Source organism: Prunus avium, chromosome 1 (assembly GCF_965620075.1).
Source record: "Prunus avium chromosome 1, drPruAviu1.hap1.1, whole genome shotgun sequence".
Classification (NCBI taxonomy): Eukaryota; Viridiplantae; Streptophyta; class Magnoliopsida; order Rosales; family Rosaceae; genus Prunus; species Prunus avium.
The window spans coordinates 6,351,646-6,421,753 of NC_142284.1; the positions used below are offsets into that span (position 1 = coordinate 6,351,646).

The following is a 70,108-nucleotide window of genomic DNA, read 5'->3' on the forward strand; positions in this document are numbered from 1 at the left end:
GATTACAGTGCTTTCTTCCTGCAGTGGGGGAACACAGATTCTCAGGAGTGAAAGGGACAGCATCAGTGCATTTTTAGCTGCTTCTGCTCCCAAGAAGCTTGTTTTCATGATTGGACAGAAACAACAAACAAATTTTCTAGTCTTTTTCCCCTCTTTGGCCTTTTGAGTTGGTTTGAATGTCTAGGCTTGCATTTTTGTTAAGTTAGCTTCTTGGTATTCTTTCTGGTCACAGGTTTGTTGTGAGCTTGCATTTTTGTCTTTCATTTTCAATTTTTTAATTCAAATTTGAATATTTTTTTTTTGGTTGCTTTTTCTGGGATTCAGAAATTGATTTCAGTAGAGCAATTAGGGGGCTTGCATATGCATACTTAGGTTGTGTTGATATCTGAGGGATGACAGTGTGTACAGCAGAGTGTAAAAACCAATCGCTCCTGTTTTGACAATAAAAGTGTGACTTTTTGCCTTTCTTTGTGCCTTCCTACCCCGTATATTCTTAGAAATATATTCATTTTTAACCTTGTCAGTTTAACTGAAAATTAATTACAGGTAAATTCTTTAACATTGTTGTGTGGTTCATTACTAAATGAATGCTTTAGCTTTGAGTTGATAGGTGATAAGGGGTTAATAAGATTTTACCTCCGGGTTAATTTATCCTCCTCCTTTGGGTCTTCTTAGCAAATAGATCGGAAAAATGAATTCAGTTTATTTTTTGAACCAGAAATGTAGCAAATAAATTAAATTCAATGGGCCAATGTTTTCAAATGCATCTCTCCTAATATCTCACAAAGTCTCATTCATTGTTTCAAGTAGACCTGTCTATGGATGAGGTTTTTACACGAATTCAATATAAGTGGATATGAATTTTATGATTTCAATTAGATAATTCATTTATGATCTTAATTCGATAACTTGCTAGCATCACAAGTCAAACTTTCAGAAATCAAAATTTAAGAGTTAATCTGATCCAATAGTAATCCAGTCCAACTTTCTTTTAACAAAATAAAATAAAATATGTCAAAGAACAACTTAATTAGATAATCTTCAACAATACAAAGGTCTTAGGTTTGAGTCTTAGCATCTGTGTAATGTGTGAATTTAGTATATACTATCGCCCCTCTCAATAGGAAATGTCCTTAAAAAAAAAGATAATCTTCGACAACAACAAATTAACACGCTAAAAAGCAAAACTAAAACGGACAAAAAATGCACAAACAACTATTAGCCAACATCATTACAATTAAGCATAATCTCAATTAAAGCCCACAGAACCCAACATATATAACTGAAACTCTAAAGCAACCCAAGAGCCTAAAAGAACACTAACTTTGATGGGATAGACCTATCCCGGCGAATATGTGTGGCGATAGATCTTTTCCGTCGAAATTTTGTTGGGACTATTGAAGTGTAAGGGGATGCACAATATATTATTACTGCTTTTGCGCTTTTGAGAAAGATGGGGAGGATTTGCGTGTGTGGAACTGGCGGACCCAGGAATTTTTTAGAGGAGGTGCAATGTTTTGGCCAGTGTATATAGTCATGTTTTAAAAAGTATAGTTCACTCAAATAAAGCCACACAAGATTTTCCTTCTTCATGAGTCATGACTCATAATGAATATTCTTCTTCATTCAAAATTAATATTCAATTATATATGTACTGGAAAAATTAATATTCAATTTCCTATGTCAATTCTCCATGGGGTCCAAATTCTGCATAATCTTCTTGAGTTCATATGGATGCACTCCACCACTCCAAACATCTCTCTCGGTTAATTCAGATGGGAGCCAATTGAAATTTTAAATTTCAAGTTATTAACAAATATAGATGGATAGAGAGAGGGAACAAATTAATGAATTGTGGTTTGTGGGGACAGCTGATGGCATATGGTGGCAGAGCGACATTGAATTGACCAGGTTGACGAACTACACAGGCCCAGTGGGCCACAGGGAAAACATGCCTACCCACGGCTCCACAGAAAACCACAGCCCTTGTTCTTCTTCTTCATCTTTTTTTCTCCCTATCCCAAAACGACCACGTTTTGGCCAAGATTTTGAAAAAAAATAAAACAGATGCGCGCTGCACTCAGCAGTGCAGCAAAGAACAGAAAAGAACAGGTTGCTCAATCATTTAATCAAACACTTGGTGGGTAACGTCAAGACAGACCAAAGGGGCAACTTCCGGCGACTCCAAAGCTTTTTTAGGCGAGGGGAGGTGCAGCTGCACCTCCTTGCGCCTCTGTAGGTCCGCCACTAAGGTCACCTTTTTGAAGAAGCAAAGTGCCTCACACATTCTTTCGCTCTAGTGAGATGGCGATATAGCCACATAGAATGTAATAAGGTGGCTCACTGCCTTGCTAGGCATGCCTTGTTAGATCAAGAAATCTTTTGGTTAGAGGAAGAGCCTCCATGACTTGCGTCATTGTTATTGGATAATACTCCAACTTTATCAAATTAATGAAATCTTTCATTTTTTTTTTTTTAATAAATAAAATAGCAGGGTGAAGCTAGAAAACAATTTTTAGAGGGACCAAGAGTGTGAATAGCTCTTGGGCTCTGGAGAAATTTAAAAGAGACACCCAAATGAAAATAAGTATTTTATTTTTTTATTTTTGCACAGCAGAATTTAAATTAAAAATGATAAGACATAATTACTAATTAAAGTAATTCAAAAAGGCTAAGATATTACTTAATTACATATATTAAATTAAAGAAGTTGGCCAAAAAACAAACGTAAAGAAACTAATTTTATATTTTTAAAATAAAAACAAAAAACCTCTCCCGACGAAATTTACACAAACTTTCATCGAGAGAGGTCTAATAATCCAAATTTCATCGGGATAGATATGTGCTTACGCCATTTCGTCGGGAGATGTTTTTTTTTTTTCAATTTTGGGGTATAGCCGCACTGCTATACTTTTAAGATATTATATTTTTCGAGTATAGCCGTGGAGTATAGCTGCGTGGCAATACTTTTAAAATATTATTTTTTGGGGTACGGCCGCGCGGCTATACTCTTAAAATATTATATTTATGGAGTGTGGCCGCGCGGCGATGCCTGTAAAATGTTATATTTATGGAGTCTAGCCGGACGGCTATACCTTTAAAATAATATTTAAAGACTATAACCTTGCGGCTATACTCTTTGAATGTATTGTGTTTTAATTACATTTATTTATTTAATGAAGAATTAGTATTTAAATATTTTAATTGATTTAAAAAAATACTTAATAAATACTAATTAATTATATTTAATTATCTTAAATAATTTTGTGGAATTTAAAATTATTTTAAAAATAGTTTCAATTATTTAAAAATTCTAGAAAATTATTTTAGTATTCTAAAAATGGAATTTTAGTCTCCAAACCCTAAATCCAAGTTTCGAACCAAAAATCATAGCTTTCAAACTTATCCGACCTTGTTCCAAAAACATTTGCAAGCCTTGAACCCTAACTATAAACCTATTGTAGGGCACTTGGGGCTTGATTAGGCTTGGATAATCACGTAACTCGACCTAGGGCTTTACGATTTAGGTTTCACTCTCAATCTTGGGTTAGTATGATGTAACCGAACCTAACCTAGACATGACTCCAGAAATTTTGTTGGGATAGACCTAGCCCGGCGAACTACCACCACTTAAGGAATCGTCGTCGCGGTCAAACCACCACCACATATACTCTTTAAGCGAAAACAAACCATGTGATAGATTTGGGGAAAACATGGTTTCCATCCTTCTAATTGTGCATAACAGCGAACAAATATGCCAATCCAGCAGTCATGGCAAAAAATAATTGGGTAGATTGCATCGTATTAGAACTAAATTTAGAGAATAGGAGAAGTGTTAGAGAGCGATTTTTGGGAGAAAGATTTGATTAAGGGCATGACCCAAAAAAGGTGATAAGGAACTTCAATTTGAGCATGGCTCAGAAGAAATCACCACAAAGGGCTTCTTATTCAAAACACCCAAGAATACGATACCAAAGCAATTAACAAATGTGCCCCAACAGTCAGTTATCTGGGTAGGCATTTGAACCGGTGAACTAAGTAAAAAAAAACCGTGTTCACCAAAAAGTCAACGTAGGCTCAAAAATCAAACCAGATCGACCTCTTTAGATCGATTCTTGTCTTGAAAAAACCGGTTTAAACTAGACTGGACCAGTTATGTTAACTTATTCATTTATATCCAAAAATTTTAGTATGCCTAATTAATATTCGAATCACATTAGTAACCCAAAGTAATACTTAAATATTTTAGCCGAATTAATACTCAAATGTCTTAGTTCCAATTTATATACCCAACTAAATAACAACTCTAACCCAACTTCTTTTTCTTTTCGATGAACCATATCCGTTCTTGATGTGCTTCCGTCTTTCTCTCTTTTTTGCCCATTTCTTTTTATTTTTTTATTTTTATAATCTCTTCTACGTCATTTTATCTTTTTATCTTCTTCCTATTTGTTTCTATTTCTCTTCCTCTTTATCTCTTCTACCTCTTTTTCTCTTATTTGATTTCTTCTACCTCTTTTTCTCTTCTTCCTATTTCTCTCTTCTTCAGATTTTCATATTTTTGTCTTTCCAAACTAGAAACTGGTCGAACCGAACCAGAATCGCATAAGCTCGATTTGGTTCGATTCTTCTAGACACTTTCTATGAAAATAAAACCGAATTAAACTGCGTGTAAGTTTCAATTTTGGTTCTAATTTGAGGGGAAAACCGAAACAAACTGGATTGCGCCCACCCATAGTCAATTATGTGTTAGTCAAGTGTAAGAGATATGTCTAGTAAAGAAAAAAAAAATGCAAACACACCATATAGTATTAGCGAACTCGCCGTACTTGGGTTTCACATTTGACATGAACATGAAAACTTTGAAGAAGCCTTGATGCTTATAGCCTCGTTTGAGATTAGTTAATTATTAATCGTGTTTTCATGATGTCAGTTCATGTTATTTTATGTTTGACACTAACCTAGTTTGTTTATCATTCATGTTAGCACGATAAGTAATTTATGAGTTTGCATTAAGTAGACATTTAAACTTTAATGGGTTTGAAGAATGAGTCCTTAGGGAATGCAACTCTTATTTGTATTTCATGCTATAAATTATTACTATTTTAGTATTTGGAAATTTTAAGTTATAATCATACGTGAGTTAGGTCAGTTGGTTAGGGTAGTGAGCCTGTTCTCTTTCATTTTAAAAATTGTATATTTTACCATAATTTACAAAAATGTATAAAAAAAAATAATTAAATTTAAAAGTATGTACATACACAAGGTGAAAAACCAGATGGAAGGATAGATATTTCATAGCCATATGAAACTTTCCAAAAGTGTTTGTGCCATTGCCAACTATGAGAATGAAGTTTTTATCCAAAAAAACAAGAACTGTAATGGAATCACTACCAATTCATAGCCTCCCTCCATCCATGGAGTGCAAACGAGGCAAATTCTAATAACTATTTACGACACCCAAGTCGCACCAAAATTCTTTCTTTAATTCTAAACAAGAGACAAGAAGAAGGAAGTTTCATGAGAGAGAGAAACGGCTTTCCTTATTTTCTTGACACAAACTTGACAGTTGCTGCTACTACAAAATATAACCCCCCCTCTCTCTCTCTCTCTCTCTCTCTCTCTCTCTATAAATAAGCGTCGGGCTTTTCTTTTCATTTCATTTCATTTCAGTTTCTTAAGCAACAACAAGAATCAGAAGAAGAAGCAGAGAGCGATCGATCGATCGTGAGAGAGAGGGAGAGTTTTAGAGTATGAGTAGCGATAAGGCTCCCATTGCTGCTGCTTCTGCTGCTGCAGCTACCAATGCGTTGAGTGGTAGTAGCGGCAGTGGCGGTGTTGCTGCTGCTAATGCCAATGCGAAGCTTCTTCATCCTGGCGCTGAATTCAGCAAGGGCATCAATGGCCTCGACAAGGTCGTCCTCCGTGATCCGCGTGGCAGTGTCGCCGAGGTAACCCCGCTTCTACGACGTCGTACGATCCTTTATACCACAATTTCCGTTCGGTTTATCATTTTATGCGATTGAGATCTGATTCTTGCTTGCTCGATTTCGGTTTTCTTTTGGAGAAATGAAATTCTTTGATTAATTTTCGTCTTCTTGGCTTTTCTTTCCTTTCCGATTGTTAATTTGGATTTCGCTTCCATTTCGTGAATCTAGGGTTTCTTGAATTGCTTTGGTTTGATTTTGTATTTTTTAGTTTCAATTATTCATTTTAGATCTGTTTGGGTGAAGTTCTTGATAAGGAAATGGTGAGGAGTTATGATTAATTGATTGCAGGTTTAATCTGATTTAGAAACTATTCTTTTAGAGGCAAATAATATGCTTTCCATTTATTTCCGTCATGTTGGCGAGAGTTTCTGGCTGAAATCCAGTTTTAATTTTTCTTGTCACTCCCAATTAGTTTCTGTTTGGTCATATTTGAAACTAGTCTTTGAGGTCGATTCATATTATGGAATGACTTTCTTTCCTTTTTGAGTAAAATTTGATATTTGAGGAATAATAGGTCCAACAATAGCATTCAGGGCTGCCAAAGGTTGTTAGATTCATAAGTATTAACTAGATTAGAGAGACAGCGTGCATGTTTTTGTACTTCGAAAAAAGATATTTGTAAGTAGATGCAGATAGTATAATCTGCAGTCTCTGTGTTATATTGTGAGGATATGAAATGAAGAAGTTTGAGAAACTTTGCACTGAAATAGTTCTAATTTACAAATTCTCATTTGATTGCATACTTAGAGTATGCTAATAGCTTATGATAATTGTGATAGTTTATTAATATTTTGGGCATGCAATGTATTGATCTTAGGTGAAGTATCCAATGATGTTTAATTCCTATTTTCATATGAGAAAATTGCCCGTTCTGTTTATGTTCTATGTAGAACCTCCATTTGGTTCACTTATCTCTTGATCACGCTTGAATTTGGATACATTTGCTTAAATTTACTTTTCCTTTTTTATTTGTTCATGCAAACTAGATTATTTTCTTGATGTTAGAATCAAACAGTAATATATGTAGTGGTTTCGCACCCTGATTTAGTTTCATTCTGCTTAGTTTCAGTTTATACGGCTGTTTTGGCTTATCTTAAAAGTTGTTAAAATAATGTATTGTTTTCTACTTTTCCGGTTGATAGTCTTTTTGGATTATGAAATTTCATGCTGCAGAATCATATTCCTTAGTGCTGATTTCAACGGTCTTTCGCTTCTTTTATTGTCATATAATATTTCTGTTTGGGCTTTCCAGGTGTATTTGTATGGGGGTCATGTAACATCATGGAAGAATGATCATGGAGAGGAATTGCTATTTGTTAGCAGTAAGGTACTATGCAGTAATTTGATGTTAATTCTCTCTATTTATCATTTTGTTTTTGTAGAAGTAAATTCTGTGGATTGTAATTACAAACCTTTGAAAGGGATGTCTGTGCATGCATTCATTTTAAGTTTGTGATCTATAGAAGATTGCGAACAATGTTATTTTGGTAGTACATTTTGTGGAGTGAGCAGCCATACGCTGTAATAATGTTTTGTCCTCCATATTTTGTGTATGAACTCAGTTTGCTTCTTATATTTTTATGCTGGCAATAAGATTTTGTCAATTTGCATTACTTAATTTTATGCACTCTTTAGAGGAGATCTTCATGTTTATTATAGTTTCTTCGAAGTCTTTCATAATTGCTTTCTGGGCTTTCCAGTTTTGAATTGTCCCTCATCCATGTTTTATCTTGAAGGCTAAAAAAGAAAGGAAAATTCTTTTAATTCCAAATGATTTCAAAAGAAGCGTTTTTGCTATAACATACTGGGTGAGCTGACTTTTATGGCTTCTGTGAAGGCTTATGACTTTTATTTTCATTTTCATCATTTGTCTAGAAAATTATGCACTTTTATTTATTGTCTAGAAACCCTAGCAGTCATTTACCAATGCGAAGGGGTCTAATAATGCCTTATGGCATCTTTCTTCCTCCCTTTGAATCTTGTCTTTCTTTGTTCAACCCAAAAATCATCTGAAGTGTTTAATTGCTTTTTTTTTCCTCCTGCAGGCTATATTTAAGCCTCCCAAGGCTATTCGTGGGGGAATCCCAATATGCTTTCCTCAGGTATGCAGTTCTTTCTAATTGTCTTTCTTGCTTGATTTGGTTGTTCATCTTGGTGACAGGAACTTGCCCACTATGCAGTTTTCAAATCTTGGTTCTCTTGATGCGCATGGATTTGCTAGAAACAGATTTTGGAGCATTGACCCTGATCCATCTCCTTTTCCAACAAATACCTCCAATAAGGTTGCTGTTGATTTGATCCTTAGGCCTAGTGAAGAAGACATGAAGACCTGGCCTCACAGGTAAATACTGGGAAAAGGTTCTAATTGGAAGCTCCCTAATCGTCCAATTTTTCTTTGTTATTAATACCAAGGTTCTCTTTACTGACTTTGTGTTGAATTGAAGTTATGAGTACCGACTACGGGTAGCTTTGGGACCTGGAGGAGATCTGACGTTGATATCTCGCATCAGGAATACTAACTCTGATGGAAAGCCATTCTCGTTCACATTTGCATATCACACTTATTTCTCTGTTTCAGATATCAGGTAATTTACATACTTTATTTATGTTCGAAATGCTAGTTATTGTTACTCTTCATTCTCATTTAATGTAGCTTGATTTATGTCTGAAAAATCAAAAGCTTTGACCCTTGTTTTCTGTTTTAAATAGTCATGAATCTGTAGGCATAGATTGCATGCAATGTAGAACAAGTAGTTATGAAAGTGCACCCTGTCATATACAGAAGCTTGTGCTTTTCATTGCATATGGATGGATACTTTATAAACCTAACCGAATTTTAAACGACATTTAGGAAGTGCCACTTAATATTAGACAGATCTTATGGTTAACTGCGAATTTCGTGCAATACAACAGTTTAAAAGAAAAATATGTGTCTCTGCCTTTTCTATTAATTGTTAATATTCCAACAGGAACTACAATATTTTTGTGCTTTACCTCAATTCCATAGCCATTTTCATGTACCATACAGTTGGTAATAAACCCGCAGTTCCGGATAGTATTTAAATTTGGTTAGTGCTTGTGTTCAGTGAAGTTCGTGTAGAAGGATTGGAGACCTTGGATTATCTTGACAACTTGCAGAACAGAAAACGTTGCACTGAACAAGGTGATGCTATAACATTTGAATCAGAGGTAAGTTGTAGATGCCACTATTTAGATGCCATTATTTTGTTTCTTTTCTGCATAGGTTAATTTGGTTCTAATTCACTTTTTTTTTTTTTTTTCTGAACGATAATAGGTTGACAAAATATATCTCAGCACTCCTACAAAGATTGCAATTTTGGATCATGAGAAGAAGAGAACATTCGTAATACGCAAAGATGGTCTTCCAGATGCTGGTGAGGATCAATATAGTCATCTCCTTTCATAATGATGTCATTGCTGCGTGAGGTTTTTAATTTTTAATTTTTATGTTATACTGAAAGGTACAAGAAATTGTGTGTGCTTTGAACTTTTTTACATTTTAAAACATTAACTTCCATTAAATGGCTGCTCGTACAAGTGACAATGCTTAACCTTAGCCATGAATAATGGAAGCCCATTGTGGTATTGTCACAACTAACCAGAGAACAGGTTGAATTGCTCTTTGATGACCAGGATTGGTGGAGAGTACTCTACTTCTTTTGTTGTCCATGTGCTCTCAAATATCCTCCTTGGACTTAACTATTTTATGAGTTGATACTGATAGTAAGGATGGTGGACATTTTAAATCAATCAACAATAAGAGACCCTTGCTCCAGCTATTTGGGGTGGGTGATATGTAACCTGGTCCTCCATTTTGTCGTCTTGTCAGCCATATTTTCATTATAACTCCTACAGTCATATCTTTCCTATATCTTCACCCATGTTATTTTTGGCCATTATGTTGATTAAGTCACTCTTTCTAACTGGTGCATCTATTGATCCTCTTTGAATATGTCCGAACCACCATTGCTGGTTCTCTGATTTCATTTCAGTTTAATGACGTAACGTAAGAGGTTTTTGTCTAAGAGTTATGATGTTAAATACCTGCCCTCATAGTAGTGCTTGGAATTTTACTCTGTACTTTATAGTGATTAGTTTGTTTCATCCAGTGGTGTGGAATCCCTGGGATAAGAAGTCGAAGGCTATGGCTGATTTTGGAGATGATGAGTACAAGCATATGCTGTGTGTGGAGGCTGCTGCTATTGAGAAACCTATCACACTGAAACCTGGAGAGGAGTGGAGAGGAAGGCAGGAGCTTTCAGCTGTTCCTTCCAGTTACTGTAGTGGGCAACTTGATCCCCGTAAGGTTCTCCAAGGCAGCTGAAAGTTCCATCATTCTGGCCTATATTTTGTACAGGTACTTCTGCTGACAGTTCAAAAGTACTAAATATCTGATCATACATTCGGTGCTGGCCTTTGACTTTGTTGTTTATGGTCTGATGCATCATGTAGGCCTTCCTTGAAATTTCAATACACAAGCATTAGAATGCATTGGCACTTATTTGTCCTGCGAATATGCTTATATCATTTTTTGCTTGTTTTTTATCTGATTGGATAGTAACTATTTTGTATGATCAGCCCCTGTTATACTATTGGTAATGAACAGTAACCATGTGCTTCTGTTCTTTTCTCTAATGAAGTCTGTTAGTAAGCAAAAAAAAAGAGAAAATTGACTACTAACGATTTGTTTTAAAGGAGGCAGCCAAACCTTTGTTTACTTTTCTATGTAGAATACTCTGTTCAAAGAAACTAAGAACGGGATATTGGTGCATCAATTTTTTATTTTATGTGATTTCGCTTACAGGTTATGGTTACGGAGTGGAGTATATTGGTGGTGGATAGTTTGGAGGAAAATTAGGTATTTTGCCTTATTATGGACTTAGGTTTCAGCTGTTTTTGAGGGAACTTCCCAGAGCTCTCTTTTCAGGCGTTGGAAGAATGTTTTTTAGGACTGGTTGTCTTTACTTGATATGTTGTATTGTTGGCATCAGATGGACTACTAGTCCCTTTAATCATTTTACACTCTACCTCTTTTCGCAAAGTTACTCTTCCTTCTCAAAAAACTGCATCTCATATGAATGTGTACCCTTTTTATGTGAAATTAAAATACATTCCATTTTATTGCAGCATAAAAGTTTGATACTAGTTTCCATACCGTCTCAACTACGTTAGGTCCTATTTTTTCTAGTTCCAATAGTCAATCTTTCTGTGTGGCATGTGCGCTTAGGCATGTTTGCGCATGCACTGCTCTTGCATGATTGTGTATGCAATTGCATTATCTAGAAAGTCTTTCTTTGAATCAGAGTAGATGGATAGTTTCGGAGCTTTGTAAATCACCCACTAGCAGAACAAATTTCATATGTTTTAATTCATATGATCCCAAATATTTTGGTAACATGTGTTTTATTGTGCAGGTATTTTGTTGCAAATGTACATGGGTCGGGACAAGAAATTCTGCCCACTATTTTGGCTCCGAAATTTTTCTTGTGTTGGGTGAAATGATGGATTCATGAGTACATAGGACTTGAGATAATATGTTTTTGTTTAGTGGATGACATTTTCTATTAAGACTGGAACAAACCTGAGTACAACGATCACACTTGCTATGGTGGATGAGAGATTACATGTTTCTATTAAATGAAATCTCTTATATGGGTATGGGTTGATAGTAGATGCTCTCTTTCCGTTTCTGTTGCTCCGTATTTTGAGGTCTAGTTTAGTGTATAGATCCCTCCAGATGGAAGTGATCAAACTTGACAATGCGATGTGAAATTTGGACATGGTTTTCAGAAATTTGGCAATTTCTGACCATATTTCAGCGAAACATAAAATTCGAATGTTACGTTCACCGAAAAAAAAAATCCCAATGTTATTAGTGATTGTACAAATTTCCACTGGATGTGCCACTGAGCCCATGGTCTACAAGACTAGGCATGTGAAATGCATCCACTTTAATGGCGGATGTGTCATCAAATCTGTCTTGCAGGTCTAGAAAGGGTGAAGAATCTGTGTTTTTCTTTTGTATATTTATTGCATTTTTAACTCCACTAGAGGTTTCAAAAATCAAGTTTAATGGTCATGTTTGGCAATGGATTTGGAAGGGTTTACAAGTTTCATGGTCATGACAGCGTGTTTAGAAGGGTATATAAGCACTCTTATGTATCTAAAATCAAGTTAAGTGAAGAGCATTTTGCTCACCACCCCCTGATTGGTGGCGAGCATTAATTGTCGTTAGATAAGTGTGATTTAATATGTCTACCACATGAAGCTGAAAAATTAAACTCATCCAACAACAATTAGGACACGTTTGGAAGTGATTATGATCACTTATGGGGAGAAGCACTTCCCACATGCTTCTCCATAAAATCACTTATATGGAGAAGTGATTATCCATAGAAGTGATCATTGACCTATTCAGAATCACTCCCAAATGAGGCCTTAATGTGTTGGTAATCATTGACCTATTTAAAATAATGATTTTGTTGTTTAAGTTTCAATTTTTAAAACCTGAATAGTAATCTAGCCACTTTCTATTTAAATGTGCGTAAAAAATAAAGTTATTGATCACTTTTTCCAACAAATAATATATCTTTTTAGTATATACATAATTATAAAAAAGATTTAAATGAAGTTGTAAAACAAAAAATTACAAACAAAAATGCAATACATAAGTCAAATTTGGTGTAGGCCCATACCGGCCCATCACAAAACCAACCTGATCCCATATGGGCTAGGACCATGGGCTCAGGCCGAGCTTGATGATTTTCATAGGAAGGGCTCGACATGACCTGTTTATTAAATAGGCAGACTCTAAACGAGCCAAGCTGGGCTGTCATGACCCGTTTGACACCTCTATGTTATATGGTCAGGGGATGGTGGTATTTGTGCTGTGGAGATGATGATGGAGGGATGGGGTAGGCGGGTGAGGGTTGGAGCGGCAGCTAGGGATGGGGGATGGGGGATGGGGGATGGGGGTGGGTGTGAGGATTGGGGCGACTGGGTAGGGTTTTTAATTATTTGAATATATTTTTTCTAATTTATTTTAATTTATAGTTATTTTTAATTATTATAATATTTCATTATATTTTTATCCATGTAGAGGTGGGCTCCACTTGCCACGTCACCCACCCAATTAGTGGACACTGATTCAGGTGTAGTGGACTTTTGAATGGAGTTGACGACAGGACAAAGTGGGTCACCAAATCTCGGTCAAAGGATAAGGATAAAAGTGGGCCATTTTGAGTTTGGAGGGATAAAGTAGGATTTGACGGAAGTTTCAAGAGACATTGGTGTAATTAAGCCTTAAATTTTTATTCTTGATAGGCTGCAGATATCTTCACTTATGCGACAAAAACTCTTGCAAAAAAAAAAAAAAAAAAAAAACAAAGAACTCATTAATAATCAAATGATGACCTGTAGCTGCTAAACGAGCTTGGTTGGCATCTCGAGAACTACAAAATTTTATTATAGCTAAAATGGCTAAAAAACTATTATAGTAAACAACTTAAAAAAATATATCCTCAAACAAAGTTTTCTAATTTGGCTAATCTCAAATATTTTATTAACGACTAGTTTTAGGCTGGTTTTTAATGGGTAGTTTTCTAACAGCTACTTTTTTTTCTTTCTTCAAAATGAATATTGTCTATCTATAAATAAGAACATATATTCACTCCATTTCCCACATCTGAAAAACTGATTTTCTTCATTCCTCATTCTTTTATCTTAACTTCATTTTCTCTTTAGCTTTATTTCTTAATATTATTTATGACAAGTCATTCTTAGCAAATCATTTTCTATGAAGATTCTTTGCTTGCACGTTTAGAAATAGAGAATCTAGCCAATGAAGGACGAACATTAAGACGTTGTGGTTCCATCGTGTTGTGGTTCCACACAACATAGCTCAAGGTGGTCAAAATCTTTATAAAGACTATTTCGCTAATCTATTTGTATTTCCTGGCCATCTATTTCGGAGGAGGTTTCGAACGAGTTGTAGCATTGTTCTTCAACTTAAATATGCAGTGAAAAATTATGATCTATACTTTATTCAACGAAAGAATGCCACTAGACTTCTCAGTTTGTCATCCCTTCAAAAGATCACAACCGTATTAATTTAAATAAATAAAAACTTTGAATGCATCCATTTGAACCTTGCCTAACAAGAATTCATTCTATAGATTCAAATACTTTGTAAATAATATCAATTTCATCCAATTCCAAGACAAAAACCAAAAGCCCATATACAAATTTCATAAATAAAGAGGGATTTTTGAATCTCACAAAGAAACACCAAATTCCAAAGTTCACGGAAAGGGAGAGAAAGGGAGAAAATGGGTGAGAGAGAGAGTTGTGGTAGAGAGAAGAGGAACAAGACTATTGAAGTTTCTAATTTTAGTTTTCTGCATGTTGCAAGTGTTGTGCAAAAACACTCCAAGACGTTATTGTTGATGGACTATGCAACTAGCACACAAACAAACCCCGCAAAGAATAAACACACACACACACACCCAAACAATCAAAGCAAGCACACAGAGAACATAAGAAGTTATAGAGGTTCAGCGTTGTGCCTACGTCCTCTTGGTGACATTCTCCCCTGAAAAATTCACTAGTAATAAGAACAACTTCAATTACAATGAAGGACCCCTTTAGTTGTCACAAACCCTAGCTCTCTTTTCTCTCTCACCCTTTCTTAAACCTAATTTGATGCCTTTGTTTTCTCTCTTATGAAAAACCCTAGCATCCCAAAAGTTCTATTTATACTCATAGGCTTAGAAATAGAAAATCTAAGCCCAAACAAAATAGGCAAAACACGTTAAAAAACCAAAACATGCTATATCTTTTTACACGATTCAACCTCGAACTCCCTAGACAAATTTGACCAGCTGCTTCCTCCTTTTGCGTGACCTTCTCCTCTCTGTAACAATGCGACTGGGTCGCCACTGCTTCTCACTTCAATCCGTATCAAATAGGTTAGCCAAAAACATCAACAACAAGGGGATGAAGAGGCTCCTCCTTGCTAGATGTAACAAGCCCCCAAATACCACATGACAAAGCCTACATGATCACCCACTACCATAACCATATTGGAGTGATTGCAGATCATAAAGAAAAACAAGGAACATAGGACTAGGGGCCCAAGGCTCATGCTAGCATCTATAAAAGGGCAATTACCCATCAAAAAAATGGAGAAAGAGGTACAATATTATTCTAAAACTCTATTGTAATCTTCTTGAATGCCTATTGATTTGAGCATTGTTTTTCTCAGACTTCATTGATATGCCAATGTACAACAATAGGAAGAATATAGGGTAATCTACTGAAATGCCCCCTGAACTTGTACATAACTCTCAATTTACCACCTGACCTTTTTTTTTTAGCGAATTAAGGGTTCAAATTAAAATTTATTATCAATGTTCCCCCCACCGTCAAAATTCGAACATTTCATCCATTATTCCATCCATTTGACTCACTTTGACCCTTTTTTTTAGGGTTATTTTCGTCATCTTCAGCCTATTAAACCCTTACCTAGTCAAACCTTCACACACTTCCCACATACATCATGCTCCACCTCCATTTGTTCATGTTTCTGGCGATTTCCAGCTATCTATCTAGAGAAAGAGAGAGAGAGAGAGAGAGAGAGAGAGAGATGAGGACGAACTTACCCGGCAGCGTTGATGGGTCACACAGAGGGAGTTCGGAGTTCGAAGACGGCAATTCATGGATGTTGCCATCACGGGTCTGCAACTGTGGGAAGGTTGCGAAAATTCAGACTTCTTGGACCTCTTCACATCCAGGACGAAGATTTTATGTTTGTGCGCGGGTAAGTTGAATTTTGAAGTTTGGGTTTCTAATTTGCAGTTTTGAGTTTCCAAGTTTTAAAACTGTCTTTGCAGAATCGTTGTCAAATGTGGGAGTGGGGTGACCCTGTTATGTGCAATAGATCTAAGCAAATAATTCCAGGACTGCTGAGGAGAATTAACAAGTTAGAAGCAGAAAAAAAGAAAGGGAATTCGAAGCTGAAAAACCCATGGTTTTGGGTGTCGTTGTGCATGTTTGGGGTTATTATATGCTTGATTTTGAATGAAGATAAAGGCACTAATGGGCAGCTGTAAAAAGGGATGGGTAGTTGGCATTTTGTAAGGGTTTGAAAGGGATGGGTGGTTGCCATTTTGTAAGGGTTAGAAAGGGATGGGTAATTGGCATTTTGAAATGGTTAGAAAGGGATGGGTAATTGACATTTTGTAATAGTTAGAAAGGGATAGGTGATTGGCTTGTTGTAAAGGTCAGAAAGGGTGTGTAATTGGCTTCATTTCGAGTGTTGTGACCAATGTAATCAATGTATGAGTTGTTTTGTTGAATGAAAATGCAAGCTCTCATTTTGACAATTGAAATAGTAACTGGCACACCAAAGATATGAACTGCACTGCAAATACCAAAATATACAACATTTGAATTCACATGTCATTACATTAATAGCACTTGAAAAAACACAGACACATCCCCTAAACAGTCTTGTCCAAAATCCCTTAAACATACACATACACATCCACAACATATAGCTTTGCCATCAAAGCTTATCCAAATTCAGTTTCAAAAATACATCTTCATCACTAACCATTACAAGTTAGCTTGTACAAAATCAGTTCAAAATATACCAGCAAATAGATTGCAAACCAAAATAAACATCACAATTCTTCAACCATTCACTTCAAATATGTCACTAAACTCTCCATGGCCTTATTCGTTTTGCTGGAGATTTTAACCTAGGCCCTTTTGGAGAAGTTACCATTGGTTGAGGTTGTGAACTTGAAACTTGATGAGCTTGTAAACTTTGGGCAGGTTGTGAAGGAGCTTGTGAACTTTGGGTAGGTTGTGAAGGAGGTTGGGAACTTGAACCTTGGCCAGGTTGCCAACCAGCAAATAGATTGGTCTTCCTTATGACATGGGGGGCATGGGCTCCTCTTTTCACCTATTTCAAGCATACGACCCTTAAGCCTTCAAAACACACCACAATAATGCAATTATTGATTCAAAACATCAAGGTTTAATCCAAGTACTTACATTAAACTTTGGTCTGGCCTGAGTTTGTTGTTGTTCACTCACAACACCTCTGCCTCTCACAACACCTCTTCCCCTGACACCAACTGTTGCGCTTGCAGTTGTTGTTCCACTTGCATTAGCACTAGCAGTATCAATACCTCCAGTTGCAGCTCCTCTTGCCCTTGCACCTCTTCCCCTCCTGTTGACTCTTGCTCTAGCACCTCTAGGTTGCCCCTTCATTGCCAATAACAAAAAATGACATGTGAACATAGCAAAAACACTCCAATTCACATGTTAACATAGCCATTTCCAGCAAATGAAATGTGGAAACAAAAAAATTAAAAACAAATCTAACCTGTCCATTTTGGGAACAAGTTGCAAAATTGTGACCTTCTTGTCCACAGTTGCGGCATGTCATTACAATGCCATACCTCTTAAGTTTTGTTGCCCCTCTTGGTATTTCATCAGGTTCTTTATTTCTCCTAAGTTTGGGCCTTTCTGGTTGGATGTGATAAAGAGGTGGCTTGATAGGTACATGTCCTATTTTTCTCCAATATGATTGACTAGGCATTGGAGATATATAGCCCTCATAAGCCCTATCATATGCCGGCCTTTTGTAAAGTGCATGCACAAAATCCAGAGGTCTGTGCTCACTCTTTGCTACTGCAGCCAAGGCATGTGGACATGGGATTCCACTTAAGTCCCATTTTTTGCAGGTGCATATATGCCTTTCTAAATCCACAACAAACATAGCTCCCAACATACTATTAACTTGATACTTCCCCCCACCAGCATACGAAGCTATGCAGTGGCCACTTTCAATTGAATTCTTTTCCACAATAGCAAATATTCTTGGACCAACCTCATGGGGCCACATTGTCTCTCTAAGTCTAGCCATTCTAAGCATCAAGTAGGTTCTAATTCTCTCCAAAAGAGTAACAATGGGCTTATCCCTTGCTTCTAGGATTGCAGCATTAAAACACTCACACAAGTTGTTTAGAAGTATATCACACTTTGGGACTGTACTAAAGTGTGATCTACTCCAATAAGCAGCTGGTCTTTCCTCAAGCCACTTATAAGATGCCTCAGATTGACCCAACATCTGCTCCATTTCAGCTTCAAATAGAGGTATTGTTGTTGCCCTAGCTGCTGCCCACAACCTCTGCTTCAAAGCATTACCAGTATGGCCTGCAAGCTTGAAATTATTGTGCAAGTGCCTCACACAATGCCTGTGCTCAGCAGTGGGCATCAAAGCATGAAGGGCATTCCTTAAACCGTTTTGCTTATCAATAATGAAAACCCAGCCATGGCCATTTTGAATACCTACATCTTGAAAGAATATGTGAAAAAACCAACTCCAAGTCTCTGTGTTTTCAACTTCAACAACAGCAAAAGCAATTGGATACATCCCATTATTTCCATCAACCCCAACTGCACTTAGAATCTGCCCTGGGTGACAACCCTTAACATGGCACCCATCAAAACCCACCACTGGTCTACATCCTTCCACAAATCCCTTTTTAAGTGCTCCAAAACATATATAAATCCTCTTAAAAGTAGGATTATCACCCTGCAATTCAGTTTTCACAATGACAGTACTTCCGGGGTTATTGCTCTTTAACTCCTCACAATAATCCCACAACTTTCCATATTGTTCTTCAATACTACCTTGAATTCTAGCTTTTGCAAAACTCTTGGCTTTATAAACTTGAGCCTCAGTTACATCTATGGCATAATGTTTCCTTATTATCTTCATGAAATCTGTCACTTTCATCTTGGGATTATCTCTTAACTCCTCATCAAACCTCTTAGACAGCCATGATGAAGTGGCATACTTGGTTCTTTGCCTCCTTCCACATGTATGCCTTGGAATATATGTCTTAATCCTTGTAGTTGGACCTTTCCCCACATGAGAAGCATATAGCATCCATGGACATGGAACCTTTTGTTTATTATCTCCTTCACATTTTAGCCTCACCCTATATGAATCATTCCTCACCCACTTCAATGGCCTTGCACATGAAACTGCATAATACCTTATTGCTTCCCTACACTGCTCCATGTTGGTAAATTCCATTCCCAAATGAAATGTTGGCTTCAGCAAATCAGATTCTCTCCTAAACTGCTTAAACCTAGGAGCTTTTCTTCTGCGGCTACGGTTTTTCACACCTTCATCCTCATCATCTTCTTCATCAAGACTTACAAGTTCGTCGGTATTGTAGTCTTCACTGTCAACCTCACCAGGTTCTTCATTGTATTCTTCATTTTCTTCATCAACTACATGTTTATCAAACAAGTTGTCATCCTCTTCCAAGACTGTCTTGAACCCTTCTTCATCTGACTGCTCAAACTCAGAGTCAATCAACTCAATGTCTGTCTCACTATCATCATCTTCAGCCTCTTCCCCAACTATCATCATCTTCAGCCTCATCATCTTCAAATTCATCTGCCTCATTATCTCCTTCATTATCTGCCTCATCATCACCATCATCATCTAAATCAACATCCACTTCTACAAACTGGTTACCCAAATCACCAACATCAATTTCAGTTTCAACTTCTACTTCCAACCCCAACTGTGGAGCAGATGCAGATGCAGATGCCTGGCTCTCTGACAAATGTGGTTGATACTTATATGACAGATATAAAGGTTGAACTCTAGAGGTAGGTGTATGCTCCACAAACTCAACTACATGGGCATCTACTTCAATTGGAACAAATCCCCTTCTTTTGTTCCAGTAGTGGTACTGAATTTTTTTATGGTCGTATCCTAAACATATAGCAACATCATACAGGTCAAGCATTGACAGGTGGTCAGCATTACAGTTGTCTGCCCATGTTACCTTATCCCGAACATACTTCCCCTTTGAAATATAACCTCCATGGTGAATTTCTAGGGAGAACAAATCTGGATCACCTATAAAAAAAAAAAAAAATTATATATAAAAGCACTACTTTATCACACCAACTTATCCTTATTGCTCAACTACCATTCTAAACTTGAAATTGACTCAGATCCACCGACTATTATGCAGACAAAACAACACAAATGCTTTGGGACCACATGTATTTCATATTCAAAAAGGCATATCACCCAACACCACAAAATGTCAAAAGCACCGACAAACCAAGGACCAAAGGACCAAAGGACCACACAAGCTTAAACAATTTCAACTTGGGAAAAACGTTTACTTACTGTATTTGGGAGGAGGCCCTCTGTTCCGCACCTGCAGAGGCAACACATCCAGAGTCATGTTGCGTTAAATTAACGGACCCAAAAGAAGCTTTATGAAAAAGCTTTCAGATTCCCTCAATTTCGTCCCTCTCCAACCTTCGATTTTGCCCCCTTTCGTGCCCTCAGTTCAGTCCCTTTCGAACCCTACCAAAGTGAAAGCGATGTGCGAAGTGTGTGAGAGAGGTTGGTAATTGAATCCGCGCTGAATGACGAAAATAACCCTAAAAAAAGAGTCAACGTGAATCAAATGGACGGAATAATGGATGAAATGTTCGAATTTTGACGGTGGGGGGAACATTGATAATAAATTTTAATTTGAGCCCTTAATTCGCTAAAAAAAAAGGTAAGGTGGTAAATTGAGAGTTATGTACAAGTTCAGGGGGCAATTCAGCAAATTACCCAAGAATATATATATATATATATATATATATATATATAGCCTAGGAAACTATTCTAGGAATGTAATTATGAGCCTATAATCTTGTAGAATCAAATAGTTGACGTAGACTAATTAGGAATGTATAACTCATTTGACACTCCCCCTCAAGTTGGAGCATGTATGTCGTCAATGCCCAACTTGCTAAGTGAGCTGTGAAATACTCTGCCTGTTACTACTTTGGTGAGGACATCTGCAAGTTGATGTTCGGATTTAACAAATGGTACCTCAATGATCTTTGCCTGGAGTTTCTCCTTGATGAAATGTCTATCAACTTCAACATGCTTGGTTCTATCATGTTGCACTGGATTATGTGCGATGTCTATTGCGGCTTTATAGTCATAATTGAGTTGCATGGCATGTTTGGGTTTGAACCTCAATTCCCCCAATAAATTCCTTATCCGGAGAAGCACCCATACTCCATGTGCCATACCTCGATATTCTGCTTCAACACTTGATCTTGACACCACTTTCTATTTTTTACTTCGCCAAGAGACTAGATTGCCTCCTACAAAGGTAAAGTATCCAGATGTAGATCGCATGTTAGTAACAGAACCCGCCCAGTCTGCATCAGTGTGACCCTTAACATTTAGATGGTCATGTCGTGAGAACATCAATCCTCTTCCAAGAGCTGACTTCAAGTATCTTAGAATTAGATTTATAGCATCCATGTGGCTTCACTTGGTACATGCATGAATTGACTCATCACACTTCCAACATATGCTATATTAGGTTTATTGTGTCCTAGATAGATTAACTTACCCACAAGGCTTTGATATCTTTCTTTGTTGGTGGGCACCTGATCAGGATATTCACCAAGCTGATAATTCAACTCCATTGGAGTATCTGCTTGTTTACTGGTTAACATTCCAATGTCAGTCAAAATGTCAAGGATATATTTCCGTTGTGATAGAAACATTTTTTGTTCTGAACGAGCCACTTCAATGCCTGAGAAATACTTTAGAGCACCAAGATCGTTTATTTCAAACTCACTTGCCAAGTGGCACTGTAATGCTGCCTTTTCCTTTGGGCCATTTGGTAACTCCCATGTCATCAACATATACAATAAGAGCAGTGACTTTACCTTTCATATGTTTCAAGAAAAGAGTATGAACTGAGTTACTTTGCTTGTATCCGAAATTCTTCATTGATTTCACTACTACAAAAATGGAAAACTACGACACCTATTTAACGACGGTAAAATTAAAAAGCGTCGTGTTTTAAAAGGCACTGGCAAAAATTATGACAGTTACTTATAAACCCCATCGTGCTTTAAAATGCGCTCGACAAAAAGTTCACTTAAGTATTCGCTAAAAAACAACTCTCACCACACTCTCTCGCGACCTTTAGAAACCCTCTCTCTCTCTCTCTACTCCCTTTCTCAACCCTGAAACATCATCTCCATTGCGCCATCCAATTCACTGCGGTCGCCATATCCCTTGAGTCCAGGTTACTGAGGTCGCCAAAAGTATCACCTCCACAATCTTCGCGATCTCCTTCATGAGGCCTCCCTCGAGCCCACTGGTCTCTTCTCTTCCAGGCTTCGCCTTCTCTTCGTCGACCCGTTCTTCGGTAAATTTGAGATGATGAAAATCGCTTGATTCGTTTTTGTGAGTGTCGTTTCGTTTGAAGATCTCGTTGATTTCATTGTGGTCGTGGCCGTTTTAGCCACTGATGCCAACGATTTCTTATTAGATTAACGAGATCGATGATTAGATTGGAGAATGCACGAAACGCAGCGTTTGATTTACGTGGGTGTATTTTTGGTGGCTTTGTTTTGCAGGATTTGGTTTGAGAATCGGAGATGGAAGATTAGAGGTTGTAGGAGGAGGAGGATATTGAGACTGTGTTGAGGTGTTTGGGTGTGTTGGAACAATGTCCGACAAGAATGAGAATCATCATACGGTTCCGCTCTCAATGATGCTGAAGCATGAATTGGCCTAAGGAGAAGGTTGAGAGACCTGAGATTGTGTGCAGTCAGGCGAGTCAGAGCAAGAAGGGGGAGGATTTTACGCTGGTAAAGACGGAATGTCAAAGAGTTGTGGGAGATGGAGTTTCTACGTATTCAGTTTTTGGGTATTCTCTCTCTCTCTCTCTCTCTCTCTCTCTCTCTCTGTTTCTTCAGTTTTTTAATATTTTTTACCTGGTCTGCCATTTATATTGAAGAATATGTAGAATTGGCTAAGAAGTTTATATTTGATATTAATCAAAGGGGATAATACTGTCACCCAATGGTTTGCTTAAGTTTGTTGATCATCTGGTCTTGGTGGATTTTTGTTGACTTGCTTTCTCTCGTTTGTCTTTTGACATATGTAGCTAATTTATGATGCTTAATCACTTAGCATAAGCTCTATTTCATGTTTACATAAACTAGATGTATTTGAATATGCACCAGAGGAGAAGCAATTTGCATTTCATTTAACATTGTTTGTTTTTATGTGTATGTCAATGCTGTGTCTACGTCGGGATCAACATGAACAATGGAAATGCCAGTAGGACAAGCTTTCTAGAAGGTATTGTTCTTCCTATGTTGTCTATAACCAAAGGGTTTTTAGTTTCTGTGTCTGATTATGTAATGTTTTTTTTTTTACACAGAAGTGTGAAGGTTTTCCGCTGCCAATTACCCCGTGATAATCCTTTCTACTCAAGTGAGCCACCACAGAAGGATAGTACAGACACGCCTCTTAAGGCTGGAGGTAGCATCTTGTTTAACTTTGCATTTAAAGTTGCTAGCTTTAAGGCTGGAGGTAGCATAGTGTTTTTTGTTTTGTTTTTCTAGTGTTGATTGAGATTTTTGTTTTGTTTTTCTGTCTAAAGTTTTTTTTCCTCCTGTTTGAATTTTGTCTAGTTTGCAAGTACTTCACGAAGGATTAAGATGTTTGAATTTTGTTTTTTTGGTCATATTATAGGATTTTTTATTGTGGTTATATTGATTCTATGACTGTTCTCTTATATGGTTCAGAGGAGAAGACATTCTCTTTCCCTTCTTCATCAATGGTGTGTGAAGATTATGTACACCGGATTGGAAGGATGGGAAGAGCAGGATCAATGGGACAAGCTACTTCATTTTACACTGATCGTGATATGATACTTTATTTTCCACCTTCTCTTACTGCTTCTTTTACTTATGATCTCTTCCATTGACAGAATATAACTCTTCATTATTCTTGATTATTGATGGCACACTGTAGTTCCTTCTAGCAAGTATAAAGAAAGCAATTGCAAATGTTGGATCTGGAAATGTTGTGGCTTTTGCAACTGGGAAGGTAAAGATTCTTAGATACTCTATGAGCGCTCAATTCTTTGGTGTCATACTAGCGCCTAGCCTTTCTTGATCATTTCACCTAATTTTATTTGTTTATAATCTTTGCTTTTTTTTTTTTTTTCTGTCATTTTGATTTATTTACAGGGATGATGGAGTAGACTTCAATTGTGCTTCATTTGTATGTTTGGATGAGAGGAAGGCTTGGATTAAGAGTACTAGATATAGGTCTTGTTAGGAGAAGATTGTACTACTTAATTACCATGTATCAATTGAAATATTTATATTTAATTGGTAGCAAGTATGTATGTCGTAGGAATAAAGATTGGTTAATTTTGTAATAACTATTGAAGCTTCAAGTTTTATGAAGGAAATAATTTTTGAGTGTATATTCATTAATAAAGCATTATAGTTGTTTTTCTAGTTAAAATCGTTGTATAGAATCAAAGGAAACAAAAAAAAAAACTAAATTGTACCAACGTGGGAACTTATTAGATGACAAATTTAAGGACAATCAACGACGGTTTTATTGTAAAAACCATCATTTTTATTGAAAATTAACGACGGTTTTAGTTTAGAACCATCATCTTTACTGATATTAACGACACTTTTATTATAAACCGACATCTTTGGATATAATAAACGACAGTTCTATTAGACAAACTGTCGTCTTTACATCTACAGACTACGGTTATTTCAGAAAAACCGTCGTCTTTACAATTAATAGACGACGGTTTTGAGTCAAAGCATCGTCTTTACAAATAATAGACGACGGTGAATCACCATTGTAGTTTTGACCTTCAAAAGATGGCGGTCGATTTAACGACGGTTTTCAAAAGAAAAAGACGACAATTTTTCCCCGTCTTCTATTTCAATTTTTGTAGTAGTGTTTGTTGAACTTTCCAAACCATTCTCTAGGTGATTGCTTCAATCCATAGAGAAACTTTCTCAATTTACACACCATGTTGCCCGTATTAGGCCCCATCATGCATCCTAGAGGAATGACCCAGAGGAAAAGGCAACATTACAGCGCCACTTGGCAAGTGAGTTTGAAATGAAAGATCTTGGTGCTCTGAAATATTTCTTAGGCATCGAAGTGGCTCATTCAAAACAAGGAATATTTCTATCACAACGGAAATATATCTTTGACATTTTGATTGACACTGGAATGTTAGCCAGTAAACCAGCAGACACTCCAATGGAGTTGAATCATCAGCTTGGTGAATATCCTGATCATGTACCTACCAGCAAAGAAAGATATCAATGCCTTGTGCGTAAGTTAATCTATCTAGGACACACTAGACTTGATATAGCATATGCTGTAAGTGTGGTGAGTCAGTTCATGCATGCACTAAGTGAAGCCCACATGGATGCTGTAAATTGAATTCTAAGATACTTGAAGTTAGCTCCTGGAAGAGGATTGATGTTCTCACATCATGGCCATCTAGATGTTAAGGGTCACACTGATGTAGACTGGGCAGGTTCTATTACTGACAGGCGATCTACATTTGGATACTTTACCTTTGGATGATCTGATTTTGAGTATCTTCTGCAAAGATAAAGCTCTCCCTCCTGCAGAGGTTGCTCAAAAACTCTACCTGAGTAATAGAACTCATTCTCATGGAAAGTCACATTTGCTATAACGTGCAATGTCTGAGTGGGAGGATGGAAACACTTATAGCCCTTTTGAGTGTCTGCATACCCCACAAAGACACAACGTAATGCACACGGATCAACCTTGCCATGTTGATGTGGATATACATGAACATAAGCAACACACCCAAAAAGACGTGGTTCGAGATTTGGTGTGAACGACATGGTGAGGAGAGTGGCCAATGTCTGAAATGGAGTTTGATATTAAAGAGTGATGGATGATGTTCTATTTATAAGGTAAATAGCACAACAAAGAGCCTCCCCCGAAAAATGATGGGGTATACGAGCCTCAAATAAAGAGGCACGAACAACTTCCAAGAGATGACGATTCTTACGCTCTGCGACACCATTTTGTTGTGGTGTATAGGCACATGTGGTTTGATGAACAATACCATGTTGGCTCATAAAATTATGTAAGTCATGGTTGACGTACTCTCCTCCATTATTAGACTGAAGTTTTGTGATTTTCTTGTCAAACTGAGTAGCAACATATTGATGAAATTGCTTCAATTTTGCAGTGGCTTCACTTTTCTACTTTAGGGGAAAAACCCAAGTCATCCGGGTGCAATCATCAATAAACGTCAAAACCACTTAAAACCACTAATAGTGGGAACTTTGGACGGTCCCTAAACATCAGAGTGAACAATCATGAAAGGCATAGAACTTTTATTCACTCTTAATGAGTAAGAAATACGATGGCTTTTTGCCAAAATCTAAGTTTCACAATGAAAGTCTGATTCAATAAAATGGGAAAACAAATCTGGAAATAAAAGTTTCATATAACCAAAAGATGCATGCCCTAATCGTCTATGCCATAGCCAATTTTCTTCATCCTCATGGACTCGTCTCCTCGCACATGATGTGCGTGACTCAATCTCTTAATGTTGTCTTCTGTCAAGTCCATGTAATACAACTTTCCCTCCTAGTACCACATCCAATCACGACCCTAGTGAGAAGATCCTGAAACAAACAATACAATGGCAAAAAACACATGATACAATTAAGGGAATCAATGATTTGAGAAACAGATAACAAGTCATAGTCGAGTGAAGGGACAACTAAGACATGATCAAGACTTAATGAGGATGTAAGGGATAAGGACCCTTCTCCCATAACTTGGGAGGTGTTTCCATTGGCATTGGTAATATGTGTTTGGTTTGATGGTTTGGTAGAGTGCAACTCAATAAAACTAGATGTCATGTGACCAGTAGCGCCAATGTCAATAATCCATTATCTATTACAAGTAAGTGAAGATGTGCAAGAGGTACCTGAGGTGGCCAACCTTGGAGCCAAATATACCTTATGGAGGTTCTGATGTAGTCTCTTGAGATGACTCAACAGATGCAAATGAGGCTTTGGTCAAATCCTTCTATCGCTCTTTGGAAACCCATCCGTCTGGATAACCAATAATCTCATAACAGCCTTAATTGCTTGGTTATCTAAACCACATTGGGTACACTTCATTGGAGGCCAGTTACGAGTAGGGTTGGCACTGTGATTGTTGAGATTGCTTGGACTTGGCAGCAACCAAGGCTATGGCGTCTGAGGTTACCCCAGCTTCAGACATGGTTCCCTGTCGGTTACTCTCTCTTTTAATATGTGCACATGTTGCCTCAAGTTCAAGTTTAGGCTCCATCCTCAAAATCTCTCCTCGAATTTGATCGAAATTATAGTCCAAACATGCAAGAAATATGTAAACTCGGAGACGATCAATCTCTTTGCGTCTAGTTTCAATGTCTTTCAAATGCTCCATATTGCTTGGACTTAATTGATCAAGCTCCTGAAAAATCTCAGTGACCTCACTGTAATATTTGGCAATTGATGCACCATTCTGCTTCATTGTGAATGACCTTCTGTGAAGGTCATAAATCTTGGATTCATTAGCACCATTTGAATAGGTTCGCTTGATTGCATCCCAGACTTTCTTTGTTGTGACATAACGGATAAACCGTTTAACCTGATTAGGTTGCATTGCGTCGAACAACTAACTCTTGACTTGGCAATCCGATGCACGCCATTTATTAAATGTGGAATCTGCGGATGCAGGTTGGGCGCAATCCGATGCACGCCATTTATTAAATGTGGAATTTACGGATGCAGGTTGGGCAATATCACAGGTCAAGTGGCCATGCTTTTCTTGCCCAACTATCTTCATCTCTATGACTTGACGCCATCGAGAATAACTATTCTCATCTAGTTTGATTCTTGCCAAGAAGTTGGAGGTGTCACTCTGCGAAGTGAGAATTTGTGTGGTAGTGTTGAAGTCTCATGACACCAAGGATTGATTGGTGTTTGCTGACCCATCATTGTTGGCCTTGATATTATTGGATTACAAGTGATGAGAAAAAGACAAATAAAAAAATTGGGCTGAGGGAAAGCAAAGGAACGGTGGAAATTGATTTGCAAAGGATGAGAATAAAAGAAAAAATTGATTTGACTAAAGCGAAGGTAAAATTAAATTCGTTTGTGAGATGGAATATGGGCTGGTGGTCTACTTGTTAAATGACATGAACAATTATCTGAATGTTTGGAGTGAAGGTTTTGTTGGGTTTGTATGACGGCTGCTGCTGCAGAAGCAATTGTTAGGATTAGGTCAAGAGACAGTCATGATCGACTGCTCTGATACCATCTCAGATTGAGTGAAATAATATTTCTTTGATATGCCAATGTATAACAATAGGAAGAATATATAGACAGAGCCTAAGAAACTATTCTAGGAATGTAATTATGAGCTTATAATCTTGTAGAATTAAATAGTTGACTTAGACTAATTAGGAATGTACAGCTTATTTGGCACTCCCCCTCAAGTTGGAGCATGTATGTCATCAATGCCCAACTTGCTAAGTGAACTATGAAATACTCTGCATGTGACTGCTTTGGTGAGGACATCTACAAGTTGATCTTCTTCGGATTTAACTAATGGTACCTCAATGATCTTTGCCTTGAGTTTCTCCTTGATGAAATGTCTGTCAACTTCAACAGTATTTTCATGTATCTCCCTCTTTTCTCATTGGTGGTAAGCAAAGGTGGTGTCCTACTTCTCAACATTGATAGAAGATTACTTGCATAATATATCCATTCCCAAATTCATTTTTCGGTCAACCAAACGCAGCCTAATAATGAAAAAGGTTAGTAAAACTTGCACTTCACCGATTTGAGTTAATTGACCAAACAATCAAATTTGAGTTAGAGACGCAAGCTCCGAGTCCCTCTGGTCTGGCCTTTTACTTTTTCAAACTAAATGACAGTTGACATAACCAGTGCAACCATGTGAGCTTCGAAAGATTAATGTTTCATGGACTAAGATGAAGTCAACAAAAATGGTCATACATCCTAAAGACGACGGTATTATCTACGATAGGAAATGAATCTGATTATTATATATTTATATTGCTGCCAGCCATTGTCATGGAATAATAGCCTTACACGTTATGCTTGATATTATGCTGATAAACACTGTTTTATTAATTCAGACCAAAAACATAAAATTAAAAAAATAGTGTTTTATTATGTATGGATATTAGCTGTACTGTCCTTGGCTATTAATTAATTATAGGTAGAATTGGACGTGAGTAACTAAGGCTTTTGTCAACAAGCATTTTATGGGTTATAAAAACAAAATTTTATAATTTGATTGATATCTAAGAACGATTGCAGCACAACTAGTAGCCTATAATTGACCCTTTTTTTTTCTTTTTCTAAATTTGACTTTATTAATTTTATGGCATTACTCAAATTATTATCAATCCACTTGGGATACTTTACTCAAATTGATATCGGAACTATTTACTTCATTTATAAAAAATAAAAATAAAAAAAAGTTATTTTCACTTTCTCTATCAATCAGCCAGCCTAAAATGCAATTTCCTTTTTAAAGAAACCAATAAAATTTTATTGAAAGAGGAAGTAACCAATACAAAGCAACTTTAGACTAAGGCCTAGAGTATTAAGGAAGCATCTCTACGTATAAGGGTTCGATCGTCAGTCTCAAGTAATCCACCCTCTTCCCTGAAAGCGATTTAGAGTAATTGCATGGTATTACTGAAATATGGAATTAAAAATGGCACCAACAAACAAGTGGATCTCAACATTTTTTTAATTGGCTTTGTGGATAAATTTTCATATTCAATCTACATTCTTGTCTTTCTCATGAAATTCTAACAAGTCTTAAACTCTAATGTTTCCTTTTTGTCTCAGTTTCAAACTCTATTGTTAGATGCATTTATTTTGTTAAAAATTGACACGTCATATAATTAGAAAAAATCTATTACTTCGGGGAATGCACATTTTATAGGAATATCCATTCCTTTAATATTTTTTTCTTAATGAAATGGGTATTCACATTTCTATAGGTTCATTCCTAGAAGCAAATGTCACTATCAAATTATATATATTGGAAAGCTTATAGAGTGAACTTGAGATCTTTACTCTCTTGTTTATTTTTGGTTGAACTAGCTTCTATTTCTTCAAGTGACTAAACATAGACTATCGCTCGTATTAAAAAAAAAAAACAGAATTTATTTGAATAATATAAACGGCTTCTCTTTTAGACAATGTAAGAACGTTATGTATATGCCTACGTGCTCTCCTTACCCACTATAAACTATTCTCCCCATCCCCCAAAATATTTCTGAAACCCAATCTTGTATATGCTAAAATACATAATTTGTCTACATTTAACGGCTTGAACTCATATAATTATGAGAACAAGACGACATGCTAGGAGCTCTTTAAATAAATAAATTATCATCCTAATTTACTTTTATAAACAGTTGTGTGCCCGTGCTGAAGTTGATGATAACTTTCTTTTTTCTTTTCATTTGTTTTCATGGGCAATTTTGAGGATGAGGACGAGGGATTTTGAGGGTGGTTGGGAATTAACATGCATTTGAGGTGGCATATATGTTTGTAGTCACATTGCCACCTATCTAAAGATCCAAATTGTTCCAAGATTAATTAAAATGAATAAGGTGTCCTTTTAGTTGTCTGCTTTTAGATGTCTAAATGCCTATGTATTTTTAGGCTGTCATGATCCTACAAACCCTGAAGACTTAAAGAAATATTTATCCAAGTTTCTTCCTAGGGTCCAATCATTTTTGTGAAACCTATTAACCAATTTTCTGTAAACTACTTTCCATGTGCTAGAACATGCCGTAAAATAATGTAAGCTCTCTTCAACTCCTATCTCCAACCTCAGAAGAAACCAGATATACATAATATAGTTGCCAGGGTGTCTAAGCAAAGGTCCAAGGACCACTGTTCTTTATTTTTAACAGCACCACTTTTCCTATATGCTTTTGTTTATGTCAATCTTGTACAACCATATAGAATTATTGTATAAATAGGCAGCAAATTAAGCACCAACAGCAAATTAAAGAAAGAAACATGGAAGCTCGCAGTTGTATTGTTCTCTCAGCTTTTCTCATCCCTTTTCTGCTTGGAACAGCTTGTGCTCAACTTAGGACAGATTTCTACAAAGGCACATGTCCAAATGTTGAGTCCTTGGTCACCTCAGCTGTCAAAACCAAGTTCCAGCAGACCTTTGTGACTGCTCCAGCCACTCTAAGACTCTTCTTCCACGACTGCTTCGTTCGGGTTAGTAGTCAGTCCCGTTCGAATTCTAACTTTCGGTTTTGATACAATTGTTTTAGCTCATCAGCTTTCCAACCAAGTTGGTGTGTGGTTAATTTTAATTTAATGTACTGGATTTATTGTTACAGGGTTGTGATGCTTCGGTGTTGATTCAATCACCGACGAATCAGGCGGAGAAGGATCATCCCGATAACCTTTCGCTCGCTGGAGATGGATTTGACACAGTGATCAAAGCCAAGGCAGCGGTTGATAGTGACCCTAACTGCAGAAACAAAGTTTCATGCGCAGATATTCTTGCTCTGGCAACTAGAGATGTTGTAAAGTTGGTATGGAAATTCTATTTTTTAATCTTTGTTGTCATCAAAGTTGGACAGAAGCCAAAGAAGCTTTTTGAATTTAAGCAGCCAATGACTGCGACATAAAGTTACGTCTGTAACTACTACCACCATTATGTAAATTATATATATATATTCGAATAATCCTTTATGTTTTGTTGTTTCACGCAGGCTGGGGGACCATCTTATACAGTTGAATTGGGGAGGCGTGATGGAAGGATATCTACTATTGCCAGTGTTCAAAGACGTCTTCCTGGCCCTACTTTCAATCTTGACCAGCTTAACACCATATTTAGCTCTCATGGTCTCACCCAAACTGACATGATCGCATTATCAGGTAGTCTTTTTTTATAATTAGCTTACGATTCATACGGTTTTTAAGTTTACGATTGTTTTGGTCTAAAATATCTGGGCATGTCATATTGTCCAACTGTTAATCTGCCGTCTCATGAGAGAGCACTTCTATTATCCACGCATTCTTGAGGATTTTCTAGAGGTTTTTCTAACTTGTATGCTCTTGTAGGTGCACACACACTTGGGTTCTCTCATTGCAGCCGCTTCTCGAAGCGAATCTACAACTTCAGCCCAGCAAAGCGTATTGATCCGACACTGAATTCAGCATACGCATTGCAGCTCAAACAGATGTGCCCCGTTAACGTGGATCCGAGAATCGCCATTAACATGGACCCAACCACACCTCGGACATTTGACAATGTCTACTTCCAGAACCTTCAGCAAGGAAAGGGTCTGTTCACCTCTGATCAGATACTATTTACAGATACAAGATCACAGGCCACCATCAACACATTTGCATCAAGCAATGCAGCCTTTAACCAGGCTTTTGTGCAAGCCATGACCAAGTTAGGCAGAGTTGGGGTTCTGACTGGAAATCAAGGTGAAATTCGGAGTGATTGCACCCGTCCAAACTAGAACAATGGAGTACCATTAGGATAGCTTCATCTGGATTTTACATCCATGCTATTTTTATAATGATTTAATTTTTTTCATGACTTGTAAATTCTTGGAGTATCATAAATTGTTTGTATGATGCATGGTCAGGATGTTTGAGTTTCATTCATTCGAAGACTATACGAATACAATTAGCACACCTCTGCTTAGTTGTGCAAGGAATGTTCAAGTTGCTCAAATAATACATTCTAGCAGTTGAATTAAACTGGAAGACTTGGAACAGGTCTCATTAGAGCCATCCAAGTTTGAAGAGAATCAGTCGGATGATAAATTGATAATTAATTATATATATTATATAGGAGGGAGTATGCAAATAAATATCTTGAGAAAAATATATGAATGACCATCCTCATTCACTTCTTTATCAAACCTGTTTCTCTGAATGATTGTTCTGACTGGAATTATATTGAACAACTAGTGGACTGTGATATCCCATTTCTCATGCCCCATGCAAGCCTATTTTTGCTATATATATCTTAAAAATCATCTCTTGTTGCTAGCTTAAGTGATTAAGAATGTTTACCTGCACTCGAGGTTCTCTCTTCGAATCCTCCCCCCAGATTGTATAAAAATAATAATAATAATCTCTTTGCGGTCTGCATTTTCTTCATCAATGGAGCTTTCATCACAATCTTGAACATTATAATTACAAAATAATTAAATGAGTTTAAACACCAGTTGGTAACTGCCAAGACAATGACCACTTGCAACTTTAATTAAGTTGAAAGGAACCCCTGCAACAGCAAAGACAGGGTTCTATTGATTGATCTACTCTTATTCTATTTTCCTACAATTAAGCTGATTGATTGAATAGTCAATAAAATAAATTTAAATGCGACTAAATCAATCAATTATCTTAATTGTAATTTTAGTAAAATATGGATAGTTAAAGTGAAAACATATCAATCAGCATGTTCCTATTGAAGATATTTAATCATCCTCTCTTTTCAGTCTCATCAACAATTTCAAGGACTCAATTGCTCAAAACTGGAGTTATTGTGTGGTGCAGGTGATCATATTGGTTAACATGAGCCATGAGTTTAGCATGGGCTTTCACCGGTGATCACATCGGTTAACATGAGCCTTGAGTCGCATTGATGGCATGAGTTCGGCAAAGGACATGGCCATATCAGCTTCAGGGAGGCTACAATGAGGGGTAATAATGAGAGGTCCTTAATAGCCGTCTAATCAAATACTGAGTTATTATTGGACTGCTGGATTGAACCCCCAAATATAACTCCTCAACATAGCTTACTTGCTTAGACTCTTAGGGCTCGTTTGGTACACAGGATTGGCTTGGACTGGCTTGGACTAAATTTAGTACCATGTTTGTTTTATCTAATCCTAGTCTTAGATGGGATTGCTAATACCGGGCCCACCAAAAACATCTCCTTAGGAGGGGACTACTAATCCCATATGGAAAGGGAGGATTAGCTAGTCCTAATGCTCACCAATGTATAAAATGCATATATTATATTGTAAAATTAATAACATATATTATTATTATTAAACTTACTTACACATATACTATAATGTACATATATATATATATATACACATACATGTATATACATGTATATATATTATAAAATATATATATATATATATATATATATATGTTTATATTATTTATAATATACACATACATGTCACATACATGTATATACACATACATGTCACATATATTATAAAATACATATGTACACATACATAATACATGTATTTATACATATATACATATACATAGATAGTTTTGAAAAAAAATAAAAAATCTAGTCCTAGTCCAAGCGTACACCAAACGCAGGATAAGTGTTATCCAACTTAGACCAAGCCAAGCCAAGCCAAGACAATCCCTAAGCATAGTCCATGCCAAGGCAGTCCTGTGTACCAAACGAGCCCTTAGGTTTGTTTCTGGGCTTGGGCTCACCTTAGCATCCATCAAAAAAAAAAAAAAAAACTCTCAAATTCTCAATTACCAATCCTGGTTTGCTTCATTGATTTAATGTTCTTTTAACTTAGCTTCTTCTAAATCTGTAAAGATCATATTTCCGTTCTTCACGACCTGCAAGCAAACTATAAAGATCATTTGTAAAGATCATATTTCCAAATGGGTTTCAGGTTTATTCCCTCATTTTGTCTATAGGATAGGGATAGGGATTGTGTCGATAGGGACACCAAATATGCCACACTGTTACTCTTTGTATAATTACGAAATCTGTCACATCATTAATCTTTATTTTATTAAATGGTCTTGGTTCTATAAATACAAAGTAAAAAATTAACCATGGTTATGTCTATGGACACGTGTAAAGTATTAAGAATGGTGGTGATGATACATCTTGAGTTAAAGTAGTGAGCAAAAATATTTCCTAAGGGGTAATTAAGTTTTTTTTTTAATAAAAAAATATATAATCTATTAATTATATATATATATATATATATATATATATATTTGTAAACAGGCAAGAAAACAGAGATGGGTAGTACAAAATACACGGCGTCCGCATGATGATGTCCGCATAAGAGAATTTCTGTATATATATATATATATATAAAGCCATTTAACATAACATCGCGGGTCTAAGTTCTGCTGTTAATGCTTATTACTTGGACTTTTTTGGGCCTGCGTGCCCTTGTGGGTCTAAGTTCTACTAGTTGTATTGTTTTTCACTTTATAATAAAAATTCATTTGAAAAATTTGAAAAGAAAAAAACATCACCATGTTACGGCCTCACCATTGTCACCATATTGCCTCGACCCTCGTCCTCCTCCGGCACCTCATCATTGGACCTAAAACCCGGTTTCCTTTCAGCACTTTCAATCAAGTTATATCTGTTAATGAGAGGGGATGTTCACTGGATATGAATTGAAAATTTGCAGTTGGCTATGGTGTTTGCTTCAATGAACATTAATTCCTTTCATTAAAAACAATGATTGTTACGTACTCAATTACTTTGCCGCAAATTGTGAACCCACGGGAGAAGTATTTGCAAGAGATCTTGTATGTCTATTTCCATTATATTTTCTAAAGCATCAATATTAACAATTTAACAGCTCATCCCAATATTAAACTGGACCTAAATACATGGATAGGCATAAGATAGATGCCACCAAGGATAAAATTCTTTTGGACTTATTGAAGTACACAAGGTTGTACAGCTCAAAATTCTTTTTCTTTTTGCTTTTCGTGGGTGACGAGAGGGATTAGAAGAAGCACAATGCAAAACGCTTGAAACCTGTCGGAGACTTCAATTAAGGGTAATTTAACTTCAATCATACTATTATAGAAGATGCATTTTGTGGTAGTGTTCTGTTGGTGATTGGTCTGGGAAGTGGAAGATACTGAAGTCTTCCTTGTGCAAGAAGAAAAGGTACCGCAATGTTCAACTAATAAGGCCAGCAAACCATGTGAAAGGAAAAACTAGTTTTTACCATCTCTCACAGATGTAAGCTGACCAATCTTGAACTTAGGCAAGGAGCATTAGAATGCAGCAACATAAGTAACAAAGAAACAATCTTGTGTTCAACAGAAATACGAACCAGAGACCGTCAGTTACCTCTGGCCAAGCAGATCTTCTACTTATTTTGATGGATCAAGAAGAAACCAACAGACAATCTGTGCTCCATGTTTCATTATTAATGGTAGAGGGGTGTTATATTCAATGGTTCAATAGGAATAGGAAGCAACTATGCTTCAATACTCCGCAAGAGCAAGCATGGTGAAAGGGGCCAAGGAGCCAATATAAAGACAAGGAATTAGCTATATAAAAAGTGTGATTTAAGAGATAAACTTCTAAGTCCAAAGGGTACATTGCTTTTATATATAATTTGCTCTTGTCTCTCCTTTGTTGGATAATGGGGGGGGCTATGAATCTTATAATGCATAAGGAAACAGGAGCAATAACAACAAAACAATGCATCTTTTTATATACTGAGAAAGAGGCATCATATGGATTAGCAGTCAAAGACAAATACCAGGTGACAAATTGGAATTTAACATGTTCTTAACTTGTCCCACCTTGGATTAACAGAAAATTGATATCTTGCAAGAGGCTCAATTATTGTCATTTCTACATTTCTGGTTGGCTTATCTGTGATGTATCTCTTTCAAAAGTAACTACGATAACTTACAAAAAGTCTTGCCGTGAGTTAGTCATAATCATCACTTTTATGTGCTTCAAAGAACTTTAGAATTATCTGACCTAAAAAAATAAAACTTTAGAATTATTGTTTCTCTTTCATTCTCAGACCAAAAAAGGAAAAGAAAATTCAGTCAAATGTCTAACTTCTTATAGTTGGAACTTCACCTTGTTCTGGACAAGCAGGGTGGAGGCCACTTCCCTTCTCAATAAGCAACGTTTTCTTTGTTTGCATAGATGCGAAGAAGATAATGAACCAATGCACAGAAAGATGGAGTAAAAAAAGGTTTGCAAATGTCCTATTTACACCGATGTAATGCGTGAGAATAGTATCTCAATTGTCCATTTATTAAGGTGACAACTTAATTAGAATTTCAATAATGAACAACGTGTAGATTTGCCAAGAAACGTGCACGCAAATTGAAGTATTAGTCCTATTTGAGCTTTAACCCGTGGAAAAGCCAATGTGGCTGCTTTCTTTCCTGGTCAAATGTTGCACTAGAGCTGCTCATGGGAGTTGTGGGATCACTGCAGTCTCCTCCTCTATCTGATTTGAATGAGGCAGGCGAATCAAGTTCCTTTTCTTTATGGATCAGCTCAGTACATTCTAACTGAGGCTGGTAAGATTTTGATCTCTTCTTGTTCTTGCTGCTTCCAATGCTTAATGTAAGCTCCACTTCACTATCTTCATCACAGCCAGCTATACTCATATTTTTACTTTTGAAGGCCATGTGAGAGCTTGGCCCTGCTTGTTCTTGGTCAATTGCACTGACTCCTGTTGACATGTCTTCCTCGGCAGGCCTTTCAAGGTCAAATCCCCTTGACATTCTCAGGGTGTCTCCGGAGCAACTTCCACTGCCCTCTCTAGAGATCGGATCATCTCTCAACCTCTGAAGATGGAAATTATATCCAGAAGAAGCTTGAGTTGTTGAATGCTGCCAGTTAATCAACTGAGAATGGTTAATGTGATCTGCACTACTAGTCATCGGCCCCCGAAATCTGTTTCGTTTCATCTCTTTTTTCAGTTCATCCATTAGCATCTTTTGTACACTGTACAGTCGGTGTAGCTCTCGAATCTGCAATATTTGGTTTTCGGTTAGCATGGCTGTCATCAGTTTCAAAGTACTGAATTAATTAGACATGAAAAACAATCTGATTGGACAAGTACAAGACTTGGGATCTAATAAGCAAAAAGGGTGTCTTTGAATTGTGTATTGGAATAATTTGACTGATTTGCTTATCCAGCAAGATATTGTTGGTTTCACTTAAAATTGGTCACTGTCATCATTTACTTAAGGGGTTAAATGAGAAGTTGATGATGTTGGTGAACCAATAAGCCTGAGATCTGCAACAGGGACTTCCCAGCTGTACAGATATTATTTACATGGAGAAGCTACTTTCCATGAAACTCAAAAGAGTTCATGCTTCATGGAACATAGATCAACCTGATTCAACATACAATTATCTTAAAGTGGAGCACAGAAACTTAATATTCCTCATACCTGGTGTTTAAAGGTATCTTCATGCATCTGCATTGTCTTTTTTATGGTATCTATGTTGTGCTTGTCAAGCATCCTGTCCATCGAGTTCCGAATTTTGTCCTCGGTTCTAGCCTTCTTATACTTCTCCTTCAGCCCACTTTTCTGAAAATACTCCCAGTCATCCACGCGATGCACAGTTAAGCTGCTGCTATTTTCTGAGGTTCCTAATATATTGATGGCGTATTCAATTTTGGTTCCCATGCCTGAAGTAATATGCCAGTAAAAAAAATTTGGTAACTACAGAGAAACATATATTTTGAGGAAACACAAAGAACTGTTGCTATTGTATAGTGAGAGCTACCACATTGGGCTGTCATTTGTTTTCAATTTTGACAGATAATGAGTATCATTTTAGGATACTAATTATAATGTAAAATTTCATGGACAAAACAAAGCAAAAAATCAGAAAGAAAAAAAACATTTACTGGCTTCAGTGGAGTAGGTGTGATATATAAAGGCACTAAGTGATGGTGGAAACATAGTCTAGTTGGACACCAAGTCTACCAATCCTACTACATCTAAGCACCAAGGAATAATTGAAAAAATCTGGCCATTTTTGAATTATCTTCAAATCCAATTCCTAGTTCTAACCCATCTAGGTAGTGGAAGTCATCTCTCAAATTCACTGACACTTTGCTTTATATACTACATTTTGCTCCATGATCTTATTGGTTCCCCTTTTGGTGTGCAAATGCAGGCCGCATTTAGGAATAGGATTAGTTTGCTACATGAAACAAAACAGCAAGTTTCAAGGTGTCGAACGAAGGATGAACAAAAGGAATGGCTCAGAATTGTGTCTCAGGAGGCCCGAAAGTGTAGTCGGAAAGTTGCCAAACATAGTAGGAACAAAAAGAAAATGGGATGTGGGCAATAGTGAGACCAAATATGGAATGTGGTTGGTTTACCCTATTTTGATTTGTTAGTACATTTCTGCTGTTGTCATCACTGGCCATAACAGTTAAGGCTTCATTTTGATGAAATTGCTCTCATGAAGTGTCCACTTCTTCCTGTTTCTTTTGAAGCTAAGCCTCTATGCTAAATCCACATGGTGAAATTAGACAAGAGGCATATAATTATTTCATGGAGATCACAAGTCACAGAATGAACAAAATAAAGCTAAAATGCATGAAATAAATATCAGTCAACTATAAATGATACTCAGGGAGAGACACAGAGATTTGTCTATCTTTAGAAAAATAAAAAATAAAAAAAAATAAAATAAAAGGGATCTCTTTCACCTTCAAATGTTTTGGCAAATAGAGATATCTCTATTCATGTACAGAAAACTAACTAATAATCAAGAATTGTGAGTTCCCAGAAGAGCAGAACTTCCAAAAATGGCAAAAACATAAAAAAAAAATAAAAAAATAAAAAGCAAGAAAATCAGCATCATGGGTTCATTACCATATTGTAATTAAACCTTGCAAACTTTCTGTACACAGTTCAGGTTTGGTACCTGAAGCAGAAACAGCAGAGGTGGAGATTCTCTAGCATGAGGCTCATTGAAAACTTTGCTTCTTCATGCCAAAACCAGCCTCATCCATAAGCTGTTATGATTGGCAAACCAAATCCCAATTAGTACAGAGAAAATTGGCTTATTGTAAGCATCCATCAATATCATCAGTCATTGATCTTCCGTACTAATTGGAGTGGACGGAGCAATCTAAGAAGTGCAGCTAGCAATAATTTAGAAGCCTAGTAGTCCTGGTGTGAACTGGGAGAAGATTCCTGGACACCTCTACACCAGCAAATCTCTTTGGCAGGGCAAGGCAGGCCAATATTAATTTTTCCCAGGCTCACTGATCACTATACTTTAATTTAGGGAAACAACAAAGCAACAACCTCCCCTTTCTCACTCCTCTCACTAAATTAAAAAACTGTTAATCATGTTCATGGTCATGTTAATAATTCAGGTTTGACAGGCTGTGAAGTTAGGAGGCATGGAAAAAAGTAAGACTATACCAATGCCTTGGTGTGCACAATATTCATATTTACAGACAGAGAGAGAGAGAGAGAGAGAGAGAGAGAGAGTGTATGAGAGAAAGCGAGAGAGAGAGAGAGTGTATGAGAGAGAGCGAGAGAGAGAGACAGAGAGACAGAGAGTGCTGTTAATCTGTTAAATATTAATTAATCATACATAGTGTTGTTTGATGCTGCTGTATTTTAATTATATATTGAATTTGTACTTGTACATACTTGTGATGCATTCAATTGTAACATGGAGGAAGATCAAATTTGTGGGGCCCACAGAAGAGTGATATATAAAATAAAACCAAATGACAAGCCTAATACATGGGCCAAGGTAGGCCAGTGAACAAGATATTCCAGACAAAGTCTTACAGAACATCAAGATTTGCATGAACTTTGATGGAAAGCTGGTGCTTCCTTCCCAGAACAACACCATCTTATATGTCTTATTTTGTTACAGAAATTCGAAGATCTCTGTTCGATTATTTTCTCCGTACTAAGACACCATATCTAGTCCAGGGTTGCAATTCAGATTTTCTAGATTGCACAAATGCTGGAGTTTTATAATTGTATTTCATAATTACTGTAAACTTTCTTCTCCGGCAAGAGCTGTAAATTTTCTTCTTTGACGCGTGTATTAATCTTCATATTACCGTAAACTTGAATTTTTGAGGTCGTCCAACAGATGGTATCATCAAAGCTAACCCATACAACTACTAAATTTAAGTTCAAACATTTACATCTTCACTGACATGAGCCAAGTGGTAGTAACAGCACACCACATAATTCTTTTTTCTTCAAAAAAAACAAGGCAGGATAAATTATTAAATCTAAACAGAAAATAAAAAATATTTTGTGGAGACTATCCTAGTTAAACAGGTATTGGCAGCTACCATGAACACCCTTGGTTTAAGGTTGCATCTGAGTTCATGCATTGTGTATGGGACCATAAACTGAATTAATTACACCAGCTAACCATAGTTCCAAATTAAATTTTTGGATTCATTAAGTAGGAAATGATAGAGTAGAAAACAATCTAATCTTATAGTCACAATCAAAACCAGAAAACCATATCCATGCACAGTACTAATAAAGGGTAATTCTCAGTGGTGCAGAAAGGATTAAGAAACTAAATCCATGATGTTAAGTGTAACCTAAACACCACCATAAGTAACCAATGCCCATCTCTCCTTGTGAACCCATCATTAAATTAAGAAAATAATAATAATCAAGTCTTATTCATTCCTTTAAAAGTAAGAAATAGATGGCATGGCCTAAAGATATCTGTACTTTTACTTATCTAACTAAGAGATTAATCTAAAAAATAATGGACCAATGTTTGAATGAGTGTGATAAGAAATTAAAACCATATAGATAGAGATTAGTGGTGATAAGAGATGGAGGAAAGGGGAACTTGGCACACATCACTTTCAGCAAAAAGATGGAAGGGCCAAAAACATAGCTGTTCCAAGCACTTAAAAATCCCAAGAGGCACCTTCAACTACAAGTTCTGATTCTGTGATAAATATCACAACATGTCTCATGCCTTGAGAAGAAGTCAGGAGGACATTAATGAAATACATAATTTTTCTTTTAAGTTTTTTTAATTGTAAATACAAGCGATAGTCTAAATTATAAGGGAGAAAGGGTTTTACACATACTACTATGATGTTATTGATTTTCAAACCTAAGACCCCTGGTATGTAAGTCAAGACTCTTTTTCTTTTAAGTTTTAATTTAATCTTGATATTAATCTATATATATAATAATATGTGGATTTGGATGTGAGCACGCCTTCTCTTGTCTTTGTTTTTTTGGTTGCGAAATTGCCTTCTCTTGTAATGTACGTTTTGTTTCGTTATTGTCAATTACTCGTAAAACAGTTTTTAGTATAGGATTAAAATTGAGGAAAACTATAAGTAGATTGAGGTTTTTCTCAACGCATCCTTAAAGAGAAGAGGTCTTTGCACAGAAAATTTCTAAAATCATATGTATATAATTATAACCTAATTGACAACTAAACAACATGACATGGTTATACTATTTGATGAGAGATAAACTCAGAACTCGATGGAGAATATCTCATGCCCGGATGCTTCCCCAAGGAGAATAACTTTTACTTATATTTTAAATAGTTTTATGCTTTTATGTACCGGTGTATTTGATCTGTAAGCTTACAATGCAGTGATTGTTGTTCATTCTCTGCTTGGTCCGTAGTCCTACAAAGTTTCTTAAACAATCAATAAAATTACCGCGTAATCAAATGGATACCAAACAATAAATAATTAATATATTTTTGGTAAACTATTAATTTGTAAAAAAAAATCCAACCTGGGACGGCTACATGCATCATATATGGGCGGTTTTGGGTTGGCCACGTGAACCATCCACATGACACATAATATCATCGCATTTTAAATAAAAATAAATTCTAAGACCTATGAGAGAGAGAGAGAGAGAGAGAGAGAGAGAGGATATAGTATTCTATTTCCATTTTTCTTGGAGACGATAGCGTCATTTCCTAATTCCTAGCTAGCTGAGTAGCTCTATAATTTGTATATATTGGGAATCTAGTCCCTTTCGCATGAAGCCCTGACTGTGTACACATTTCAGGGCTCATTGGTTGCTAACAAATTTGATTATTATTAAGAAAGAATCCAATTAACTTGACTTGCAGCACTACTCTCCCTCAAATGTCATGTCAGTTGTTTTGTCGGTGAATGCGGACGTGAACACTGTGATGAAGGGAATGAACCCAAACCCCATCCTGATTTTTAGTTTCTCCGATATATACATGGATTAATGTTGTTCATTAGATATCGATTGCATTTTTTTCTCGTGACGGATTTAAGAATTTTCCTTTTAAGGATAAGATGAATTCTCGAATGTTACTTTGTTTAGAGATTAAGGGCATTTAACGGACAACATTAAGAATATACTAGTCGTACACACGAACAGACGCACAGTGGAGTTAGTGGGGTCAAATCCATGGACTCCATGAAAATAAGCTTAAAGGTCCCCTTAAGCTGACGGTGCGACCCCATGTATGCCCTCCACCTGTTTTCTGTTTGGCCTGAACGAAATGGCTGCTGTGCGAGGAAGAAGGAGACGCTGGGCAAAACGACGGGTTTGGCCTATTAGGCCAGGCTGAAGTGGGCCTAATTTGTGTTTCCAAATTTTATTTTTATTTTCCATCGGAGCTTACCCTATTTCCATTTTCAGCATTTAAGTAAATGTTTTTGGCCTTTTACTTACATTTATTTTTATATTACTCCATTTACTTAAGTTTACAATGTAAATAAGGAAGTATCCCATTTGGATTCAAATAAAAATACTAAAAAATCAAATTCCCACCAAATCAAAATATGAAAAATTGGCTTTAGTGCAAAATACTATTTAGGCCAAAAATGATGGCTCATTAAGTCAATATATACTTCATACTAAAATCCCATAAAATCAAGTTTTCTTATTTGATGTGTAAGGAATAAAAGCCGCCAAAAATTATATTAAGTTTTCTTATACAATTTTTCATACTTAGCCAATATTTCATACTAAAATCCCATAAAATTATCTAAAATTCACAATAAATAAATTAATAATTAGAAAAATACAACATAAATTCATATGAACTCCTTGTGACATTCTCTTCACCGTAAAGCTCCAATTAGGTTTATATATATACAATCTAAATATAAATATCAAATGGTGTAGCATATAATTACAAAGTTGTCTATAACATGGTGGATAAGGTGTGGGAGAGGGGTGAAAGTGGTAGGGGTTTGAAACCCCTTGTGTTTGCGCTGAATTCTCCATTTCCTTTCATTTCTAATTTTTTTTAATTTAAAAAAAATTTGGAACTTTTACACTATAACCCTATGAGGTAAGATTTCTGAATCCGTCACTGGCTGAACACATTTGAGTTGGTGGTCCATTGAGCACATTGTTAAAGATAATTTGATTGATTGAGAACCGTAATGCGTATTGGTCCACTTAGTTGATCTTAGGTTGGAGAAAGCTCCATGGGTAGTACTAAATCAACGTCCATGATCGTGATACGAATTTTCATTTTGGGAAATCAAATTCTTGGCTGATAGTGGGGCTCTTGATTCTTTTATTATGGCCACAGAATCACAGCATGCAGACCCACGAAAATGGCAACTCCTATTGCAAAAGTGGACAATTTATTCTGTATTGACTTAAACCTGTAGAATCTTGGCTTTAGTACGTACAAAGAAAAACAACAAATACGCATGTACTATTTCAAAATGCTCAATCTTCACTTCACTCAAATCTATCGGGCTAGAGCTAAGCTTGGGATCAAGACAAGTTGGATCAGGCTGTGCTGAAGCTTGAATTAATATATCTTCGACCAAAAAAAAGCTTGAATTAATATATGTTCCAAAATTCGAAAAATACATTCCGAGCCATGTCCAAAATCGAAAAATACATTTCGAGCTATTAACAATTGTTGATTGACCACTTTAGAAAAAATAAAAACACTCTAAGTTGGCATGTTGAGTCTTAAAATTGATAAATTACTGGATCAATTTGGACTTTATAGCGTCGAGGTGTCGTGCGCTTTCTTAAGTCGTGACTATATACACCATGATAATAACTTGAGTGCTTATATTAACTTGATGATAGATGGACTAATTATGCATATAAATGGTGAATTTTAAAGGAAGCAGTGACAGAGCCACTTCTAGGCTTGTAGTGACTCTGGCCCCCCCATATTTTTATCTCTCCTATATTATATTATATATAACATATAGAATTTGTAATAAACAACTTATAATTTAAGTTATAGTTTCCTCAAAAAACAAATTAGACATGACTAAATTATAAATATTTAGCTTTAAACATGTAATTATTGAATACTTAAGTATTTTACATACTTGTATTTCTACTTCGGCCCCTTAACTTTACAGTTCTAGCTCTGCCACTGAAAGGAAGGTGAGGGATGGTTCCTATGAATCATATTTCTTCTTCTCATGCATGAACCCTTATCTAGTTGTACAGCAGACACAACAAAGAAGATAAAGAAAAAAAGTGATGGTGATGGTGATGGCATCTTGAAGTTGTTTGATATGGATTGCCTGGAACAAGCACGCGTTGTACCCTATTTGAGGCACAAGCCGTAATCTACTGGGCCCCACCACCTCCTCACCCTTATCGATCCTTCCTTGTGGTCTTTGCACTTTGCCATTTAAATACCTCCCATTTTGGTTACCAGCAGGGCAGCAACATACACCCTAACTTTCTCTGCTCACTCTTCTTAACGCGCAGGCAAAAACAAGATTAGATTCTCCTCCTCCAATTGTTTTTTAATTTTTTGGGTTCTTTGGCTCCAACAATCCCAATTCATGGGTTTGTTGTTCGAGCTAAGCTGCCTAACTTTTAGTTTTTAGACTCATATATAACTATTCAGCACATGCTACTATTGCATATCCACAAGTCCTTGAAAACTGTGAATGTTTTTATAATGGAGGCAATTCATTTATTTAATTTTTTTTAACAAGAGGGCACAAATGATAATCGTGACTAATTAGAATATCTATTTACGAGAGTGGAAGTGATTGGGGCACTTGTCACTCATTTTCTCAAACAAGCACAATCTTTGTTGGATCTGGTGTAATCGAAGAAATGCGATGATCGAGAAAAATGAGATGTGTTATCGAAGAAATGTGATTGAGATGTGATCGAGAGAAATGTTAAGGCCAAAATCATGATTCATGAACTAGAAGTGAGTCATTCCCTAATTAAGCTCTGGTGTATAGTTTGAGTGGTTAAGTTTTTAAGTCACAGTTGGTTAACTACTAATTAAGTTATTGTTGGTTAAGTGAGCTTGCTGTTATGCCCCTGAAATTTTATTTTTTAAACTCTTTGAGCTTCAATTTTATTAGCATGACTTGCTAAAGCTTCTTATCAGAGTTAGTTAGCAATGTGATTGTCGGTAAAATTAACTAAGTAAGTCTGTAAGTCTAAAGTTTTGGAGTTATTTCAAATAGCGAGAGAGTGATAAAATGAGTTAAAATTATAACAGGTGAAAATGTTTCATTCGATGTTTTTTTAATAATAAAAAAACCAGTAATAAAGGAACCAGTTTGAACGTGGCCAAATGAAGATAAAACACCTCAAAATTATTCATGACTATTTTTTTCCAAAGGGAAGATATAACATCGAAAGAGGCCTTGTTTGTTGTGTTGTACCAACTCGAATACATGTCAAAATTATTACACAACTTATGACATGTTGCCAAGGGAATCTCACTCAGAGGTCATTTTCTTTATCTATATATCTTGAAGTTTTCAAGCTGTGAACAACTGTTAGTAGATATTCCCCAAGTCTCAATTTTCAACACATATAAATCAGATTTGAAGATTTTAGATGTTTCTATTGGTTGAGACTAATTGGACAACATCACTTGTGGAACAAAATCACAAATACAAGTCATTGGGGATGGGGGTGGTGGCGGTGGCGCTGGGTGTCGGAGGCCGTGGTGGTGGTGGCAGTGGTGGAATTGACGGTGGGGATGATAGTAGTGGTGGCCAATGGCAACAAAATATGTCTCGTCTTGATCCATAGATTTACCAACTTTTTCGGCAATTAATTTTTATATTATCATGACATGTATATGACAACAAATAAGTTTAAGAATTTGATGATAATTAAATTACAAAATTACAAAATTATAAATAAAATGTTAATAAACGTGTCATGGACCACGGTGATATATCTGAGAATTGAGATGGGTGGGATAGTTGGCAAAATAGACACATGTCACTCACCCAACCTTGTAATTTGTTTGGGTTTTGTTATCAGCTTATCATGTCGTTTTTTCTTTCCAAGTGGGTAAGATCTAATGGTCACTTTGTGATTTGACCTGTTGGGGGGACTAAATTGTTTGATTCTTCAATCGTCAATTCTTTCATGTCATCACTCATGAATGCTTAATTTCGAAACAAAAATATATTAATTTTACCGAACAAATTTCATTTGTTGATTTGTTCGACCACCTTTTTTCTGTAATCAAATCACGCAAGTGGGAGCAACCTCAATTCGATCATGACTCTTGAGGAACATTATGGATTCATTGAATTCCATAGGTATCTTTCCTTGACTTCTATTAATCTCATCTCCCTCAAAAAGAGAATTTGTTTAAAAGAACAAAGAGAATATATCATTTCCATTTTTGCAGCAAAAGATTCGTACATTGTACAAATGCAACTGCTTATACAAGTGTGACACTAGTACAAAACATTTTTTGATGCTCTCTCGCACGTGAGGAGAGCTATGGAAAAAAAAAGATTCAAAGCCTAGGGTTTTCCACCGCTAGGGTTCGCACAGAAAGTTTCTTTTGATAGTTGGAATGTGTTGTAGTTCTCTCCGGTGGGTTTACTGTGTTGGTGTCTAGATGGGGTTTTTGTTTTTCTGTTTTTGTAGCAGTCCATTGTGGCTTGGGTCGGACTCTCCTATTAGTCCATGACATGTGTAGTACTCTTTCCTACTCGTGTTTATCCCATGTGGTTTTCCTATGAAGGTTTTAACAAGGCCACTGTATTCGTGCCAATCTTTATATGCCTTCTTGGTTTATGAATAAAATCTTCTTCTCAAAAAACATTGATGCTTATGATAGGTTTAGCTTTAAGCTGTTACAGTTCGTTTAAAAAAATATATAGAGATTTTCTATTTAAACCCCACACTTCTCTTAGTTCACCCCATGTTCTAAGTTCACCCCATCTTTTAATTTAAATTTTCACAATTTCTAAGAAAACCCCACTATCTTCCCAAACTACCCTTAAATACACCCCAAACTGAAAAAAAAAAAAGAAATAAAAGAGATTTTCTATTTAAACCCCACAATTTTCTTTGTCTCTCCAAGAATTGGAATTCCAACACTTGGGTATTGTTGAGTTGATAATCAACAAGCCTTTCCATCAACTCCCACGCATATTTAAAGAGGTAGGCTCGTCAATTTTCTATGTCTTTAAAAGATAAGAGTAATATGGCAATAGGATGTAGAGGAGTTTGTATTTTTCTAAAACTTAATATGAAGAGTGGTGGGGTGTGTGTATAGATGTACTAGTGTTAATTATTAAGTTGGATGACCTTTTTTGTCTTTTTACACAATAATAAAACTTACAGCTTAATGATTTAAGCATTGGGATTAACAAAGAGAAATGCGGAATTTAAATAGAAAATCTCAAATATATATATATAAAATTTATTTGAAGTTTGAAGCTCTAGTTGATAGAGAAAAAAAACGTATAAACGTATTGAAATATCGTAATTCATATAATTTGATAATTGAAAATTTGAAATTTCTTTTTGTTGGCTTGGGCATTATTATCATAGTTTTACACCCTTGAGTTTGGGAATAAAATAAAATAAAATAAAATCAATGACATCATCACACATCTTCTTCATACTTTGCCACCCGTGACCTAACTTATATAAGAGAATTAGAAAATGAAAAATATTGTCCCTCTGGAAGGAAAGATTCTGATAAGCTTCATTCTTTAAACAGTAATGTCTTTTAGCTCATGTTCTGATCTTCACATAAAAATTAAATAATAAAAAAATCTCTTGCCCCCAGTTCAGCTAGCGCTCACATTCAATGCATCAGATTCTGGGATGACTTCTCAACAAATAATCAAAACAAATATTAAAAAAGAGAGAGAGAGAGAGAGAGAGAGAGAGAAGATTGGGTTTTAAAAAGGAGCAAAGGAATCTCTCTAGTTTCGGGCCAAGGCTTATCTACTCTGGATCCAATACGTTCTCTCATTTTCCTATGATATCTTCTCATCCCACGTTGTTGTAATGCTCATATTATTTCATCTCTTTCTTGTTTATCCTTGCTCCTCAATTATTGATGTCAACATTTTTTATTCTCACAACAAAGTTTTGAAAGCAAGATCATCATTTGAACAGATTGGCATTCACAAATACATTTTCTTTTTCTTTTTCCCCTTCAGTTGTCTTTTTGGACTCTGGCATTTATATTAACTTGCATTGTTTGGTGTGTGTGTGTTTTCATAATCACATGGAAGAAAGGACCCATATATTGGCAGGTTTGCATTAAGAATTGTGGAAGGGAACAGACAAGGATCTCCAGCCTGATAGCATTGCTCCAAGGGGATCTGTACGTTTAGGAATATTATATATAAAATTTTGGACAATGGAGGGTGAGGGTGTCCATGTGTTAGATGGGTAATGCATGACCAATTTGATGGCGATTTGGTGCATGACTATTTGATCTAGCAACATAGTTTTCATTTGATTAAAAAAGATTTTTTGTTCAAATTTTTTAGGGGAGATGGAAATGAAAGATTCTCATTCAGGGACGGATCCAAGATTTCAAAATAGAATGGGCTAAATTTACCTTACTTACAAAACCTAATAAGAAAACAAAAACCTAATTGATAATTCATAACACTAAATTGAAAATCCCTAATTTATACTTCATGAACCTTAAAAAATCCCCAAATTTCAGTAACAACAAATTGAGAAAATAAAATTGTAAGATTCCACCAATAAAATATGACCCACGAAGAAAATTGAACTTGATGAAGGGCTGACGCATGAAGTGGGACATGCTGTAGGGTGGGCTATATGTGACTTTGGGCTGAAAAATAATAAAAGCCACCTAAATTATAGCCCAAGTTAGCCTATGATTGAGTCCGTCCCTGTTCTCATTACAATATCCGGGAACAATGAGAGGATGAGAAAATACATATATATTTTTTTTTCCCATTAACATGTTTGCTTTGCACAATATTATATGAAATGTAGAACATGTAGTTCCAAGAAAGTGTATGAAATGTTTTCCCAGGTGGAGGGAAAATTGCAAATGGGAGAAAAATGGTATGAAAATCTCATGTGGGTATGAAATTCGCTCTTACATGGAAAGTTCATACTAATGTGTTAAGTATTACGTTTTCAAGTATGTACTTACCAAATATAAAAATACAATTTCATACCAATTTTCAAACTTTTAAACCTTGAACCGATGTGTAACTCAAATATTAATACTCTCACATCACAAAATATAAGCACCAAAACAGCAAAGCGCCAAACAAGAAAACAAGAGACACCACATCAAACCAAAACACCCCTATTAACTCCATCAAACCCAAACCACCCCACATACAAACTCAATAAAACCCAAACCATAAAGAGAGAATTGCATTAAGGGAATGATCTGGCCCAATATAAGAGCTATAAACTTGAGCCCAAACCCAGCAGAAGTACCTCATTATCTGGGCTGCCCATTATTTTTGCCTTTTCTTTTCTTGACTGAAAGTTGTCCTTGTCCACATAAGGTTCATGAAAAATGTAGCAATACAGCTCAAATTCCTATCCACAGAATCTGCAACAACAGAATTTGCACTTGTCTACTATCAGCAGCCAATCAAATTATGCTTCCTATCAAAATTCCCACCATTACTTTCTCCAGCCAGCACAAAACACAAACAAAAACAACAACAAAAAAACTCAAAAAGAATTGTTTCTGGGTTTACTTTAGAGAAGAGAGAAACACAAAGCTCCTCCCACTTGGCACAATTGGCCTAGTCAGTGCCACACTCTCATTCAATGGTGGGTGCATTCTCAGCCCAAACCCAAGGTCTCAAGCCAACAACAACACCAGCAACCACTGCTCTGTTCAACCCATCTCTCTCATCATCATCTGAACTGCTTTCAACTTCTCATCTATCACTCTTCAAGGTGCTACTCAGTTTTACACTCATTTTCATTTTCTGTACTTTTGGTGATGGGGTTTTGCTTTTTAGCTTATTTATTACTTTTGGAATTTATTTTTTCTTTTAGAATTCCACTTCAATTGCCTGTGGATTTTCTTCAAAGCAAGCTTCTTTTATCAGAGGTCAATTCTGTAGCAGACACTTTCTTGGGTTTGATTACAATCTTGCTCGAAGAAAACAAGCAGGTATCTGTGAGAATTTATCAATTTCTATTCTTGTCTTGTTTATGAGGCAATTACCCCTTCCACCCTTATAATTTGAATCAAAATGTAATTTAGCTTCTAAAGTTTCAATTTGATCAATGTATGTATTAACTATTCATGTTTTTCACTACAGTTAAGTCTATTGATTAAACGTTGTTTTAATCAATGGGGAAGGGAGATTCGAACTTCGGAGATCTTCCAACATTGGAAAGAGAAATACCATTAGACTAATAGCTAGTTTGTTGTTCTATTCATTATACCTACTATAAAACAATTGTTTGCCCGCATCCTAAAAACTTCAACTTTTGAGAATAGTGGTAAACGAACAAAATTAATCACATTATTTGGTAACATAGTAGGAGATCCTGAGTTAAACTTGCTATTACATCCTTAGAATTAAGTCAAATTCCATGTGTTGGTTCTAACGGTGAAGAGAAACTTACATGTGAGGGAGAGTTTAAAATAAAAAATAATTATGTCTGCATCCCAATACCTTAAGCTTTTGGGATGGATATCAAATGATATCCACGTGGCTGCCGTTGATCCATTTTAAGTTTATGTGGCCACTACTTTAGCCATTTTTAGAGTAGAATTCAAATGAAACTTATTTCGTGCTCAAAATATCCAACTATGGTCGCATAAACTTAGATGGGTCAAATGGGGCCACGTCGGCTCAATGGTGGTCACATGGCAAATGTGAAAACATTAGGATCTACTTTGACATATTTAACTTTAGCTTCAATTATAGGAATGAATTTACCCTTATCTATTTAAATAACAAATACAATGTTGGCAACTCTTTAGAAATGTCCTACCAACTGGTGTGGTTGGTTTACCTTTCATCTCATTAATAATTCAAGATTCTTCAGAAGCAATTGAATTAGCACTATGTATCATTACTAGAATCAGATAAGGCTTCTTTCATGGGAGTTACAGCATCAAACATAACATTTAGGTTTTAACACTCTGTTCTCCACCTCATTTCTCCAACAAATAATGGTGCTTCAGTAAAGTTTAATAGCCGCATTTGATTCAAGCATTCAAAATCATGGGATTTAAATTTAGTATTTGTATATATTACCAGGAGGAACATTTAAGTTGCAAAAGTAAAATGATAGAGAATAAAGCTCTTGCTCTCATTTGGGAATTTGTTTGAAATGCTTTTTCCACTTATTAATTTAAATCCTCCTCTGTTACATGTGCATGTATAGAAGTAGGTTGAATATGTCTTTGGGACAGTTTAGAAGTTTTTGTAGGTGTGTTTAGTCTATGAAGTCTTCCTTTCATTTTGGGTTTGTTATTAGCAGCAATTATGAGTCATCATGCTGTTATGTCAGTTAGGCAACTGACAACGGCGCAGATGCAGGACAGGGAAGTAAGGGTCTTTGTTTTGATTGTGATGAAAACTACAGGCCTAGACAAATGTCAAAGTAACTGTTCATGATTGCACCATGCTTGGAGGGAGAGGACGGGGGTAAGTCCATGGAACAAGAAAATGGGTCTCCAAATAAAACCCTTGACAAAACAAGGGCAACGTTAAAAGGGAAGGAATTGTTCACACTATGTGATTGTGAATAGTTTCTTACAACGATGTCTTGCCTTGCATTTCTTCATCACAATTGAGACAACAATCCTTACTTCTCTCCTGTATCTGTAATGCTGTCATATGTCTCACTAGAAATTTTTCTGTGAACGTATTTGTTTGCCCATCAGATTTGATGCAAGTGATGGCATCCATCTCTTGTTCACATCAAATTGGGATCTAATTAAATGAGTTTTCATATAGGATTGTGATTTTGATTTTACTTCTTTTGATTTCTTAACAATGCAGGGTATGTTGTTTCACCATACTGCGTCCTTCCGTTAACCGAAGAAAATGTAGAGAAGGTCTTGGATGAGGTACGACCTGGCTTGATGGCTGATGGTGGGAATGTGGCACTACATGAGATAGATGGCCTTGTTGTGGTATTAAAACTGCAAGGAGCTTGTGGGTCATGTCCAAGCTCAACAATGACACTAAAGATGGGAATTGAGACCCGCCTGCGAGATAAAATACCTGAGATTATGGAAGTAGAACAGATTCTGGACAGAGAGACGGGTCTTGAGCTAAATGAGGAAAATGTAGAAAAGGTTAGAGAAATCATCATCTCCAACTAAATAAAATTTATTTATTTAATTTACACATTAGTTCTATGAAATTGTTTTACATTCTAATGTCATAGTGCTGATATGTCTCAAGTAATTAGTCTGAAGTTAAATGATATCATTACTCTTAACCAATTTCCATGTCGAAATGAAATTATAGGAACACTTTAAGTGATAAATTGAGGTCTATTTTGTGCTAAATGAAATTGATTATTTTTATGATCAAGGGAGGCACTGCTCTCCAACTGCTGGTGAATAAGAAATATTGCAGAATGAATTATAAATCTCAAAAAACTCCATTTTGCTGCTATTATGGAGAGAGAGAAAACCCTCATCAACAGTCACAACTTTGCAAGTTCCTGTACTAAGAATGGAACTTGGAAACTGCAGTGTAATTTTTACAGCTTATACAAATGTACTAGAAAATATTTGATTTTGGAATTCATCTTGAACATCTTTGTTTTTTTTTCTTTCTTTAATCCGCGTTTTCTCATTTAGTACTGTCTTAGTACCAACAGCTGGTGATTATAAAAGCAACAATTTTTCGATCAACTTTGTACAATTCTCAGTTTCAATGAAGCCTTAGTGCCTCCTTACCCACAAACTAGCTAATCTAGTAGAGTAGAGAACATGTTGAAGAGACTGACTTTGGTTATCTCCTTAACCCTTTTATTACTTATTTCATTATATGAAATGCAAGCTCATTGCTTCCTTAAATATCTATGTGACATAATAAATTCATTTCCAGTTAGGGGTTTCGATAAACTTTCGTCATTTCATGTAATTATGACAACCTCATACATAATGAGTGCTCTACTTTACTAGATGGAGCTACATTCATTTTCAGGTTCTTTCTGAGATTAGACCATATCTTGCTGGCACAGGAGGTGGGATCCTGGAGCTTGTACAGATCGATGACTACGTCGTCAAAGTTCGGTTAAGTGGACCAGCAGCCGGGGTCATGACAGTTCGTGTTGCTCTAACACAAAAACTGAGGGAAAAAATACCCGTTATTGCAGCTGTTCAGTTGATAGAATGATATATACCATCAAAAGTAAATCTATTGTGAATGTATGATGCAGAGAATGGAAAAATTGTTCGGCCAGTTTTCATTGAATTATACTCATCAACGCCTGAAAATATATGGTTCCTCATTACATTGCAAGCTTCTTTGTAACCTACACGAAAAAACATTGCAAGTCTTATATAACTTGTTTTCCACTTGTAGAGATTATGCCTCCCTTGCGAACTGCCTTGATTAGCCAAGTCCATTCATTGACTAATTATTTGATATTAAGTTAATTAATTAAAATCAAATACACTCATGGTTAAACATAATTAGATTTCCCTCTTCCCTAATATCGTTTGTATAAAAAAATTCAAATATTAACTTTGTAATGTTTCATCTTCGTCTCCTCTCCTCGCTCCCCTCCCCTCCCCTCCATCTCCTGCTCGCTAAACATCTCAATACGCCAGCTTCAGGAGATGATTTTTTCCCCGCACCACCAAAAACTAGTGTTCCCTACCCTCTCCGCTCTCTCTTTCTTTTACTCTTAGTGAAATGCTTAGATCACAGGTACATTATTTAAATGCATGTTTTTGTACTGGAACTTTGCACAGCTATGTTACATTGCATAATGCTATTCTACAATAAAACAGGGTGGCTACTCAAAATGTCTTGTAGCCACCAAAACAAAGCATATATTCTTCAGTTGTCTGTTAATAGTAATCATCATCTTCGTCTTCGTCTCTTGATCCAGTGAATCTCCTTGCAACAGCAGCAGCAGCACCAAGAAACGCAAAGAAAACTAAGAGTTGGAAACCACCACCAATGCCGACGGCAACACTAGGACCTGGGGCGAAAAATGAAAATGGCGACCAACCCCAGCCTCCAAAGAATGGTACTCCGTAACCGTATCCATAACCACCAACTAAAGGTGGGGCTACTGGAGGATTGATATAAATATTGGTCCTACAAAAGAAACATAGATTAACATTCTTTAGAAATAAACTTAAAGCACATTACACATGACATTCATCAATCTAACAATAGTTCCATAGAAGATAAGTCATGTATGAGAAGTAAAAAATATGTGAGAAGACAAGTCTTCTTAAAGAGACATACATTGAGTGCTCATACATTCGTCCACAACTCGTGTGAGGGTCCTGTAAGCTTGGTATACATTATTGTCGTATTCTCTAATGGATCTATTGGTTCTCTAACATGGTATCGAAGCCTTGTTTACAAGAGGTACTAGGTTCATGGTTGTCTAACAAGCAAGTGGCGGATCTAGGAAGGAACGTGTAAAAATTACCAAAAAAAATTCGACGAAAAATACCTTAAAAAAATCAAACAATACCACTCATTCAATATTCACAGTAAAAAGATTTGTTCATTTGGGAAAAAAAGAAAAACAACTGAACTAGAAGAGATTAAGAGGAGGCCCTTCTGATACAGGGATATATACTTCAGTCCAGCAGTTAAAAGTTGTCTGAATGAAGCAACGAAGCGATCGAAACCCTTGTATTCTCTAGTAGAAAAAGAACTTGTTTCCTAATTGATCTATAGCTTAAGGTCACTAGAATTTGAAACTTCTATATATTGCTTTGAAAAAGAACAATATAAAACAAAGTAGCAATACATAAATAAACTTATGAATACAAAACTAGCTATTATAAAATTAGCACAAATGTTTTCTGGGGTAGACATTTCCAGCTAAAAAAAAAGATGCAAATTTGTTCAATTGAACTCCCAATAACATCAAGCCCATCATTAAACCATGCTACAACAACCAGTCTACTAATCAACACCAGGAAGTAACCTTTTATCCCAAACCAACAATCCATTTCAATTATTGAGTTGAAACAAGCAAATTCAAACTTCTTAGTACCTTGAATTATTGTTGATCCTAGGGGATGAAGACCGAGGAGGAGCCGAAGGCCGGAAGGCCTGGCCCCCAACTCTACCACCAGTCTTGGCAGCTGATGCATCATGAACTGAGCTCAATGTCAACACCCCAGCTGCCAGTGTCACCATTGCCAACTTCGCAAATTTGTTCTCATTCTTTCTAAGAAATCCATCATCACTATATTACACACAAGGGTATCTCAGAAACCCATCACCACAAAAAGAATCAAGCTTGAAAAAGAAAAAAACCAGTTCAAGAAACCAACCTATTAGATTAGTACCTGGAATAGCCTTTGTGGTCATCTGTTGATGAGTAGCTTCTTTTGCATGAGATGGTAGTGTTAGCCGCAGAAGTGAGAATCTTGGTTTTGGGTTTGTGGGTTGGTGGTGTGAGAGCGTTGGCAAGAAAGCTCTGTTGGGATGAGGCCACCGAAGCTGCCATGCTTACTTCTTTATGAATTTTGTGTAGATCTTTTCTCTAAAGTTGCTGCAAGACATGATGACACAAAACCTTTTTTCAGAATCATTTATGATTCTGAGATTCCCACGTGTCGTGATATAAATGGTTGATACCACAAGTAATGTTCGATTTCTCACTGAATATGTTTTGGGCCTTCACGTACTGTATATCATCTTAAGATTATAACCCATTCTGACCAAGCATAAGAAAATAAATAATAAGATGAGAAAGTTGATGATACTACTCAAATATCAAGCCAACCCAAGATTCAGTCCACCCACAAACCACTTGAAAGTTGAAGGCCCATTGATAGATGCGGTTCTCACCCGATTTGGCATTGCCCACCTAATTGGAGATGAGTGATTCCCAATCTGATGGCCTGCGACATTGTCGATGTCAAAATAGAGAGAGTTGGAGTACCATTTGAGTAAATAATTTAGAAGTGCAATTATTGATGGAGGAGAAAGTGAAAGAAAGTGGTGGTAGTTATGGGAGAGAAAACGAGATTGGTGGAAATTATTGATGAGCAAAAGAGTGGTGAGAAAATTGTGGAAATACTTTTATTTTATCAAACTAAATTCTAATAACTTGTGTACCCTTATTATGCGTGTTTAATAAGGGAAAATTGATAAAATATGGATATAGGAGGTATTATCTTACAAAGGTTTACAAAACTTATTGGATTTGTTTTCTAGCTTGATAATTGGATATCAGAAAAGATGAAATCCTAAGGAATTCTCTCAAAAAAAAAGAAAAAAAAAGCCTTAGGAACTTAGCTCCAGTCGCCGCCCCTCTTTGGGTGTGGTGGCCTCCTTCCCCACCCCTCTCATCACCTACCTTTCCCTCCCCTTTTCCTTCCTCTCCTTCTCTACCCATCCCTTCCCTCCCCTTTCGCCCTTCCTCTCTTCCCTGTCCCTCCCCTCTCTCTTAGGGTTGTTTACCAGCTTTTTGGCTGGATTTCTATTTGGTTGTGCTGGTGATTTTGTTGTCAGCTCTTGTGGTATTACTATCGTTGGAATCTTTCATGCGTTGGGTGTTTATAGTTTTTTGAGTTGTAATAATTGCACCAACTCTTTGTGAGTTGAGTGTTTGTTTGTCATGTAGTCTCTACTTGTAGTTTCCACTTTTGAGAGTTTAAAAGTCATAGTTGTATTGGTAGTTTTAGGCACTCCGTTTCATGTATGTCTTGTTCAGGCTTGCCACTTTTATACTGAAATTTCTTAGGCCTTATGTGGCTATTATTGGAGATACAGTTTGTGCGCTTGATGTTGCCAGTGTGTTTCTATGTATCTGGATTAATTCGGTGTGGTTACTATGCTTCCATCTATGAATTATCCCTTTATGGGTATTTGTACTTGCCCTTATTGTTTATGGTCTTTTTGTCTAATTTATGAATACAATTATCGCTTTTCTCTTAAAAATAGGTTTGAAAAACTTATTCTCTTAAATAATAATACCAATAGATGATAAATGGGCTTTTTTTTTTGGATGAGATCCAAGGGTGTCCACCGCCGACAGTAGTGACTAATCCCTTTCGCCGCGGGAGCTCTCCAAAGGAGGTAAACAACATTTTTTTCTTTTCTCATAAATAGGCCAATGTGTAATTTGTTGCACCTTTCTAGGTATTTGGTCCACAAATCCAAGCCCAGTACTCAATATTTCTTGAGCCTCTACATCTAGAGGTTGTGCATTACCCACATTTCATTAAATATAGGTCATTGAAATAATCTAACCATAACAAAGGTCATTGTCAATAAATAATACTTAGGGGAGTGTATTCACTTAAGATTTTAAAAGATGTTAAATAAGTTCAAAAGTCCAGGGGTATTCAATCACGACTTTATAGAAGTCTATAAAATTATGGGTGCATTCAATCTAGACTTTTTAAAGTCCATTCAAATTTGAATGTATTCAATCATGACTTTAAAAGACTTCGTAAAAGTTTGAGTGTATTAAAAAAATATCTTTGACTTTAAAGGAAATACAAAAAGTGGTGGATTTTGATTGATCCTAGACTAATTCTAGGCCATCACAAATCTTTACTTCCCCTTAGAGATTTTGATAGATATATTGGTTCTTCTCAAGATATGATTTCACCAGCTCTCCTACAACCATCTTGTTATGACTTTCACCACCACCACTTCTGCCACCATGTTACCACCACCACCACCTTGCCATGGTCATTACCATCACCAAAACCACCACCACCACTAATAGGTTCATAAATATATTCATTCATCCACCAGTCTTACTTAGTTTTTGTAGGAGAAATTGCTTTAAAGAAGACTTATTAATTTATTTTATCTATTTTCAACTTTTCAGAGCACTTAATCGGTTTTAAGTGGAAATACAACTTTTGGGTGGAATTTATATGCAAGGCCAATTGGAGAGTGAAGCTAAGACATTGAATATGCCTCTATAATTTATCTAGAATTTTTGGAGCAGCCAATCATAGCAGTATTTCAAGACAAGGCAGCTTAAGGTGAAATTCGGAAGCATCTGCGTTACTGTGCCACAAATGATATTTGGAGGCCTTTCTGATTTGTCCTTGAGATGGGATACATAGGGTTGGAAATGTAGGACATAGAGCTTCAAGGTACATATTTGTCCAGAATTTATTGAGAGGAGGAATGAGCCCAAAACATTCTTACAAGAAGACTAAAGTGAAGTAATTGTCAAACCGGGCAATCAGCTGTGCAGTCAAGGAATATTAATATTTTTGATAGCTTTCATTGAGAATTGACAATAGGGCCTTAGTCCGTTGGAAAGATAATCTTCTGGGCTTCAATTTAGTGTGGTCAAAGTCTTCATTTCGAGTTGGGAAGCCCAAGTTGTGATGCTTACAAGATTGCTTGGTCATCCATGAGCTATGCATGCATTATGCTTGTTAATGGATCATTTGATTCATCCACAAAACAAGGAAGTGGGAAGAATTGGCTTTTAGTTTGGCATTTCACTTCCTTCTTTTGTGGATGAATCAAATCATCCATTAACAAGCATAATGCATGCATAGCTCATGCATGACCAAGCAACATTGTGAGCATCACAACTTGGTCTTTCCAACTCCAAATGAAAACTTTGACCACACTAAATTGAAGCCCAGAAGATGATCTTTCCAATGGACTAAGGCCCTGTTGCCAATTCGCAGGTATAAAAAATATTAATATTCCTTGATTGTATAGCTGCTGTCCCTGTTTAACAATTACTTCACTGCAGTCTGTTTGTAGACACGTTTTGGGCTCGTTCTTCCTCTCAATAAATTTTGGACAGATATGTACCTTGAAGCTCTATGTCCTATCTTTCCAACTATATGTAGCCCATCTCAAAGACCAATCGGAAAGGCCTCCAAATATCATTTTTGGCACAGTAACGTAGATGCTTCCGAATTTCACCTTAAGCTGCACCTTGTCTTGAAATACTTCTCTGATTGGCTTCTCCAAAAATTCTTTAACATTACATAGGCATATTCAATGTCTTAGCTTCACTATCCAATTGGTCTTGCACATAAATTCCACTAAAAAGTCATATTTCCACTCAGAACCAATTAAGTGCTTCGGAAAGCTGAAAATGGAGAAAATAAAGTAATAAGTCTTCTTTAAAGCAAATTCTCCTTAAAAAACTAAGTAAGAAGGGTGAATAAAAGAATATATTTTTGAACCTATCAACCACCATCGCCACCACCACCACCACCACTGCCACCATCACCCTTACCACCTCTACTACCATCATATTGTAATAGCTATCACCACCATGACATCTACCACCATCATCACCACCTTCCCATGCCCATCAGTACCACACCTTCCACCATTATTGCCGCCACCGCTACTTGACATGATCATTATAACCACTATCCACACCATCATTAATGCCTCTACCATCCCTATCCCCATCACCAACATCAAACATGATGGCTCACCACTATTTTAAATTTATAGAAGTTTATAGAAACCTATCAAATTTTATGACAAGATTCTAACAAATTTGATTAAAATCCATATAAAATTCAATTGTAGTATATGTGGAGTTTATGATAGTCAAGTAATGAATAGAAAGAAGAAGAAAAGGAGAGAAAAAAAAAGAGAGGAGAGAAAGAAGAAGAAAATGAGAGAAGGAAAGTGATAGAGAGGGAGAAAAGAAAAGGGAAGGAAGAGAGAGAGAGAGAGAGAGAGAGAGGGAAGAAATTTTAGACTGATAAACTGCCAAATCCACCGAATCAGGTCGAACATGACTGACCAATTCGGTTATTTTCACTTGATTTTCGATTTCAGTAGGCAAACCAAACCAAACCAAACTGTATAGGGGACTCGAACCCTCAGCGTTCTTATTGGAAAGAATTGCTTCTACTACCCGACTAATCACTTTGTTGTGAAATATAAGTATAACCAAGATATCTAAAAGCTTCATAGAAGAATAAAAAAAAAAATTAGGGTTTCAATTCTAGCACTTCTTTCTCTAGAGCTGCTCTCCCTATTTTTTTCCTCCCCAGATCTTTCTTCTCTTATCCTTTTCTCTCTCTTATCTTCTCCTTCTCCTTCTCCTATCTTTGCAGCCACCACACACCATCTCTTCTTCCTTGATGTCGCCACTGCACAGATTTAGCTCTTGAACACACACACACCACACACACACACACACACACACACACACACACACACACACACTCTCTCTCTCTCTCTCTCTCTCTCTCTCCTGGTTTTGTCGTCAGCGAACGGTTCTGACCGAAACCATTGGTTCAACCGACAACCGGCAAACCGACGATGTCGATGTCGGTGGCGGTTTCTCTTGTAGCATTCAGACAACCGTAAATTCAGTAGGAAATTTCTGGCTATCAATTCGGTTACCGAACTGAACCCAGCCTTAGAAAGAATAGTGGCAGACAACTGCTTGGGGAGTTTAGTGGGCTTTGGACTTGGGCTACCAAAATGGTTGGAGGGTAGGTTGGGCCTAAAGGATTGGATTCTATTGAGGGATCCCTCAAATAAATTTGAGGAACACCATTTAGGGTCCCCCCTACGAAATTTTTTTTCAACGATCCAAACCATTTATTTTTTACATATCATCTTTGCAAAAAATCATGTAAATTGAAAATCATTAAGGCATCTAATTGAGACCAACAAAATCAATGAACACGGTGCTTCAAGAAAGAACATAAATTTCAATAATTTAATTGAGTGGTCAAATGATATCGGATTCAAGTGATTTTTTGTAGAGATGATCTTTGAATGAATATCTACAAAAAAAGATGGTTTGGATTAGTGAAATACAATGTGGAGTGGGCCCTACAAGGGTGTCACTTAAATAAGCTTATTTAAGGGTTCCCTCAACATAAGCTCTCTCTCTCTCTCTCTCTCTCTCTCTCTCTAAATATATATATAATGCAGTTGGTTCGGTTTGGCTTCAATTGGTTTTTTCATGAAATAAAGTGGAACCGAAATTGGTCCAATTTAGTTTTTGAACCTATGTTGACTATTCTGGTCAACACATATTTTTATTAATAGTTTTTTTTTTTTGGCTCAATTTAGTTCGGTTCAATTCACTGATTTTGATGCCCACCCCTATCAAACATGCTTAAATGTAGGAGTAATTTGTTTATGGTATTAAAGGGTAAATCCGATACCACCTTAAGTTGGATCTGAATCCTCTGCTTAGATTTTCTCTATCATGATTTGCTTTACTTTTCTTCTATGCGCGCCACCTCATTAAAATTTCATACAAGGGACTGAAATCTTGACACATCACACACAAAACCCAAATAGCTCACAATTTTTATTTTAGAAAATAAATATCCCATTTGAACTAACTTGAGTTAACGTGGTCTTCTTCCTTCATCATTTTTTTTCAGCATCCTAGCACGCTCTCCTTTCCAACCTCACAATCTCTCCTCTTCCCATATGAAATTCAGTTCTTGCAAATTCCCAAGATTTCATCATGCAACTATGGTACTACTTTCATATCATAAACCCAATCTCTCAAGTATGAAATATGAATCAAAACATCTGAGCCAAAATAACAAATAGTGAGCACAGTTGGCTGCATCTATTTTTCTTGGAAAACGAATGGCCTTCCCAGAGCAATCTTTACTTATGATCTATTATTTTAATTTTTTCCACAGAATTTCTTGATTTTGTAATTCTAGTTATGGTTTTATTTTTTTGAGAAAGAAGTGTAGGTTTATATTCCGATTCAGTTCAATTTTGATGTGAGTTACGTATGAAAACCATGGTTGAAATGGCTATGGTGGTCACGTACGACTCATTTGACATCTTCTCATCTTTCTTTGATGGTAGCCCATTCAGTGAGAATATTTGTGTTGTGGTTCTTATTTTGTGAAGAACAATTGTAGTGTAATACCCCGAAAAATTCAAGGTGGATTTTCATATTTTAGTGAAAAACAATATAATGATGGAGAATGATTATGGGTATTTTATCAAGTGATTTTGGATTGAGATTATTAAATTAAGTGTGTTTAATTTCAAGTTGGACAAACATTACCAAAATACCCTTGTAGGAAAAAAAAAAGAAAAAAAAGAAGAAGAAGGAGGCAACGTGTAAGCCAAGCATTTCTTCCCTCCTTCATTCTTCCCCCCTTCCCACTTACATTCTCTTCAAAATCTGATTTTGGGATGAGTTGTAAACCTATAGTGAGTGAGTCACCTAGCTAGTCTAGCCTAAGATTCTTCTCAATCTCTTCTTCCCATTCATTGTATTATCACCCTCTTCTAAATGGATGACTCACCTAGTCTAATTAAGGCTCTTCAATCATGAATTTACTCTTATCCTCATCATTCATTGTATCATCCCTTTCTTCCTCATTCACTTTAGTTTCATCCTTATTCTTCTTTTGTTCCTCTTCAAAATCCAAAATTCGTCACTTCCTTGGAGCAGCAGAGAACTCAAATTTTGGAAGCTCAAATGAGAAAACTTTCTTCATAAAAGTTGTTCATTTACGTGATTCCTCTAACATCCTCAAATTTCAACTCAATCCGACTAGTATAGGCTCTGAAACGTTGGTATGATCACAATAAGTTTACCATTTCCTGATTTCACAGCAGTATGCTCGGTTTCAGTTTGTTTCTCTGATTTCCTGTACTCAAATGACTTTGGTTCCTTCATCAAAGTTGTTTGAAAGGCTGTCTATTATAACATATCAAAATGTTAGATTGATCGCACTTCTATAGCCACCTTGGGAACGTTTAGAGTGGAACTTGTTTATAGTCTTCAACCTTAGTTCCTTCCCTCGTTTTCAGTCCAAAACACTCATATCAAAAACTCAAAACACTATGGTTTCTTCATGATAGTTACTCCAAATTCTCCTCTTTATAACATATCCAAAGATCATCCAAATGCAACCATTATAACTATCTGAAAATTGGTGTGAACAAAACTTGTTCAATTGATTATGTTGAATTTCTTGTTTTTGATGTGTACTTTCTCTCACATGGCTTGTTCCTTATCATTCAATTGCTCCAATTAGCCACTATCATCTCAAGTAAATGATTCTTTGAAGGCTTGAAGCTCTTCTTTTTATTGTCTCTTTGAGTACTAGTTTTAAACCAAGTGTGGTTAGAATGCCTCAAGTATATATATCTTTCGAAGTGTGTTTTTGTGAAGTTCTAGATTATTTCGATGTGATTTTTGTTCCAATTTCATTTTGGGATTTTGTTACATCAAAATGAATATCTCAAGGGTTATTTCAAAGTTGGTTTTGTGCCATCTGAATTTAAATTGATGTTTGTGAAATTTCAAAGTAGAGACTATCCTGCTAGAATTGTTTTGATTCTGCTGCATACCCTGTTTTGAAGTAAGTGTTTGAAAACTTCCTAAACTTGGATTTTCATGAAATTTTAGTATGTTTTACTTTCTCGTATTTTCTTCAAATCTGGAAGGTTTTATCCAATTTGGTTGTAAATTGTAATTTTGGTGATTTTTCAAAATAAAGTGTACAAACTTGAAGAAAAAAAAAAAGAACGTTATGCAGCCTAGTCTGTTTTGGTTTCTATTTTGACATGCTTCCTTAACCCTAATTTTTATCAAATTTTGACATCTTTAATGTTTTCATGTCTAGTTGTGATCTGGAAAGTTTTACATTATTTTGATTTGAACTCAATATTTAGTCAATTTTCAAAGTTAACGTGTTCCAACCCAAATGTTTAGCAAAACTGAAATTTTAGTTTTAAATTGATGTTTTAAATTTTCTTTATGAGTCTAGAGCCGAACCACCTGATTTTAAACATCCCAAAGAGTAGACCTATTATAGGAGGGGAATAGATTAGTTTTTCCTTAATGCTTGGTTCTATGCTTCCTTGGATGTGAGGTTAAGGGAGTAACAATCGGGTCAAACAACTTGTCAAGTGTTTTATGGGGTTTTAGGTCTACGTGCGCTAATAGGACACTCAAATTTGTTTCCTTATTTCCAATGAATTTGAATCAATAAATTATCTTAACTAGGTGTTCTACTCTACGTACTTTCGCGGACGAAACCGCACAAGGTTAAGCTAGCTGGACATGAGGTAGGGTTTCCTGATTTCCAGATGATTGGGCTATGTCACTTTTAATCTTGGTGATTATATATAGTACTATAAATATGAATATTATTGTTGCGTTACTTGGTGAATACTATTTGACGTTGAGTGAATATTATTATGCATGTGATTAAGCCTGGAATATTCTTGTTATTATCTATATTATTATTCAGCAGAGATAAATGATGTTTGCGCTGCATTACATGTGCATCATGAAGACAGTGGTGTTTGGGGTGTGTGTGTGTCGTTTGAGGTATATCTAAGGGGTGGGAGAAGGCCTTAGATATATCTAAGTAAATTAAATGTGGAATATATTCAGGTGACGGGAGCAGAGCTTGAATATATTGAGGTGATGGGAGCAGGGCCTCTAATGATAAGTGAAAGTTGAGAAATTCGTAAACAAAAGAAAAATTGGTTAAGGGATGGATGGGCACTAGTTCATATTTTAGGGTATTCAGAGCCATAGTGGTAAAACGCATGGTATGGGACATGCAGGCTTGTTGCCCTAGGATATGAATTAGTGGGATTAGAAGGGAGTGAGTTCCTGACATCACCGCATATGCAAATTTATTCATCTGGTATGATTGCATAATTTGTATATCTTGTGTTGTTTGATGCATGACACTTTGATTAACTGTGATAGCTGACTTTGAGGGGTTTGACGGTACTCTACTGGGCATTAGAATGCTCATACCCTAATAGATTGTGCAGGATTCAAGGCGAAGTGTGGAAGCGGGTTTCAACCAAGCTACTAGGCTTTTGTTGTTGATTTGTATAATTAATATTTGTAAGTAGTCAACCGTTTGTTAAAGATCTTAGTGTGTAGTTAACTACAAGCTACTGCGACTCTGCTTTTGTGATGTTAAGTAAATTTGTATTATTTTGGGGCTCTATTTTTTTTTTATCATATAATGGTTGTGAGATTTTATTCTTATGACTATGGTATGACTCACACCATGATTCGGGAATATTCCTTATTTTCGAATCGGGTCGTAACATGTAGTCACAGGAATTGTGTTTGTTTCTATGACGAGAGTGATAGTATAAGAGGTCTAAGATAGAGGCATGGCAAAGATACTGTATCTTTGGAAGAAAGAGAAAGAAACAAAATGGAAGAGAAAACGGCTACACACACGTTAGGTTTAGGAATTGTTTTTTTCAAAACAAAAATTGTGAGGCATTTAGGTTTTGTGTGTGATGTGTCAACATTAGAGTCCCTTAGATGAAATTTTAATGAGGTGATGCGAATTAAAGAAGAATAAAGCAAATCATGGCAGAGAATATCCAAGCAGAGAATCCGAATCCCCTTAAATTATGAGGCGGGATTTAAAGGCCGACTAAGAAATTTCAAACTGCCTAAAATCATTTTAAATTGACTTCCGGTAATGCCCTTATCTGACGTAGTTTGCAAGATAAATTGGACCCTTTGTCTGGTCATCGAATGACAAGGAAAAAGCCATGTAGTTAGTTGGTTTGTGATCCAAAATGGAACTCGTTTGAGCAATTCTAGCCTATCGTTCAAACCCTATTTTTGGGCAACATGATGATGAGTTGGTAGTTGGGTGTTTGCTGCCTTATTTTTCTCTTTTGTACTCTTTCAGAATTTCCTTGTTGTCAATCTTGCATGTGACGCTATATATCACCCACATAAACCATCTAATACTTCCAAACTAGGCAACGCTACAAAACCTCCCCATGTGGTGTCCTCAAAATCCCAACCAAATCCTCTTGTGAAGAAGGTGACAAACATATTGGAGGACAAACAGCGACGGACTCAGAAATTTCTTAGTAGATGTGTAATTTTTAAAGATTAAAAGCTCAACAACAAAAAAAGATAGATAACTAAATATCCTTATAATTTAAACAATACTAATATTATTCGTAATTAATTGAAAAAAATAACATTACAATTAACATACAATTGTTGCCGACGAGGTTTCGTATCATGAAAACGTCGTATTATATTTGCATTACTAATACAACAAAAAACATTTTTCTCAATGTAAATAACCAAGCTATCACTTAACCATTGATTCTCTAGTTACGCAATGGTGTTTTCACAATATTCATAGTTGAAAAAGGTCTCTCAACCACAGCAGTTGCAATGGGTAAAACCGAAGCCAATATAAGAATCGAAGTAAATACACATAGTTGTATAACTATGACTAATTGACTATAATTTATCAATTAAATAAACAAATCAATATCAAATTATCAATTAAATAAACAAATTAATTATACCTCGAATCGTGTGTAGCGCAGCCTCTTCCTCCTCGAGTTTGCTACTGATCTTACTAATATAGAGAGAGCTAAATAAGAAAAAAAATTATTAAAAAAAGAAAAAAAAGAAAAAACAAAATTGGCGTTTGCTCAAGAAAAAAAAAGCATCCAACTTACTTTGGATTGGCGTACTCCAGAAGGAAAAAAAAAAGCATAATTCTTGTGATGCACGCACACTTTGATAAAATTGGGTGATGTTAAATTGGTCCTTTATAAAGAGAATTCTGAATCCCACTTAAATAAGAAATTGTGCAAGTCCTATTAAATCCCAATTAAATAAAGAGAACTCCCAATCCCATTTAAATAAGGAATTATGGAGGCCCTATTAAAAGACCACGAAATGGCAGCACCAACAAGTTTCTTGGTTTTTATTTATTATTTATTTATTTTTTAAGTCTGGTCTAAAACGACGTCATTTTGGTCAAAATTAAAAATAAATAAAAAGGCAATGCGTTTTAAAAAGGCTGGTCTAAAATGACGTTGTTTTGGCCAAGCTTTGTTAAAGATAAAAAATAAAAGAAAGAAGCGCGCAACAGCGCATCTCCCACTCTATTTAGGCATTTCGTTGAACACCTAGCGTGCATCTCCTAGTCTGAGCAAAGGTGCAAAATGCAGCACCTTTTATGAATTTTCCGATGAGCGGAGTTATAGGTGCACCTCCTTGTGCCTGCACAGGTCCGTCAATAAGGACAAAGAATAATAAGAAAACAAAAAGGATGGTGGTAGAGATCCGACATTGAAACGCATGTGGAGATCCGATGCCGAGACGCAACCGCCCGTGATGAGTGGAGGAAAATCATAATAAAACAAAGACAAATAGGGGAAAGCTTTTGTATTTGAAAAGTGGGGAAGAGAGGAGGGGAGAGTGGAAGAAGAATAATGGCTTCTTCCTCCTCAAAGTGAGTCTAGAGTATTTTTTGAGAGAGAGGGGGCTAGAGTACTCTTTAGATCTTTCCTAGCTACCATGATTTTTGGAATCCAGATTTTCAACCTTGGATTAAATGACTTTTTCTTATATATTAAACATTGTTGTTATTGGATTTTGATCTTGATCCTTTAAGCTAGGTATATTATTATGAACATATATGTATAATGAACCTACAACAACGTAGTTGTACATTCATTATACATGACTAGCCTCTTGATTCACGTTAGCACACACGTCAATAGGCTTTTTCGTTGTTTAATTTTTTAAAATCCTTTTCTATAGAGAAATTGTTTTTGGACATGAACTCAATTTTTTTTTTTTTTTGAATTATTTGCATTTGAATAGACTATTATTTTACGTATTTGTCCTTTTATAATGAAGTAGTTGTGTTTTGAAATACTTTTTTCTTTTCTTTAACAAGAGCAATTTTGAATTATTTGGAAATTTAACCATATGAGCTTGACGTTTGCTGAGTGTTTATTAATGATGTATATAAACAAAGTATAAGATCGCAACCACCACGTACGCTTTAACGTCAGAGCCAGATTTCAAACTTGTACACGTGGTATGGACCACCAGCATCCGTAGCCCGAGCTAAAGCCTAAAATGCAGGGCACCCACAAGAACAAAGCGACAGAAATTTGGACTGAGGGTAAGACATAGGTAGCCTGATTTGATTTGATCAACCTCTCCTCCCTCGTGAAAGAGAATATTACCAAGAAATAGAGCATTCACTATTGAAAGAGTATATCTCAAAAAAATTTTGTTACCAGTAGATTCTGGACAATGCACATGCAGTGATGTCCCGATAATCATTGAGGGTGGTGGCTTGCATTTAAGTTTGAATTTCTCTTCAGGCTTGTGTACGATCATCTACTCAATGAGGAGACTTTTCCTATATGGGAGGCTTGAATTGTCTGATAGATTAGAGGTCATGGCCCAACGAATCTTGCCCCACTTACACACACACACACACGTATATATATATATGTATGCTCCAACGACAAATTTGCATGTGATCATGAGATTATTACGTGTTGCATATTATGTATAAGTTAATGAAGATGATTACCGCATGTGTTAAGTATATCAGTCCCATTTTATTGAGGGATTCCTAAAGTAATTTTATTTGAGGGACACCTTTTAGGGTCCCCTACAAATTTTTTTTTGAACGATCCAAACTGTATATTTTTCAAATCGTCATTCATAGATCATCTTTGCAAAAGATCATGCAAATTGAAATTCATTAAGGCATCTAATTGGGAGCAAACAAATAGACGGACATGGTGCTTGAAGAAAAGACTATAATAACAATAATCTAATTGAGTAGTCAAATGGTTTCAAATTCAAGTGATTTCTTTGCAGGGATCTTTGAGGGAATATCTAAAAACTAGACAGTTTGGATTATTGAAATACTATGGTGGGGCCTATAAGGGTGTCCCTCAATTAAGCTTACTTGAGGGATCCCTTATAAGGGACACCCTCTCCACATTATATTTCAAATATCCTAATCGTCTATCTTTTAGATATTCTTTCAATGATTATCTCTATGAAAAAAAAATCGCTTGAATCCGAAATTATTTGACCACTCAATTAATGGTTGTGATTTTAGTGCTTTCTTGAGCACAGTGCTTGTTTATTTTGTTGGTCACAACTAGATGTCTTAATGGTTTCTTATTAGACTAATTTTTTGCAATGGTGATCTATGAATAAAGACTTGA

At 36.2% G+C, this 70,108-nt stretch overlaps 7 protein-coding genes and 1 long non-coding RNA gene across 15 annotated transcripts in view; 5 read left to right on the forward strand and 3 right to left on the reverse strand.

Moving 5' to 3' along the window:
• Positions 1 to 166, forward strand: part of VLN5 (actin filament bundling protein P-115-ABP protein) — a 10,325-nt gene extending 10,159 nt beyond the window's left edge. For 2 of the 3 annotated variants that reach the window (XR_002526945.2, XR_002526946.2), the window contains exon 24: positions 25 to 166. The gene's annotated coding sequence lies outside the window, so the exon portion shown is untranslated. The other variant, XM_021960310.2, reaches the window with a different exon arrangement.
• Positions 167 to 5,339: 5,173 nt separating this feature from the next.
• LOC110758445 (Galactose mutarotase-like superfamily protein) lies at positions 5,340 to 11,682 on the forward strand. Of its 2 annotated transcripts, XR_002526947.2 has the most exons (10): positions 5,340 to 5,951; positions 7,243 to 7,317; positions 8,036 to 8,092; positions 8,171 to 8,331; positions 8,435 to 8,575; positions 9,077 to 9,179; positions 9,286 to 9,385; positions 10,121 to 10,368; positions 10,816 to 10,869; positions 11,426 to 11,682. XR_002526947.2 is itself a non-coding variant. In XM_021960311.2 (9 exons), exons 1-8 carry the CDS (start codon positions 5,754 to 5,756, stop codon positions 10,333 to 10,335), a joined length of 1,050 nt encoding a protein of 349 aa, XP_021816003.1. In that variant the 5' UTR covers positions 5,341 to 5,753; the 3' UTR covers positions 10,336 to 10,368; positions 11,426 to 11,682. The 2 variants fall into 2 exon arrangements, 1 of the variants encoding a protein (XP_021816003.1); XM_021960311.2 differs by lacking the exon at positions 10,816 to 10,869 and having other exon boundaries at positions 5,341 to 5,951.
• A 4,930-nt stretch (positions 11,683 to 16,612) lies between these two features.
• On the reverse strand, positions 16,613 to 19,529 carry LOC148297196 (uncharacterized). The gene is made up of 3 exons (XM_088247477.1): positions 17,404 to 19,529; positions 17,070 to 17,282; positions 16,613 to 16,977 (listed from the first exon to the last, which is right to left on the reverse strand). Exons 1-3 carry the CDS (start codon positions 19,525 to 19,527, stop codon positions 16,729 to 16,731), a joined length of 2,586 nt encoding a protein of 861 aa, XP_088103603.1. The 5' UTR covers positions 19,528 to 19,529; the 3' UTR covers positions 16,613 to 16,728.
• A 2,484-nt stretch (positions 19,530 to 22,013) lies between these two features.
• LOC110758460 (uncharacterized) lies at positions 22,014 to 24,370 on the forward strand. 2 transcript variants are annotated; one of them, XR_002526951.2, is made up of 6 exons: positions 22,014 to 22,329; positions 22,503 to 22,795; positions 23,213 to 23,232; positions 23,315 to 23,415; positions 23,682 to 23,985; positions 24,129 to 24,370. It is a non-coding gene; the product is annotated as an uncharacterized LOC110758460 (long non-coding RNA). The 2 variants fall into 2 exon arrangements; XR_002526952.2 differs by having other exon boundaries at positions 22,014 to 22,291.
• A 6,422-nt stretch (positions 24,371 to 30,792) lies between these two features.
• LOC110758325 (peroxidase 16) lies at positions 30,793 to 32,692 on the forward strand. The gene is made up of 4 exons (XM_021960153.2): positions 30,793 to 31,229; positions 31,355 to 31,552; positions 31,733 to 31,898; positions 32,085 to 32,692. The coding sequence occupies exons 1-4, from the start codon at positions 31,020 to 31,022 to the stop codon at positions 32,489 to 32,491; spliced, it is 981 nt and encodes a 326-aa protein (XP_021815845.1). The 5' UTR covers positions 30,793 to 31,019; the 3' UTR covers positions 32,492 to 32,692.
• A 4,293-nt stretch (positions 32,693 to 36,985) lies between these two features.
• Positions 36,986 to 40,329, reverse strand: LOC110758350 (ras guanine nucleotide exchange factor Q-like protein). 3 transcript variants are annotated; one of them, XM_088252974.1, is made up of 4 exons: positions 39,852 to 40,328; positions 39,667 to 39,757; positions 38,172 to 38,413; positions 36,986 to 37,745 (listed from the first exon to the last, which is right to left on the reverse strand). In XM_088252974.1, the coding sequence occupies exons 3-4, from the start codon at positions 38,409 to 38,411 to the stop codon at positions 37,104 to 37,106; spliced, it is 882 nt and encodes a 293-aa protein (XP_088109100.1). In that variant the 5' UTR covers positions 38,412 to 38,413; positions 39,667 to 39,757; positions 39,852 to 40,328; the 3' UTR covers positions 36,986 to 37,103. The 3 variants fall into 3 exon arrangements, with proteins under 3 accessions (XP_088109100.1, XP_021815876.1, XP_021815875.1); XM_021960184.2 differs by having other exon boundaries at positions 39,615 to 40,329; XM_021960183.2 differs by having other exon boundaries at positions 39,667 to 40,328.
• A 10,198-nt stretch (positions 40,330 to 50,527) lies between these two features.
• LOC110758446 (nifU-like protein 3, chloroplastic) lies at positions 50,528 to 54,513 on the forward strand. 2 transcript variants are annotated; one of them, XM_021960313.2, is made up of 4 exons: positions 50,528 to 50,903; positions 51,006 to 51,123; positions 52,973 to 53,271; positions 54,171 to 54,391. In XM_021960313.2, the coding sequence occupies exons 1-4, from the start codon at positions 50,772 to 50,774 to the stop codon at positions 54,225 to 54,227; spliced, it is 606 nt and encodes a 201-aa protein (XP_021816005.1). In that variant the 5' UTR covers positions 50,528 to 50,771; the 3' UTR covers positions 54,228 to 54,391. The 2 variants fall into 2 exon arrangements, with proteins under 2 accessions (XP_021816005.1, XP_021816004.1); XM_021960312.2 differs by having other exon boundaries at positions 50,531 to 50,903; positions 54,134 to 54,513.
• A 330-nt stretch (positions 54,514 to 54,843) lies between these two features.
• On the reverse strand, positions 54,844 to 56,701 carry LOC110758447 (uncharacterized). Its single transcript, XM_021960315.2, has 3 exons — positions 56,476 to 56,701; positions 56,178 to 56,372; positions 54,844 to 55,258 (listed from the first exon to the last, which is right to left on the reverse strand). The coding sequence occupies exons 1-3, from the start codon at positions 56,634 to 56,636 to the stop codon at positions 55,006 to 55,008; spliced, it is 609 nt and encodes a 202-aa protein (XP_021816007.1). The 5' UTR covers positions 56,637 to 56,701; the 3' UTR covers positions 54,844 to 55,005.
• Positions 56,702 to 70,108: the final 13,407 nt, after the last annotated feature.

Bases quoted from the DNA above. Each gene is read 5' to 3' on its own strand.
- LOC110758445 (XM_021960311.2), top strand. From the start codon at position 5,754: ATGAGTAGCGATAAGGCTCCCATTGCTGCTGCTTCTGCTGCTGCAGCT. The intron at 7,318-8,035 runs GTACTATGCAGT...TTCCTCCTGCAG, and splicing joins TGCTATTTGTTAGCAGTAAG to GCTATATTTAAGCCTCCCAA. The intron at 8,093-8,170 runs GTATGCAGTTCT...CCCACTATGCAG, and splicing joins TCCCAATATGCTTTCCTCAG to TTTTCAAATCTTGGTTCTCT.
- LOC148297196 (XM_088247477.1), bottom strand. From the start codon at position 19,527: ATGAGGCAGATAATGAAGGAGATAATGAGGCAGATGAATTTGAAGATG. The intron at 17,283-17,403 runs GTTAGATTTGTT...TTGGCAATGAAG, and splicing joins CTTGTTCCCAAAATGGACAG to GGGCAACCTAGAGGTGCTAG. The intron at 16,978-17,069 runs GTAAGTACTTGG...TGCTTGAAATAG, and splicing joins AGGCCAGACCAAAGTTTAAT to GTGAAAAGAGGAGCCCATGC.
- LOC110758325 (XM_021960153.2), top strand. From the start codon at position 31,020: ATGGAAGCTCGCAGTTGTATTGTTCTCTCAGCTTTTCTCATCCCTTTT. The intron at 31,230-31,354 runs GTTAGTAGTCAG...TTATTGTTACAG, and splicing joins TCCACGACTGCTTCGTTCGG to GGTTGTGATGCTTCGGTGTT. The intron at 31,553-31,732 runs GTATGGAAATTC...TGTTTCACGCAG, and splicing joins CTAGAGATGTTGTAAAGTTG to GCTGGGGGACCATCTTATAC.
- LOC110758350 (XM_021960184.2), bottom strand. From the start codon at position 38,411: ATGGGAACCAAAATTGAATACGCCATCAATATATTAGGAACCTCAGAA. The intron at 37,746-38,171 runs GTATGAGGAATA...CAAATATTGCAG, and splicing joins AAGATACCTTTAAACACCAG to ATTCGAGAGCTACACCGACT.
- LOC110758447 (XM_021960315.2), bottom strand. From the start codon at position 56,636: ATGGCAGCTTCGGTGGCCTCATCCCAACAGAGCTTTCTTGCCAACGCT. The intron at 56,373-56,475 runs GTACTAATCTAA...TGTGTAATATAG, and splicing joins GACCACAAAGGCTATTCCAG to TGATGATGGATTTCTTAGAA. The intron at 55,259-56,177 runs GTACTAAGAAGT...TTTCTTTTGTAG, and splicing joins AGGATCAACAATAATTCAAG to GACCAATATTTATATCAATC.
- LOC110758446 (XM_021960312.2), top strand. From the start codon at position 50,772: ATGGTGGGTGCATTCTCAGCCCAAACCCAAGGTCTCAAGCCAACAACA. The intron at 51,124-52,972 runs GTATCTGTGAGA...TTAACAATGCAG, and splicing joins TGCTCGAAGAAAACAAGCAG to GGTATGTTGTTTCACCATAC. The intron at 53,272-54,133 runs GTTAGAGAAATC...ATTCATTTTCAG, and splicing joins ATGAGGAAAATGTAGAAAAG to GTTCTTTCTGAGATTAGACC.